This window comes from Dipodomys spectabilis, unplaced genomic scaffold, assembly GCF_019054845.1.
Source record: "Dipodomys spectabilis isolate Male_0828 unplaced genomic scaffold, ASM1905484v1 ptg000006l, whole genome shotgun sequence".
Taxonomy (NCBI): Eukaryota; Metazoa; Chordata; class Mammalia; order Rodentia; family Heteromyidae; genus Dipodomys; species Dipodomys spectabilis.
Window position 1 is genome coordinate 6370418 of NW_024870683.1, and position 65243 is coordinate 6435660.

The following is a 65243-nucleotide window of genomic DNA, read 5'->3' on the forward strand; positions in this document are numbered from 1 at the left end:
AGAGCTCAAGCCCTATGACTGACCCAAAAAAAAAAAAAATTGCAGGTAGCACACATAGAGGTATTTCTTGCTGAAAACCAACTCTTAACTCTGGGATGTTTTTTTTTTTTTTGTCGGTCGTGGGGCTTGAACTCTGGGCCTGGGCGCTGTCCCTCAGCTCTTCAGCTCAAGGCGAGCGCTCTACCACTTGAGCTACAGCGCCACTTCCGGTTTTCTGGTGGTTTATTGGAGATAGGAGTCTCATGGTCTCTCCTGCCCGGGCTGGCTTTGAACCGCGATCCTCAGATCTCAGCCTCCTGAGTAGCTAGGATTACAGGCGTGAGCCACCAGCACCCGGCTCTGGGATGTTTTTAACATGTGCTCTCTCTCTCTCTCCCTCCCTCTCTCTCTCTGTCTCTGTCTCTGTCTCTCTCTCTCTCTCTCCCCAACCCAAATCTAATCTTTCATATTTTTTCACTCAGGCCCATATTCATCTGGTTGAATTCTATAGGAACTGGAATTATCTATCACCTTCTTTCTTAGAACCAAACATTCTAATGGACCTAAGGGCATCTCTCCTCCTTAGTAATATTTTACATATGAGGGAACCAAAGCTGAGGAGAAACTGGAAAACTTGCAAGTAACAGCCTAGGTGGTGATCCCTAGATCTCAAGGACATAGTACAAGAACAGTCTATCAGGACCCAGCAAGAAGAAATGGATAGCTAATGTTGTGGTTTTTTGTTTTGTTTGTTAAGTGGTGAGGCTTAAACTCAGGACCTGGGCACTGTCCCTGAGTTCTTTTGCTCAAGGTTACTGCTCTACCACTTTGGGCCACAGCACCATTCCTATTTTTCTGGTAGTTAACTGGAGACAAGAGTCTCACAGACTTTCTTGCGCAGGCTGGCTTTGAACTGTGATCCTCAGATCTCAGCCTCCTGAGTAGCTAGGATTACAGGTGTGAGCCACCAGTGTTCTGCCCTGATGTGAGTTTGATCAAGGAAAAGCAATAAAACAGTGTATAGTACCTCAGGGCTAATAACAGTGAAGAAACCTGATCATTACTGGGCCAAAGTGGACAACAAAGAAGCAACAGAGAGACTAATAGAAGGGTCATCTGATAGGGTCTGCAGAGATTCTGCTGGTAGGAAGGTGGAATGTGCAATAGGGAATAAACAAGCTCACGTCCCTCTTCTTACACCTTATCTTCATCAGAGGACAAGAAAGCAGCTTGATAGAAACCCAGCAGGTACTCAAAGCTGACCTAGAGAAGCAGCAAGGAGGACTGTCTGCCTATTATCATTTTATTTATTGAATTTCAAACTGCTCTTGTTCTGCCAAGGAAACAACTAGAGAGTCTAGAGACCTGCAAGTTAGGGCAGGCACCAAGCTGTCATGAATGACAAAAACAAGACTGGAGGAATGGAAGTTTTTCAGGGACTGCTTTGCTCTGTGGCCCAACATTGACTCCACACAGACCTGGGGAGAGATTCAGATGACAATTCAGGCCTTAGTGGAGGAACCTGACTCTACACAGGTGAGGGCTGAACCTTGTACTACTACTGATTCCTGCTCCTGGAGGCCTTCATGATGGCAACTTCCTGGAGAACCAGAAGTGACACCAGGTGACACCAGGCCTGGGGAGGTAACTCAGCGGTAGAGACTCTGGGTTCAACCCCCAATACTGCCCCCACCCCCTACAAAAAAAGTGACTTTCCAAGTGTGGGGCACATGCCTGTAGTATCAGGTACTTGAAAAATGCCAGTGGCTCACAGCTGTAATCCTAGCTACTTAGGAAGCTGAGATCTGAGGATCGCAGTCCAAAGCTAGCCTGTGCAAGAAAGTCCATGAGTCAAATCCCCAATTAACCACCCAAAACACCTGGAAGTGGGGCTGTGGCTCAAGTAATAGAGCACTAGCCTTGAGCAAAAAAGAATTTCAGGCCCTGCTTTCAAGCCCTAGGATGGAGAGCACAAAAAACGGTGGGGGGGTGGGGAGAAGGGCTAAGGCAGAGATGCACTTGAGCCACGACTTTGATTAGCCTGAGCAACATAATAAAACTTCATCTGAAAAAAGAAGAATAAAAGAGTAACATTAAGAACACCAGGAAGAACTAGAGACAGAGGCCTGTCCTGGGACCTATGAAGAAACTCTAGAGGGAATTCAGGAAGTCCTACTAGACCCTCTCCTTCCCCAAAGTAAGTCACCTCTCCAGGGATCTCCTAGACTTGACTGTATCAGTCCTTCTCCCTACAATCCTCCTTTCTCCTGAAGGCAGAGGAGTTTAGGGTGGAGTCAAGATTTTCAGAAGCAAGTTAAACCAGTTCTTGCAGGCCTAGACAGGTCCTACTAAGAAATAGCCCCTGCCCAAAACTCTTATCTTTAGCTGCCACAGTCAGCTACAGAGGTACAGATGTGGATAGGGGAGAGATCTCAGGGAACTTAGAAATTAGCACCCACTTCCAAACACAGATGGGCCCACATAGGGCTGCTCTTTGCCTACAATGCAAAGCTAATGCCCAAGTCATTCTCTTTCCCTGCTCAGCACAGAGCTGCTTCTGCCTTAGGAGGGCATCTCCTATGAATCTCAACACTGTTTCTGGGGGCCTTACTCCAATTACACCAGCTAAGAATCTCAGCATTTGGCTGGGACTGTGGCTTAGTAGTAGAGTGCTTGCCTAGCATGTATGAAGCCCTGGGTTCAATTCCTCAGTGCCACATAAACAGAGAAAGCCAGAAGTGGTGCTGTGGCTCAAGTGATAGAGTGTTGCCTTGAGCAAAAGAAGCTCAGAGACAGTGCCCAAAACCCTGAGTTCAAGCCCCAGGCCTGGGAAAAAAGAAACCTCAGCGTTTCCAATGTTTTCTGAGCAACTACTCAGGTAAGTCAGCTTTCAGCTTCTCTCTCCAGGTTGCTCAGTTATCAGAGACCATATGTGTCTTTTCTTCTAGTATGAGCCACATGGCTGGCTGGCTGGTCATCAGCCCACTTTGGTTCAGACAGGGTAGGTTTCAACCAGAAGGAATACCTTGCCGGGCACTGGTGGTTCACGCCTGTAATCCTAGCTACTCAGGAGGCTGAGATCTGAGGATCAAGGTTCAAAGCCAGCCCAGGCAGGAAAGTCCGAGAGACTCTCCAACGAACCAATAAAAAACTGGAAGCGGCATTGTGGCTCAAGCAGTAGAGTGCTGGCCTTGGGCTGAAGAACGCAAGGACAGCGCCCAGGCCCAGAGTTCAAGCCCCACGACCGGAAAAAAAAAATAAAAAGAAGGAATACCTTGGTTGGGGTAAGGTCCTGGCTGGAGGCTTGAGTGCTTAAAGCTATGCATTAATGTTATTTTCAAGTATTCCTCTGTTCCAGGCTGCTCCAAAGACAGTTATTTGGGATGAGTTAAAGTGAAGATCTGCCTTCTCCCTGAGACTGTGAAATCTCTTTCTTTTTTTCTTTTTTGTTGTCAGTCGTGGGGCTTGAACTATGGGCCTGGGCGCTGCCCCTTAGCTCTTCAGCTCAAGGCTAGTGCTCTACCACTTGAGCCATAGTGCCATTTCCGGCTTTTTCTGCTTATGTGGTGCCGGGGAATCCCCAGGGCCTCATGCATGCAAGGCAAGCACTCTACCACTGAGCCACCTTCCCAGCCCAGGACTGTGAAATCTCAAAAGATGACTCAGGAGTCCTAAGGTGACTTAGGAGCCCTAAGAATGCCTTACAGTTGTGCTTTGTGTGAAAAGCACCTCCACATACATCCCTTATCAAGTTCATAGTGAGCTCAGAGAGGTTACCTGCTACAGGTCATGCCAGTGGCTCAGAAGGCTGCAACTTGAAGGACTGATTGTGATTCAGGGCCAGCCTGGCAGAAAAGTTTGCAAGATTTGATTCCAATTAACCAGAAAAATGCTAGGCTGGAGGTATGGCTCAAGTGGTAAAGCACCAGCTGTGAGCAATCAAGCCAAGTACAGAGTTCCAGCCCCCAGCTTGGAAAAAATGAACAAATAACAAAAAACCCGAAGAGCTGGCTAGAGTCAGGAGATGATAGCTGATATAATCCCAGTACTCAGGAGGCTGAGGCAGAAGGATAGAGAATTAGAAGTCAGCATGAGATACAGAGAGCTACATAGCATTACCCTGTCTCAAAAAGACAATGAAGCACTGGTGTTGGTGGCTGATGCCTGTAATCCTAGCTACTCGAGGCTGAGATCTGAGGATCATGGTTCAAAGCCAGCCTGGGTAGGAAAGTCGTAAGATTCTTATCTCCAATTAGCCATCAGAAAACTGGAAGTGGCACTGTGGCTCAAAGTAACAGTGCCCAGGCCCAGAGTTCAAACCCCACAACTGACTGAAAAAAAAAAAGACAATGAACAAACAAAACAACAAAATCCAGTTGGCTAGTGATTAGAGACAGATTTAACTAGCTTCAGTGCTTATTCTCTAAGATACTTCCTGCCTAACTCTTTCAACAAAACATTCAATTGGGCAATCCAAAGGCAGCATCTCATTTCTTTTTTTTTTTTTTTGTTGGTCATGGGGCTTGAAAAGTATCTCATTTCTTATACAGTAAAATCCATCCGGCTATGCCATATTATAACATTATTTGTATGTGCTGTACTGGGAATTGAACCCAAGGCTTCTGGCATACTAGGCATGTGCTCTACCACGGAGTTACATCCCTAACCACAATACATATCCACTTGAGAAGTTGTATGCATTCATGTACCTTTGTAAGCCAAATTCACACATAAAAGTATAGGGTAGATTGGTTCAAGTATTACTATTTTGAGTGAGGCACTGGTGGCTCTGCATTCCTAGCTACTCAGGAGGCTCATATCTGAGAATCAAGGTTCAAAACCAGCCCAGGCAGAAAAGTCCTTGTGAGACTCTTAGCTTCAGTTTACCACTCAAAATCAGGAAATGGAGCTGTGGCTCAAAGTGATAGAGAGCTAACCTTGAGTGAAAGAGCTCAGGGACAGTGCCCAAGTCCTGAGTTCAAATGCCAGAACTGACAAACAAAAAGGATTAATACTCAGAAAACTTGATTAGCTGGGAAGGTGGCTCAGTGGTAGAGTGCTTGCCTTGCATGTATGAGGCTCTGCATTCAATTTCTCAGCACCACATAAGCAGAAAAAGCCAGAAGTGGTGCTGTGGCTCAAGTGGTAGAGTGCTAGCCCTGAGATGAAGAGCTGAGGGACAGTGCTCAGACCCAGAGTTCAGGCCCCATGACTGGGGAAAAAAAAAAAAAAAAAAGAAAGGAAGAAAGAAAAAAAGAAAACTTGATTAAAGAAAATTAAACAAAGAACTCCCAAAAAACTCCTTCAAAGATTGACACTTCAGGGCTGGGAAGGTAGCTCAGTGGTAGAGTGCTTGCCTTGCATGCATGAGGCCCTGGGTTCAATTCCTCAGCACTACATAAGCAGAAAAAGCCAGAAGTGGCACTGTGCTCAAGTGGTAGAGTGCTAGCCATGAGCTGAAGAGCTGAGGGACAGCACTCAGACCCTGAGTTTAAGCCCTAGAACTGGCAAAAAAAAAAAAAAAGACCCTACATTTTTGTCCAACTTTCCCCTTAAAAATGTGTTTTAAAGGGTTGGAAAGTAGATCAATGGTAGTATGCTTGCTTAGCAAAGAAAGCCCCTGGGTTCAATTCCTCACAAAACAAACAAAAACATGTTTTGAGTCAGGCATTAGTGACTCATTCCTGTAATTCCTGTAATCCTAGCTACACAGAAGGCTGATACATCCAGAGGATGGTGCTTCTAAACTAGCCCAGGCAGAAAAGCTCACTTGTCCATCTCCAAACAGCCAGCAAAAAACGCAGGGCTAGGCTAGTGGTAGAGTGCTTGCCTAGCATGCATGAAGCCCTGGGTTCCATTTCTCAGTACCACATAAACAGAAAAATCCAGAAGTGGTGCTGTGGCTCAAGTGGTAGAGTGCTAGCCTTGAACAAAACAAGCTCAGGGACAGTGCCCAGGCCCAGAGTTCAAGCCCCAGGACTGGCCAGGTGTGTGTGTGTGGGGGGGGGGGGGTTGGAGTGGGGTGGGGGGAGGATGTGGGGGAGTGTAGCAGGGCTGGAAGTGTGGCTCAATGGTACAGTATCAGCTGAGCAAGCCTTGAGTTCAAAATCCAGTACTATAAAAACCATCACTAAAATATAAACCATGTTTTGTGCATAGTTTGGTTTCCTCACTCCCTCTTTAGGGATTTTGTTGATGCAGAAGTACCTGGAGTTTGGAAACTAAACTCTGGCTCCCCCTACTGGGGTATGCATGGATTTATTGGTCTCATGAGGAATTAGTTCTCCACTCCTGTTCTTAGCTGGGCTTGATGAGACCATGGAAGAAAAAAGTTGGAACCTTAGTTATACCTTGAGCGATTTTTTTTTTTTTGGGAGGGGGGTTGGTCTTGGGGCCTGAACTCTGGGTCTGGGCGCTGTCCCTCAGCTCTTCCGCTAAAGGCTAGCGCTTTACTACTTGAGCCACAGCAACACTTCCGACTTTTTCTGCTTATGTGGTGCTGAGGAATCGAACGTAGCACCTCATGCATGCCAGGCAAGCACTCTACCCTGAACTACCTTTCCAGCCTCCTTGAGCGATTTTGACAGAAGTTGTTTGACAGCAATTTATATTCTCAGTTGAGAAAATTGGGTGATATGGCTGTCTAAAAAATTTGGCTTGGGGCTGGGAAGGTGGCTCAGTGGTAGAGCGCTTGCCTTGCATGCCTGAAGCCCTGGGTTCGATTCCTCAGCACCACATAAGCAAAAAGAAAAAAGCCGGAAGTGGCGCTATGGCTCAAGTGGTAGAGTGCTAGCCTTGAGCTGAAGAGCTGAGGGACAGCGCCCAGGCCCAGAGTTCAGGCCCCACAACCGGACCAAAAAAATAAAAAATAAAAAGTTTGGCCCTTGGGGGCTGGGAATGTGGCTTAGTGATAAGAGTGCTTGCCTAGCATGCATGAAGCCCTGGGTTTGATTCCTCAGTACCCCATAAACAGAAAAAGCTAGAAGTGGTGCTAGTGGAAGAGCTGAGGAATAGTGCCCAGGCCCAGACTTGAGGCCCCATGATATTTAAAAAAAAAATGGTATCTAACAAGAGGAAAAAGATTTGTTCAAGCGGGGCACTGGTGACTCATGCCTGTAATCCTAGCTACTCAGGAGGCTGAGATCTGAGGATCACAGTTCAAAGCCAGCCAGGACAGGAAAGTCCATGAGACTCTTATCTCCAATAAACCACCAGAAAACCGGAAGTGGTGCTGTGGCTCAAATGGTAGAGCACTCACCTTGAGCTGAAGAGCTGAGGGACAGTGCCCAGGCCCAGAGTTCAAGCCCCACGACCAACCAAAAAAACAAAAACAAAAAACTTCTTCAAAGCCATATGGACATTGTCAGCAGCAAAACTAAAACTGCACCCTCCACTTTTACCCTGAACAGTTGGCTGTTGGTGGTGGCAGATATTTTTCAAAGAATAGCTTCAATATCTTTAACTACTATCCCATACGTTAAAAAAAAAATGTGGCTTAGTGGTGGAGTACTTGCCTAGCATGCATGAAGCCCTGGGTTTGATTCCTCAGTAACACACACACACACACACACACACACACACACACACACACACACACACACACACACACACACACACACACACACACACACACACACACAGAAAAAGCCAGAAGTGGTGCTGTGGCTCAAGTGGTAGAGTGTTAACCTTGAGCAGAAGCTCAGGGACAGTGCCCAGGTCCTGAGTTCAATCCCCAGGGACTGGCAAAAAAAAAAAAAAAAATCTAATGGTGAAACCTTATACATGGTAATTATAGTGATAATTTTACTTTTTTGTTGTTGTTGTTGTTGGTCATGGGGCCTGAACTCTGGGCTTGGGTGCTGTCCCTCAGCTCTTCAGCTCAAGGCTAGCGCTCTACCACTTGAGCCACAGCGCCACGTCCGGCTTTTTCTGCTTATGTGGTGCTGAGCAATTGAACCCAGGGCCTCATGCATGCAAGGCAAGTGCTCTACCACTGAGCCACCATCCCAGCCCTAAATTTATTTATTAGTATAACAGCTGAGAGAGGCAGAAAGGCTATAAAGGTAAGGGCTGTTTCTCAGGTAAGTAACATACCATAGAGCCAAAACTTCCATAAGTCATGCCAGGATAGTTCAGGAGCTCTTGCCTGCCAGTGAAATGCCTTTACCATGGTATATTACACAGCCTCTTATTACTGTGACAAAATGTCATAGCCACTTAATAGTTGGAGACTGGTATCTTATCCTTAATTTATTTCAAAGGGCTCAGTTCATGAACCCCAGCTCCATTGCTTTTGGATCTATGGCAAAGCAGTACGTAGTGGCAGGGAGCCAATGGCAGAGCCAGCTGGGAAGCAAGAGAGAGGAAGCTAGGGTTCCAACATCCCCTTCCAGTGCATATATCAATGACTTAATTTCCTTCCATTCGGACCCACCCCCTAAAAGATTCTAGCAACCAATGAGCTCATTAGCTGAGAACAAAGACTTCTAACATAAGACCCATTGGGACACACTTAAGATCCAACTCAATACCTGGAGAACCAAGAAAGCTCATCATTATTTTCAGTCACCAGTCCAGGCTGCCATTTAGCTAAGAAAAAATAGCTACACTTGAGAGCAGTTTAAGATAGTGGTTGATCATTTGCTTGCTTCCAGTCCATAGCACTAGAAATGTTAATTACAGATAAGTAGATAACAAGGAGGGTAAACCTGTGACTCTACACTCATTTTAATGAGTATTATTATCCTTTAAAAATTCTTACTTTGGCAATTACACACTAATCAAAGGGGGTGTTCTTATGTAGAACTTGCAAGGAAGGCTCAAACCTCTGTCTTTGAAAACTGAATCAAAAAAAGAGCTCAAAGCCGGGTGCTGGTGACTCACACTTGTAATCCTAGTTACTCAGGAGGTTGAGATCTGAGGATGGTGGTTCAAAGCCAGCCCAGGCAGGAAAGTCCGTGAGACTCTTATCTCCAATAAACCACTAGAAAACCAGAAGTGGCACTGTGGTTCAAGTGGTAGAGGGCTTGCCTTGAGCTGAAGAGTGCAGGGACAGCGCCTCAGCCCAGAGTTCAGGCCCCACAACCAACAACAACAAAAAAGAGTTCAAAGCCCAATTTCTCCCCCTTAGCACGTTACCCCTTACACTTGAGCCACACACCTCAAGACTTCAGAGCCTAATCTTGAGTTCAGATCATGTCTTTATTTCTGGTAGCAGTGTTCCTTTTGCTCATATTTCCCTGAATGATCCCTTGGAACAGTTAAGAGGCAAGCTAAGAAACCCAAGCTGATTCTTTGTTTTTGAGACAGTCTTGCAATGTAGCCCAGGCTGGCCTCTCAGGTAGAGCTGGGATCATAGATGTACACTATCAGATTTCTGGCATCTTTATCAGTGATTGCTCAATCAGAAGCCCATGTGTTTGCTCCCTCAAAACCTCCCAGGAAGCCAGGCGCAGGTGGCTCACACTTGTAATCCTAGCTTCTCAGGAGGTTGAGATGTGAGGATCATGGTTCAAAGCCAGCCGAGGCAGGAAAGGTCCATGAGACTCTGTTCAATAAACCACTGGACAACTGGAAGTGGTGCTGCGGCTCAAGTGGCAGAGTGCTAGCCTTGAGCTGGAGAGCTGAGGGACAGCACCCAGGCCCAGAGTTCAAGCCCCAAAACTGACCATAAAAACAACAACAAACAAACCTCCTCCCAGGATCCCATTAGTATGCAGTGAAGTATAATTTTGAAGCAAGTAACAGTGAGGGACCCCTAATATCAACTTCTATCTCAACAGCTACTTGAAGAGGATAAAACCCTAAGGTCACAGGCTGATGCCTGAGGGCCTTGACATCTGATATCCTTGTTTTTTTATTGTCTGGATGGTACGTGGATGAGAGAGCTAGTCTACTCCATCCTTACCCCTAATATAAGCATTTAGGACCAGATCTGTAACAAGACTGGTGGAGACCTGTGTTTACTACCCAGTATCAGAAGAGAAAAAAAAAGTGATAGGGAGCTGGGCACAGTGACCCGTGTTTATAGTTCCAGGTACTCTGGAGAATGAGGGACAATTGCTTAATGAGCCTAGGAGTTTGAAGCCAGTCTGGACAATATAGCAAAGACCCACTTAAAAAAAAAAAAAAAAAAGGCCAGGGTAGGAGGGAGTGTTGGGGAACTAGGGATATAAATGAGGCTTGAAGGACTTGGAATTCACTTCACTTCCAAAGTGAATTGATCTTTTCTGCAAAAAGATCCAAAGGAGGATGGGAGGAGCTGGCAGGTCATTTGGAATGTGGCCTGACCATGAACAAGGAAGTTCTTTCATAGCTCAGGAGAAGGGACTGCTGCATGCTGGCAAGAAGGGAATATCATAAAATCCACAAAGGCCTTCTGTGATATATACATTGCTGGAAAGTCTGGCTGGAAAACAGGAACAAGGCCAAGATTCCACAGAGGCCACAGCCCAGGCCAAGTCTGCCTCGCATCTCCTGTCACCATTCTTGGAGCATGTTCCAGAGAACAGGAGCCCTGTGGTAACACACCAACAACCTAAGAGTAAGGTGATGTGTTGGGCTGGGAAGGTGGTTCAGTGGTAGAGCACTTGCCTTGTATGCATGAGGTTCTGGGTTCAATTCCTCAGCACCACATAAGCAGAAAAAAAAAAGCCAGAAGTGGCACTGTGGCTCAAGTGGTAGAGCGCTAGCCTTGAGCTGAAGAGCTAAGGGACAGCGCCCAGGCCCAGAGTTCAGACCCACGAATGGACTCCCTCCTCCCCTCCCCCCCCAAATAAGATGATGTGGTTTTTTTTGTCAGCCGTGGGGCTTGAACTCAGGGCCTGGGTGCTTGTCCCTGAGCTGTTTTGTTCAAGGCTAGCATTCTACCACTTTAAGCCACAGTGCCACTTCTGGCTTTCTGGTGGTTAATTGGAGATAGTCTTACAGGGGCTGAGAAGGTGGCTCAGTGGTAGAGTGCTTGCCTTGCATGCATGAAGCCCTGGGTTCAATTCCTCAGCACCACATAATCAGAAAAAGCCAGAAGGGGTGCTGTGGCTCAATTGGTAGAGCCTTAAGCTGAAGAGCTGAGGGACAGCACCCAGGCCCAGAGTTCAAGCCCCACAACTGACCAAAAATAAAAAAAAATGTCTTACAGACTTTCCTGCCTAGGCTGGCTTTGAACCATGATCCTCAGATCTCAGACTCCTGAGGATTACAGGTGTGAACCACCAGCACCTGGGTCTATCCTATTTTGTTGTTGTTGTTGGTCATGAGGCTCGAACTCTGGGCTTGGGTGTTGTCCCTCAGTTCTTCAACTGAAGGCGAGTGCTCTAATACTTGAGCCACAGCATCACTTCCAGTTTTCTGGTGGTTTATTGGAGATAGTCTCATGGACTTTCCTGCCTGGGCTGGCTCTGAACCAGATCTCAGCCTCCTGAGTAGTTAGGATTACAGGCATGAGCCACCGGCACTGGCTATCCTATTCTTTAAATCCCTCAAACATTAGAACACTGTGCAAATACAAATGCTGTTTAGGACTTGGTATTCTAAACTCATTTAAAAGGTTAGCTGCAGTCTCTGTTCAAATCTAACTGTTCTTCTAGAAAACCCTCTCAAATTTTGTTTTCACTCCCCCTTTCTGTCTCATAACCTTTGACCAAACAGATCATCATGAGTTACGTTTTTTTCTTTTTTTGCCAGTCTTGGGGCTTCAAATCAGGGCTTTGGGCACTGTCCCTGAGCTTCTTTTGCTCTAGGCTAGCACTTTACCACTTAAGCCACAGCGCCACTTCTGGCTTTTTCTGTGTATGTGGGCAGTGAGGAATCAAACTGAGGGCTTCATGCATGCTAGGCAAGCACTCTTCCACTAAGCCACATTCCCAGCCCAATGAGTCATGTTCTGAACCAGTCTAAGGCAAGTTTGAAGAGTAGTTGTGACCTTGCTCTGGAAAGGAACAAGTGCCATGTGGCAGAGGAATAAGCACTGCCTTGCCAGGCTCAAGTGGCAGAGCATCCAGACATCGATGATGGCATGAAGGTGCTATACCCAGTAGTCTGCCTCTTTTAGCTATAGCTTCAATCAGGCATCACTCTCTGTAGCCACCATGCCCTCACCTTATAAACAGCAGTGAAGAGCTACAGTTCCAACTGCAAAAATACGGCATGTTTCCCAGGGCACAGCACAGCCACTCTTGGTCATTCTTGGGGGAATATCCACTGAAGTAGGCAAAGCCTATCATTAACCTTGATTTATGTCAGAGGAACTGGTTGGCTGGTACAAATGCAGACTCAGAGCAAAGCATCTCTCCATTTTTAGCCACTCAATTTTTTTCTTCCAGGTACTATACTACTTCCCTTGGATGTAGACATTTTCTTTTTTTTTTTTTTGTCGGTCATGGGGCTTGAACTCTGGGCTTGGGCACTGTCCCTGTGCTCTTCAGGTCAAGGCAAGTACTCTACCACTTGAGCCACAGTACCACTTCTGGTTTTCTAGTGGTTTATTGGAAATAAGAGTCTTACGAGCCAGGTACCGGTGGCTCACACCTGTAATCCTAGCTACTCAAGAGAGATCTGAGGATCACGGTTCAAAGCCAGCCTGGGCAGGAAACTCCGTGAAACTCTTATCTCCAATAAACCAGCAGAAAACCAGAAGTGGCACTGTAGCTCAAGTGGTAGAGCACTAGCATTGAGCTGAAGAGCTGAGGGACAGCGCTCAGGCCCAGAGTTCAAGGCCCATGACCGACCAAAAAAAAAAAAGTCTCACAGACTTTGCTGCCTGGGCTAGCTTTGAACCATGATCCTCAGATCTCAGCCTCCTGAGTAGCTAGGATTACAGGTATGAGCCACCGGTGCCCAGTGGATATAGCCATTTTCAACTGGATCCACAGAGCAACTGATCTTGAGCCAATGCTAGGAAGTAAGGGAGCAAGCAGCCTTATATGTATCCCTGCTTCTAACCTTGAACAATCCCAGTGTACCTTCAACCAACCATGTAAGGTCTTTTCCCTGAAGCCTCGTGACTACACACACTCATTTAAGCCATTCTGCACTGAAATAATATTTATTTATTTTTTTTCCTTGGCAAAAAAATGCTACATTTTTAAAAACAAAATCTCAAACAATCAAACGCATTACCCATCATTGAAGAGGGTCTGGCAACAGTACAAAACATCCTACTTAAAGATTTTTTTTTTTGTTTTAAATATACAAGTCAGTTTCAAATGATAGAAGTTCTGTGAGAACTAAGAAATCTACAGACTGTAGTTTAATAATAGAAAAAAATTAAGACAAAAAGATTTATAGCAACCAGCATTTTGCTTAATTCCCTGTTTATAGCACCTATTTTTCTAGGTTAAAAGATGAGAATTCCAGAACCTGCGGGATAATGCTGTGTGCCCCAAGGTTAGGGTAGGCTATTTTCCTTCCCCAGCAGGCACCCCCCACACACACACTCAGAAGAGGTATAACAGAGAGTGACTAAGAATCTGGGGTGCAGGAATATGATTGCATTTCCCCAGGACAGGAAGCTGACAGAAGCATTGTATGTACCTAGAGGAAGACTGTGGAAATAGCTGTTATCTTCAACATGATGCATAAAAAGCAGGAACAACTGGACATTACAGTCAGTGTCCTGCAATTTTAAAAACCTCAGACTAAACAGACAGTTCAAGGGAGGAACAGGCAAATCACTAATCTGTTACATGCACAACAATGCAGGCTACTGGCCACTCCATCACCATCCCAGGCTGGGCTAATACAGTAGGAGAGGTGGCTTCAACCCTAAGCCCCACTGCATTGAGGAAACAAAAACTCCATACATGAAGCACTCACTAAACACAGATAACCCCCCTGCTCACCACCATGCTCCTGGCCTGAAGCCAATTTAGCAAACAACAGCAAAACCCACAGGAGATTAGGAGAATGGTAAGGGAAAAGCTTTTCCTTCAAGCCAAGGGAACTGTGTTTGGTAACCTTAGCAGACTTGAAGCCCTCCCAGCCCTAGGGTATGACAATGCTAGACCAGGTCTTGCTTGAGGGGAAAGGAATATTAGGAAGAGGATTCTCCTCACCAAATCCCATGAAGCTTCCGCAGCCTGCAGAGCTGCACCTGTTTTAGAGGAATGGCCATTGGCTAGTCAGATGGGAGCTTGGGAAGTGGAAGGAACACACCCACAAAGTTCTCACATGGGGAACACCCTCATGGGATGACAGTAGGGCTGGATTGGAGTCCTGACATGGAAGGCCCCAGGCAGCCTGTGAGCTACCTCAAAGGTGTTACCAGTGATTTGTTTCTCTTTCTGATTTTTGCTTCCTATAATCATGTTGATTAGAACTTATAAAAACAAGATACAGGCCAAACCCAAAGCTGGACTCTGTGAATAAGTTGTTTCTTTTATAAATATTTTAATTACAAGTAATCCTCACTCCAGGTAATTTCAGTGACACACAGTACCCACAGGTACACAGGTTCACACGCATACACGCGCATACTCACATGGCTCCCAAACTTTCACAGAAAGTCTGACAGATACCACATAATTATAAAGAAGCCCTACCTCTCAAGAATGAAGTAAGGATGAGAATAACTATGTTATTTCAGCCTCAAGAAGCCAGGGGAGTATGTGTCACTTAAAGAAAAAATACAAATAGGAATTTGCAACAATGTTTGGTTGAGAAGTCAGAAACAAAACCAAAAAAAAAAAAAAGAAAAAGAAAAAGAAAATTCTGATTACTTAAAGGAGAAAAAAGCAATACAACAACAACAAAAACACCCTTTGGATTTCTTTACAGAGCTTCTTCCTATGAAGTGCCTAGACCACAGATAAACTGGTGTTCCCACTAAAATAGGAGAGCTTTCACAATCGGAAAAAAAAAAATCGAAAGAACCAAAGAAACAGAGGGTGGAAGTTAGTGTAACTCTGCATTTTGGGAGAAAGTTAGCTGTCATTAACTCCAGAGTCCAGCATAGTTTCCATGGAGCCCTGAAGGGAGGGGACCTCCTGCCACAAAGAGTTTCGTTCCAGACGAGTCGTAGCAGTGGGTGTAAACAGCATTGGGGAAGAAATCAATATCTGAGAAGTAATTCCTCCAGGTTTCATCATGATTCTATGGAAGAAGAAGAGACCATTAATAGCTCTAGGCCGTGGGGTAGAAGAGAAGGAAGAAGGGATAAGAAAGATTTCTGGTCTTAGTAAGAACTCTATAAAAAGCTGAATTAGGGGCTGGGAAGGTGGCTCAGTGGTAGAATTCTTGCATGCATGAGACCCTGGGTTTGATTCTTCAGCACCACATAAGCAGAAAAAGCTGGAAGTAGTGCTGTGGCTCAAATGGTAGAGAGCTAGCCTTGAGCTGAAGAGCTGAGGGACAGCACCCAGGCCCAGAGCTCAGGCCCCATGACCAACAACAACAACAACAAAAAAGTTGAATTAAAGAAGAGAGGAGGCCAGGCACTGGTAGCTCATGCTTGTAATCCTAGCTACTCAGGAGGCTGAGATCTGTGGATCATAGTTCAAAGCCAGCCTTGGCAGGAAAGTCCATGAGATTCTTATCTCCAATTAACCACCAGAAAAAGGGAAGTGGGGCTGTGGCTCAAGAGGCAGAGCGCTCACCTTGAGCTGAAATGCTGAGGGACAGTGCCCAGGCCCAGTGTTCAAGCCCCACAACCGACAAAAAAAAAAAGGAAGAGAGGATACTGACCAAGAAGCACTGTACATATTACCTGACTTATGGAATTGTAACCTCTTTGTATAAATTTAAAAAACAAAACAAAACAAAAACAAAAAACAGTTTGGTTCTCATGGGAATTGGGCTCTCCTCTCCCTTTCTCTCTCTCTCTATGCTGGTCCTGAGGCTTGAACTCAAGGCCTGGGCACTGTCCCTGAGCTTCATTTTGCTCAAGGCTAGTGCTTTTACCACTGGAGCCACACAGCATCACTTCCAGTTTTGGTGGATAACTTTTTTGCCCCGGTTGGCTTCAAACCACGATCCTTGTTTCCCGAGTAGCTAAGATTACAGGTGTGAGCCACCTGGCCAGGCCTCTTCCTAACTAAACATTAAGAGAAACTGAGCAGGCTTAAGTATTGTTACACAAAGCACAGGTCTTCACGAGACAGTTGGAAACGAACTCCGTAATTACTCACTGGAAGCCATGGTGTAAGGTTCCTCATCCTTCCTGCTCTATCACCACTTGGGGGATTTCGAAGTCAACCAGTATGCTTTACTAGAGCCTTGTATTCTCAGACGTAATATGGAACATTCAGGGCAACAAGCTGCCTTCTCTGTTCCAGACAGTGCCTCTTACTACTGAAAAAGTGTGGGCAGGTAAGTGGTGTGTCAGCAGAAGTAAGGGTAAATGAGTAGAGGGAAAATAATTTTTGTCACTTCCACCAACCATCTCAGGTGGAGGCTTACTCACCAGCCAACCTTTGCCAGTGGTTAGTTTCAGATTTTCCCCTGCTAGTCTGGGCTTGGATCCATAACACGCTGAGAACCTCTCTTCCAGAAATCTCTGAGCTCGGATATCATAGAAGAGCAGGGAGCCCTGCCCTGTGCCCACAGTGATGATATGCTCATAGAAGCTCACGGACCGGATCCCTGAGAGACAAAAGTAAGGGCAATGAAGACAAAGAACATGTGCTTAGTAAGTAGTCTGTTAGCCTGAGTTTCTCTAACACTGAATTTGTGCAGCACCTACAAAAATCACATCATTAGCCAGGCACCATTGTCTCACTCCTGTAATCCTGGCTACTCAGGAGGCTAAGATCTGAGGATCATCATGCAAAGCCAGCCCCAGCAGCAAAGTCTATGTGACTCTTATTTCCAATTAATTATAGAGAAAGCTGGAAGTGGTACTGTGGCTCAAACAGGCAGCGTGTAGACTTGAGCAAAAGGAGCCCAGGAACAGTGCCTTGGCCCAGAGTTGAAGCCCCAGAACTGACAAAAAACAAAAACAACAATAACAACAACAAAAAAAATATCACGCTATCACACTATTCTATGGTCAAGTACCCAGAAACCCTCTGCAAGGCTAGATCCGTGATGACAGCCAATGTTTTTGGTCAAAGAATGTAAGTGTGTCTGGAACTCCCCCCAGCCACTCTGGAATCACCTATTTTATACCTTAAGATGATCTGCAGGGGCTGGGAAGGTGGCTTAGTGGTAGAGTGCTTGCCTTGCATGCATAAGGCCCTGGGTTCCATTCCTCAGCACCACATAAGCAGAAAAAAAAAGCCGGAAATGGCGCTGTGACTCAAGTGGTAGAGTGCTAGCCTTGAGCTGAAGAGCTGAGGGACAGCGCCCAGGCCCCACGACAGGACCCCCTCCCCCCAAAAAATAAAAAAAATGATTAAGATGATTTGCAGCACTGCAAAAAGGTTTTTTGTTGTTGCTGTTTTCTTGTTTTTTTTTTTTTTTTGTGTGCCAATCTTGGGCCTTGAACTCAGGGCTTGGTTACTGTCCTTAGCTTTTTGTTCAAGGCTGGCATTCTACCACTTGAAACATAGCTCTACTTCCAGCTTTTTGGTTCCTGCCCAGACTGGCTCCTTAGATCTCAGCCTCCTAAGTAGCTAGGAACACGGGTATAAATGATCAGCAGTTGGTTACAAGTCGACATCTGAAATTAAGTGTGTTATTAGAGTGGTAAAAAGCACCTCAAATCACACTTTCTCTCACCTATAGTATGAAATTTTAAGTTAAGTCATTTACTCTCTGTGGGCCACAGAAAAAACATATTCACTGACAATGTAGTTAAAATAAATCCCTGAGATACAAAGATATCTCTTGGCACATAAGAAGAGCTGCAAAGGAAGTGGCGCTGTGGCTCAAGTGGTAGAGCACTCGCCTTGAGCTGAAGAGCTGAGGGACAGGCTAGGAATGTGGCTTAATGGTAGAGTGCTTGCCTAGCATGCATGAAGCCCTGGGTTCCATTCTTCAGTACCACATAAACAGAAAAGGCCAGGAGTGGCGCTGTGGCTCAAATGTTACAGTACTAGCCTTGAGCAAAAAGAATCTCAGGGACAGAACCCAGGCCCAGAGTCAAGCCCCAAGGCTGGCAAAAAACAAAAACATTGCCCAAAACAAAAGCCTATTTTGAAAGAAAGAAAAGACTATATTGGGACAGGCGCCGGTGGCTCACAACTGTAATCCTAGCTGATACTCAGGAGGCTGAGATCTGAGGATTGCAGTTCAAAGCCAGCCTGGGCAGGAAAGTCCCTGAGACTCTTTTTTTTTTTTTTTTTGCTGGTCACGGGGCCTGAACTCAGGGCCTGGGTGCTGTCCCTCAGCTCTTCAGCTCAAGGCTAGCACTCTACCATTTGAGCCACAGTGCCACTTCCAACTTTTTCTGCTTATGTGGTGCTGAGGAATCGAACCCAGGGCCTCATGCATACAAGGCAAGCACTCTATCACTACTTTCCTAGCCCCTCCGTGAGACTCTTATCTCTAATAAACCACTAGAAAAAAAAATGGAAGTGGTGCTGTGGCTCAAGAGGTAGAGCGCTCGCCTTGAGCTGGAGAGCGCAGGGACAGCGCCCAAGCTCCGAGTTGAAGCCTCACAACTGACCAAAAACAAAAACAAAAACAGACAAAACCCAACTTTGTTAAATTGGAAACCTGGATTTGGTCCCTATAAATTTCTCCATTAAATTGTATGATGCTGGGTCTTAAGTCTTGCCTGTATGATAGGATCAACACTATCTTTTCCTCTCTGCTCCCACAGGATTCTTGTTCGGATGCAATGAGCTATGTGAAAAGGTTATTCTGAAACCTAAATAAATACTATAAATACAAGTCTCCTTTTCTCTTCCAACATAGAATATGCTTTATTTTTTTATTTTATTTTTTTTTCTTTGTCGGTCGTGGGGCTTGAACTCTGGGCCTGGGCGCTGTCCCTCAGCTCTTCAGCTCAAGGCGAGTGCTCTACCACTTGAGCTACAGCGCCACTTCTGGTTTTCTGGTGGTTTATTGGAGATAGGAGTCTCTCGGTCTTTCCTGCCCGGGCTGGCTTTGAACCGCGATCCTCAGATCTCAGCCTCCTGAGTAGCTAGGATTACAGGCGTGAGCCACCAGCGCCCGGCTAGAATATGCTTTAAAAGAGTGGAGGCTAGGGACTAGGGTACAACTTGGTGGTCAAGCACCTGCTAAACACTTGCTAAGGCCGTGGGGGTCAATCCACAGCCCACAGCCCAGCTAAAAGCTTTAAAAAAGGAAAGAGGGGGCTGTGGTAGAGTGCTTGCCTAGCATGCATGAAGCCCTGGGTTCAATTCCTCAGTACTACATAAACAGAAAAAGTCAGAAGAGGCACTTGTGGCTCAAGTGGTAGAGTGTTAGCTTTGAGCAAAAGAAGTTCAGGAACAGTGTCTAGTCCCTGAGTTCAAGCCCCAGGACTGGCAAAATAAAAAGAGGCTGAAGAGTAACATCCATTAGTCAGAATGAACTTAAAATCAGCATTCTCCTTAGTTTTATTGAGTATAATTGTCACATAATACATGTAAGGTCTGCTCCTGGATGGCGAGCAGACTCCACCCTCCTTGCAGCAAAGTCTCTACCCAGTACCTGCATTACCTAGGCAACTAACACACCTCAAAGAGGTCACATCTGCACTTGCTGAGGTCACATCTGAATTTGATGTGGCCACACCTTTCTCCGCCCATACCCTAGATAAGGCCTAGCCCAGGCCCAGATGCTCTCTTTCCCAGCTCTTTCTTTCTCAGCACTTTCCCAGCTCTTTCCCAGCCGCATGGAGTGCCAACCGGGCCTGGTGCCAGCCAGAACGATAAATAAACCTACCCCTTACCTGAATACCACGTGTGTGGTGTGGTTCTTACTCGGCAACCTCCTTTTAAAAAAACCTAACAATACACAGTATCCTCATGTCCCTTTATAAGTTCTTCCATCATGCCAATTCCTTTTAATTCAGAAAGAGATCCAGCAAAAAAAGTTACCACAGAATAGAACATAGAGCTCTATGAAAGAACATGGCAGGCTGGGAAGGTAGCTCAGTGGTAGAGTACTTGCCTCGCATGCATGAGGCCCTGGGTTTGATTCCTCAGCACTACATAAACAGAAAAAGCCAGAAGTAGTGCTGTGGCTCAAGTGGTAGAGCACTAGCCTTGAGCTGAAGAGCTGAGTGACAGCACCCAGACCCAGAGTTCAAGATCCACAACCAACGGGAAAAAAAGAACACAGAAGTTACTAATATCTTCACTAGTGGTTTCTGTAACAAAGACTTCTATGGCCACATATTAGTACTGCCATATTTGCATATCCAACTCTCCTTTGTCACCAATGATTCTGTATTATACATACAGATCACCGTACTTGTTTGGAAAACAACATAGAAATTGAGCATCAAAACTCATTTTACAATGTAACTGTAAACTGGAAGGGCACATGGAGACTTACCACTGCCTCGCTCCCTGGAACAGACAGACTTGACACTGTATGATGGCTGCCGTGGATCCAAAAAGGAGACGTGAGCCTGAGAGCCCACTGCATACACTGACCATTCACTACCATAGGCCAGACACACATTCTCACGGCAATATGGAAGTTTGGTGGATAGGAGCTGAAAACAATGAGAAGACATATAGCTGTGACATCAAACCAGTAATCCTATACACAGGAGGCTGAGATAGGAAGATCCAAAGTTTCAGGCCAATCTTGTCTACAAAGTTAGATCCTGTCCTGAGAACTGACACAAAAAAAGGGAGGGAGAGGAATCTTTTCCTACCTTTGTAGGGTTTTTCATCACACACAAGCAATGTTCAGTCACGAGACCAAATCAGAAAAAACTGGTGGCTCTTGCCTGCAACCCTGTCCTACTCAAGAGGTTGAGAACTGGAGGTGGTGGTTTGAAGCCATCCCAGGCAGAAAAGTCCGCAAGACTCAGTCACCATCAACCAGCAAAAAGCCTAGCTGTATGGCTCAAATGGTACAGTACCACCCACAGGCAAACAGTCAAAACAAAATGTTTTAAGTTTAAGTCACAGTATTGCCACAAAAACAAAACCTCCCCAAATTAGGGAAAAAGGTCAATCTAAAATTAAATACTCAGAATGGTAGGAAAGGCTTAAAATTACAGGTTGTTTCCAGGAATAATCCCACAGCAAGAAAGCTAACATCCACATCCTGTTCTATCTCTAGGAAGGGCCACTACCTTCTTCACTACTCTTTAGATAAAGGAGCTAATTTCTGCCTACCTTTAGTCTATCTCCCCAGTTGAATGGGAATTGCATAATACAGAAAGTAAACCCACAGAACTGGCTTCATCCCAGATAACCTAAATCCACCTTAGATGCTAAATGCTTGTGATCTAGCAAATCTATACCATATAAAGTAAGTAGAGCTTAAAGCTTTTGGGATTTAAAATTAGTAATTCCTAGACCCTTGCAAGTAAATGCCTATCACAGAAGAAACAAACAAGCAAAAGCCTCTGAATATAGACAAATAACACACATGTAGGTTGCTTATAAGTACTATAAATTCAATCCATTTTTTTATGTGGGCCTGATGCTATACATCTGTAAACCCAATGCTTGGGAGACTGAGGCAGGAAGATCTCCACTAAGAGGCTAATTCAGACTACATAGCAAGACCTGCCTTAAAAAAAAAAAAAAAAAAAGCAAGCTGGGTGTCAGTGGCTCATGCTACTCAGAAGGCTGAGATACGAGGATTGTAGTTCAAAGCCAGCACAAGCAGGAAAGTCCGGGAGACTCTTATCTCCAATAAACTACTCAGAAAACCAGAAATAGCACTGTAGCTCAAATGGTAGCGCTCTCGCCTTGTGCTGAAGAGATCAGGGACACTGCCCAGGCCCAGAGTTCAAGCCCCACGACCAACAACAACAACAAAAAAAGCATTCAGGGAATGGAAACTTTTTTTTTTTTTTGGGTCCGGTCGTGGGGCCTGAACTCTAGGCCTGGGTACTGTTCCTCAGCTCTTCAGCTCAAGGCTAGCACTCTACCACTTAGCCACAGCGCCACTTCTGGCTTTTTTCTTTTTGCTTATGTGGTGCTGAGGAATCGAACCCAGGGCCTCAGGCATGCAAGGCAAGCGCTCTACCACTGAGCCACCTTCCCAGCCCCTTGTTGTTGTTTTTGTCTTGTTTGTTCATTTATGTTTGGGGGGGGCACAGAAAGGGAGGGACAAAAGGGTAAACAAATTCAGCAGTGATACTCACTAGAACTTGTTGGTAGGGATGGGAGGGAAAAATGGGAGAGAGTGAAGGGGTGACATTGTCCAAAAGAGAAATTCCCTACCTGAGTTACATAACTGTAACCATCTATTCCTTTATAATAATAATAAATTTACAACAACAAAAACAACAAACCAGCCAAGCACTAGTAGCTCTTACTTGTAATCTAGCTACTCTGAAGACTGAGATCTTGAGATTTGAGGATTACAGTTTGAAACTAGCCTGTGCAGAAAAGTCTGAGTGATTCTTTATTTTCCAATTAACAACTGTGGGTCAAGAAGTAGAGAGCTAACCTTGAGCAAAAAAGCTCAAGGACAGTACCCAGGTCTGGAGCCCCAAGGCTGGCACAAAACAACAAAACCTCCTGCAAATTGCAGTTTAGAGTTAGCACAGTCAAATTTTTGAGACCCTTACCTCCAATTACTAGTAAAATGCTAGAAATGGAGGTGTGGCTGAAGTGGTAATTGTGCCAACCTTGAGTGAAAAAGTGGAATGAGAGTGTAAGGCAGTTACCTGACTATTTCACAGGTGTTTTGCTCCTTTTACATTTCTCTGCTCATACAACATACTAAGCAATCAATAATCTATGCACAATGCCCAAATATACTATGGACTGGAGGAAATGTAAGGAAGGCCCTCAGTAAGCCTGTGCGATCTGGAGAGGCTCATCCTCAAATCTTTTTCCTTCTTGCTTTTTGTCTCTCTCCCTCTCCTTTTCTTTTTGTCCTTCCTGGGCCCTGAGTTCAGGTCTAAGCTCCTTTTGCTCAAGGATAGCACTCCATCACTTATGCTACAATGCCACTTTTGGCTTTTTCTGTGATTAGAGATAAGATTATCATTGGGGGAAAAAAAAAGTGTCTCATGGACTTTCCTGCCCAGGCTGGCTTTGAACTGCAACCCTCACATCTCAGCCTCCTGAGTAGCTAGGATTACAGGTGTGAGCCATCAGTGCTTGGTTCCGATCTTCTTAAAAGACTTTTCCCTTTGCCAGGTGCTGGTGGCTCACGCCTATAATCCTAGCATCCTAGCTACACAGGAGGCTGAGATTTGAGGATCACAGTTCTAAGCCAGCTTGGGCAAGAAAGTCCGCAAAACTCTCAACTCAATAAACCACCAGCAAACCAGAAGTGGCACTGTGGCTCAAGTGTTAGAGCACTCACCTTGAGCTGAAGAGCGCAGGAACAGCACCCAGGTTCTGAGTTCAAGTCCCATGACAGACAAAAAACCTTTCCCTTCAAAAAAAGCAGGCCAGGACTGGGAAGGTGGCTCAGTGGTAGAGGACTTGCCTTGAATGAGTGAGGCCCTGGGTTCGATTCCTCAGCACCACATAAGCAAAAAGAAAAAAGCCGGAAGTGGTGCTGTGGCTCAAGTGGTAGAGCGCTAGCCTTGAGCTGAAGAGCTGAGGGACAGCGCCAGGCCCAGAGTTCAGGCCCCACGACCGGACCCCCCCCCCAAGAAAAAAAAAAGCAGGCCAATAAATAACATGCAAATCAAAACAACCCTGAGATACCATCTTACCCTAGTTAAGACTAGCCAACATTTTGAATTCTAACAACAAATGCTGGTGGGAATATAGGGACAAAGGAACCCTACTGCGCTGCTGCTGACTAGTACAACCACTATGGAAGGCAGGCTGGAGGTTCCTCAAGGAACTAAACATAGACCTTCCTTACAACCCAGCCATACTACTCCTTGACATCTACCCTGAGCATCCGAAGCCAGGATATGATAAGAACATCTTCACATCCATGTTTATTGCAGCACTATAGCCAAGATACAGAAACAATCCAGACGCCCCACAATAAATCAGTGGATCCAAAAAAAGTGGTACCTATATGATGGAATTTTATACAGGCAATAGAAAAAATAATGTCATCTCCAGGGAAATAGATGGAACTAGACCAAACCATGTTAAATGAGGTAAGCCAAGATCAGAGAGACAGTGCATGTTCTCCCTGCTATATTACATCTAAAAGGCACTGAGAGAGCTGGGAATATGGCTCAGTAATAGAGTACATGTCTAGCATGCATGAAGCCCGAGGTTTGATTAATTAGTACCACATAAACAGAAAAAAGCCTGAATGTGGTGCTGTGGCTCAAGTGGTAGAGCTTTAGCCTTGAGCTCTTGAAGAGCTTAGGGACAGCATCTATATCCTGAGTTCAAGCCCCATGACAGGCAAAAAAAAAAAAAAAAAAGCCAGGCGCTGGTGGCTCACGCCTATAATCCTAGCTACTCAGGAGGCTGAGATCTGAGGATCACAGTTCAAAGCCAGCCCGGGCAAGAAAGTCCATGAGACTCTTATCTCCAATAAACCACTAGAAAACCGGAAGTGGCATTGTAGCTCAAGTGGTAGAGCACTTGCCTTGAGCTGAAGAGGGCAGGGACAGCACCCAAGCCCAGAGTTCAAGCCCCATGACTGACCAAAAAAAAAAAAAAGATACTGAGATATGAGAAAATACACAGAATTCTAGATACCCACATACAGTGGGACCAAAAGAGGATTAGTCTTAGGAGAGAATCACAGAGATAGAATACCCAAGTACCTCCTCATATGTATATAAAATAATATACAAACTCCAATGAAAACAAAGGACTTTTTTCTTAATCTGTTTGTTCTTTTTTTGTTGACTCTGTATTCTTTAACTTACATATGGTGTATTTCACATCCACATCTGAGAAAGGTTGGGGGAAGGCACAGAATCAGAGAAAAAAGTGCAGCAGTAGAGCAAACTGGCTGCACCAGACATTGATTAAAGTGAACTATGCAACTCATGGGTGGAAATGGGACAGAGGGAATAGGAGAGAATGAGGGAACAGATGCAAAAGGAAATGTACTTCCTTTCCTATGCAAAAGGAAATGTACTTATTTCCAGATGTATGTAAAGTAACTCTGCTGTCAATCACCTCTAAAACAATAATAAAGTAAGTTGGGAAAAATAAAAAGAAGTAAGCCAGACTCAGAATTTCAATGTCCTGTGCAATAACATGCCCAAACCTTTGGAAAACAGGTGTTTTAGTCAACAATAATCTACACACAACTATATGGGGAATCATTAGGTAAAATAAAAAAATTATGTTCATCAAACCTTAGATAATGTATTTTCAGCCTTCCAAAGATGAAAGTAGCCATCCAGAGATACTGCTCCTAGTTCCTACAAGAGCAATGAAAAACAGGTTACAGTTCAATTTGTACCACAGTAAGCAGGGGAAGACCTTGAAGCATGGGGTCTTCCTGTCCTCTTCTCCTATCCCATGATATTCCCATTGAGTGTACCAGGAATTATCAACCTATCAACTCACCCTATGGACTACAGCTGAACAGTGTATTATTACGCAAGCAATACTACAGGCACTCATAATTGAAAAAGTCCCTACTTCGCCACCTGGTTGTACTGTTGCAGTAGAGCACACAAGTGAAGCCCAGTTTTCTTAATCCTCAATGTGACAGCTGGTAAGTGGAAAGAAATGTGGATGGGAGGAGGAGGCTAAGGTAAAAATTTTCCAAGTTATGGCCTCATTCAGATTTTGCAAAAGCTTTTCTCCTGTTCTAGCTCTGTCTATTTAAGACTTCAGCATCTGCCGGGCGTCAGTGGCTCATGCCTGTAATCCTAGCTACTCAGGAGGCTGAGATCCGAGGATCACAGTTCAAAGCCAGCCCGGCCAGGAAAGTCCATGAGGCTCTTATCTCTAATAACTACCGCTCAAGCGGTAGAGCACTTGCCTTGAGCTGAAGAGCTTAAGGACAGCACTCAGGCCCAGAGTTCAAGCCCCACAACCGACCAAAAAAAAAAACAACTTTAGGGCTGGGAAGGTGGCTCAGTGGTAGAGCACTTGCCTTGCATGCATGGGGCCCTGGGTTCGATTCCTCAGCACCACATAAACAAAAAGAAAAAAGCCAGAAGTGGCACTGTGGCTCAAGTGGTAGAGCGCTAGCCTTGAACTGAAGAGCTGAGGGACAGCGCCCAGGCCCAGAGTTCAGGCCCAACGACTGGACCCAAAAAAACAAAACAAAACTTCATCATCAGATCTGACATAATAATTAGGTAAGTCCTGGTAGCAATGAAAGGGAAAAAAAGACTGAGAAGAAACATAATACTTAAGTGGGGGTGGGGGTGGGGGGTGAAGGGGGGGGCTCATGCCTATCATCCTGGCTATACAGGAAACTGGGACCTGAGGATCCAGTTTAAAGCCAGTTTGCGCAAAAAGTCTGTGAGACTCTCATCTCCAATTACCACAAAAAAACTTGAAGTAGAGCAATGTCTCAAATGGTAAGGTACTAACTATGATAAAAAAAAAGAAACCTCAGCAGGCCCTGAGTTCAAGCCCCACCCAGGACCAACACACACACACACACACACACACGCACACGCACACGCACACGCACACGCACACACACACACACAGTGTTTTCATAGGCAAGTATGAAAATCACCCCCCAAATACAGCACCTATAAAGACATACCATGAGAGAGTCAAGTCAGACTGGTCTGGGGAAAGTACAACATTACCCCACAAACATGGTCCACTCAAGAGAAATATAAGAGATTAATCCAAGGGGGGGTTGGCCTCAGTTATAATTCTTTGCCAGCATTCCTGAGCCTTTAAGAGGTACTCAGTTGGGAGAGAAGGGATGGTAGGGGAAAAATAAAGGAGGAGACAACAATGCTTGAAAGGAAATGTACTCATTACCCTGCTCATGTAATTGTAACCCCTCTGTACAGTATTTTTACAATTAAAAAACGCATTAAAATTAAAAAAAACAAAAGAGGTGCTCAGAAGCCAGGCACCAGTGGTTCATGCTTATAATCCTAGCTACTCAGGAAGCTGAGATCTAAGGATCTTTGTTAAAAGCTAGCCTGGGCAGGAAAGACTGTAGAATTCTTGTCTATAACTAACCACCAAGAAAGCAAGAAGTGGAGCTGTAGCTCAAGTGGTAGAATGCTAGCCTTGAACCAAGTAATACAGCAAGTACTCCATTCATGGGCAAATGAGAAGAGATTGCATTTCCCAAGCCATAATTAAAGAAAATAGACTCCAGGGATCACTTGGTGAGTTCATACCTTGTTCTTGCTGTTAAAGGCCAGAGCCCGGACCTTGCAGTTGTCAGGGTTTGTGTTCTCCTTAGGGATGTCCTTTAAGACCTTGTGAGTAATGTGGGCATACACAGGGACCCGTGACACATTGTGCCTTGCATCACTTTTGGTCAATACATCATCCGTCACTTCCCAGAGTCCCATAGAACCATCACGTGAACCTGTGTAGTAGGCAACACAGATGTCAAGCTCCATAGGACAATCTCACAGAACCAAAGTATGTTTTTCTTAGTTTTTTTTTTGGGTCTGGTCATGGGGCCTGAACTCTGGGCCTGGGTGCTGTTCCTCAGCTCTTCGGCTCAAGGCTAGCGCTCTTCCACTTGAGCCACATCGCCACTTCCAGCTTTTTTTTCTTTTTGCTTATGTGGTGCTGGGGAATCAAACCCAGGGCCTCATGCATGCAAGGCAAGTGCTCTACCATTGAGCCACCTTCCCAGCCCCTTTTCTTAGTTCTTAGCATCATCTTCATATATACTGAAACTTATCCAGGTGGTCTACCCCTAAATACAGAGCTATGCTGACAATAGTCATGCTAAGATGACAATTTGACTAAGGTCTAAGAGTTAAAACACAGTCTACATGGTTAAAGAGAATTTTATACAGCTTAATAAAACCAGGTAACTTCCCAAGCAAAATGCTCAGGTCACTTGGCATATATTAATACCTGACTTCCAATGGACAGTAGGGTGTTGGAGATCAAAGGAATTTAAGTTGTGTGTGTGTGTGTGTGTGTGTGTGCGCACACGCACGCATGCGTGTGTGCGCATGTGCATGCACTGGCACACCAATCCTGGGGCCTGAACTCAGGACCTGAGCACTGCCCTGAGCTTTTGTCCTCAAGGCAGTGCTCTTCCACAGCACTATTTTGAGCTTTGTGGTGGTTAATTGGAGATAAGAGTCTCCTGGAGTTCCTGCCTAGGCTGGCTTTGCACGCAGTCTTCAGGTCTTAGCCTCCTGAATAGCTAGGATTACAGGTGTGAGTCACTAGGGCCCGGCCTTACTTACTTCTAAGCCTTGACCTAGGAGATATTATAGACTCCCTCCTATCTTCTCTCCCTCTACTTCCTTCTCTCTCCCTTTCTTGCTATTTAGCCAAGACTGGAATGGAACTTACAAATCTCTTGCCTCAACCTCCCTCAAATGGGGACTACAGGTGTTTACCACCAAACCCTGCTTAGACTTCTTCCTCTAAAAATTTAATATTCAACTTCAGGGAAGCCCATCGATCTACAGTGGCTACAATCCCTTTAAGAGAGACTTAAGTCAGGAACTGGTGACTCATGCCTGAAATCCTAGCTGCTCAGGAGGCTAATATCTGAGGACCAGAGTTGGAAGCTAGCCCAGGCAGGAAAGTCTGAGACTCAACTCTAATTAATCACCAAAAAGTCAGAAGCAGAAGTGTGGCATAAGTGGTAGAGTGCCAGTCTCCAACAAAAAAAATTAAAGGAAAGTACACTGGTCCAGAATTCAAGCCCCAGTATTATGTGTGTGTGCATATAAACACAAAAGGTAAATTGCTGGTGGCAAGCTCTGACTGTGCTTTTGGTAAACAATCACAACAAAACCTTCAACGTTTAAATTCTGATCTAAGAATGGCCCCATAAACAAAAGTGTTTATTATTGCTAAACAACATGGCAAGCTCATAGCCATAAAAAAGAGTACAGCTGGACATGATGATTCTCATCTATAATCCTAGAACTCAAGAGGCTGAAGCAGAACTGTGATTTTGAGGCCAATGAAATTTTGTCTTAAAAACACAACAAAATATAAACCTAAGCACAACTCAAAAGTTTCTTTCCCAGCCAGATGGTGGTGGCTCACGCCTGTAATCCTGGCTACTCAGGAGGCTGAGATCTGAGGATCATGGTTCAAAGCCAGCCTGGGCAAGGAAAGTCCAGTGAGACTCCTATCTCCAATAAACCACTTAGAAAGTTGGAAGTGGCGCTGTGGCTCAAGTGGTAGCGCACTAGCTTGAGCTGAAGAGCTGAGGGACAGTGCGCAGGCCCAGAGTTCAGGCCCCATGACTGACAAAAAAGAAAAAGAAAAGAATAGTTCATTCTAACAGTGAAATGAGTCACGGGGTTTACAGATGGACTTGTATTTGAGGAGCTGACTGCAGGCAGGCAGGGATCAGTAATACTTGGAAAATACTACGTAGTAGTGGGTACTACGTCCCATACTACGTAGTAGTCATGAGTGTGAGTCCTGGATGTGAGCCCATTGCATCCCTATTTAAGTAATGACTACTGTTCCTACTGCAGGATTTCTTAAATTGATCTCTGCAGGCAAGGTCAAAATCTTATGTATAAAAATTGAGGAGTAGCACTACATAGAAGCTATTGTTTTACTGTATGCAACAAAAGCGTACAGTATATGAACTAAACAAAGATTGTTAGAAAAAGCCTTGTTGCTATGGAAGAAAAGAACCTATTAAAACTTTTCCTCCTGCTTTTTTGGTTAGCTTTTCCATTTTCCTTTGAGTAGCATTTTGGAGAATAAAATGAATTAAGGTTGGAAAACAGAGTTTCATTATGAAAAAATGTTGAGGGGCTGGGAAGGTAGCTCAGTGGTAGAATGCTTGCCTTGCATGCGTGAGGCCCTGGGTTCGATTCCTCAGCACAACATAAGCAAAAAAAGCTGGAAGTGACACTATGGCTCAAGTGGTAGAGTGCTAGCCTTGAACTGAAGAGCTGAGGGACAGCACCCAGGCCCCAGAGTTCAGGCCCCATGACCCACAAAAAGAAGAAAAAGAAAAAGAAAAAATAGAAAAAGAAAGAGAAAAAGAAAAAGAAAAAAGAAAAAGAAAAAAATGTTGAGTCAGGTGTAGTGGCACAGGCCTGTAATCTCAGCTACTCAGGAGGATGAGGCAAAAGACCAGCCTAGCAACTTGCTAAGATCCATCTCAAAATAAAATAAAGTACTGGGGGTCTGGGCACAAGTGGCAGAAAAGCTCACTAGACAACATCTCCAAAATTATCAGCAAAAAGCAGAGCTGGAGGCATTATTCAACTAGTAGAGTGCCAGCCTACCAAGCATTAGGCCCTGAAAGTTCAAATCCTTCTACTACCGAAATAAAAGAGTGTAAAAAATTTCTATTATCCAACATGTATTACTTATACAGTATGGGGAAATTATTTCAAGTACTAATCTGGCAGCCACATGAAGACTGCATTGGAAAAGGTAAGACTAGACTAAGCAGAAAGTATTTAAGAAAGCAGAAAAGAAGGTGATACATTTAAGTGTTATTATATAAAACAGTTATCAATAGGGCTTGGTAATGAAGGAGACTGAAAAGCCTAAGACAAATTTTGGTTCCCTGGCTATGGCACCTGAGTGAATAGGAGTATTAAGCCAGATATTAGTAGCTCAAGTGGTAGAGCCCTGTAATTCTAACCACTCAAGAAGTCAGCCCAAGCAGGAAAGTCCATGAGTCTCTTATCTCCAATTAATCACCAAAAAGCCAGAAGTGAGCTGTGGCTCAAGTGGTAAAACACTAGCCTTGAGTGAAGATAGTTGAGAGCACGTATTTACTAATAAAACTCCATGACAAAGAGGGATGAATTTTTTTTTTTTTTTTTTGCCAGTCCTGGGGCTGGAACTCAGAGCCTGGGTAGTGTCCCTGAGCTTCTTTTGCTCAAGGCTAGTGCTCTACCACTTGAGCCACAGTGCCACTTCCAGCTTTTTCTGTGTATGTGGTAATGAGAGATCGATCCCAAGGCTTTATGCATGCTAGGCAAGCAGTCTACCACTAAGCCACCTTCCCAGCCCCAGAGGGATGAATTTTGAAAGGGAGATGATGAATTTGAGTCTTCTGATTCTGAGGTAGAATACTCAAGGGTTGATGCCAGTATCAATACTGCCTAACAAGTACAACCAGGCATCACTTTAACAATACGGATACATTCTGAGAAATGGGTTGAACTGGGGATATAGCTCAATGGTACAGCATTTGCCCAGCCCAGGAAAGGTGCTGGATCAGATCCCCAGCACCATAAGACAAGCACATGAAAGACTGTTAGTCATCTTTATTGTTGTGAAAATTTCATAGAATATATTCGCACAAACTAAAATGGCTAAAATATCACTGGGCAATATTACCTATGGGCTGATCATCATATATGTGATTGACAGATAAGTGGTAAGATGATCATACTAAGTACCAAAGACAATACTGCCGGGCATTGGTGGCTCACGCCTGTTATCCTAGCTACTCAGGAGACTGAGATCTGAGGATAGTGGTTCAAAGCCAGCCTAGGCAGGAAAGTCCATGAGACTCTTATATTTAATAAACCATTGAGAAAACTGGAGTGGTACTGTGGCTCAAGTGGCAGAATGCTTGCCTTGAGCTGAAGAGCTCAGGGACAGCACCCAGGCCCAGAGTTCAAGCCCTACTACCAACAAAAATAAATAAATGAATAAATAAATAAGAGTATGCCCAAATACGATTTATTGAAAGTTACAGTTAAGTCAGAAAAAGAACCAATACTAGAAGCAAGCTCTCTTGGCCTCTAGCCAATCTTTCTTGTTTACTGAACTAATTGCTATTACAACTACTATGGCTTTTCAAACTCTAGCCCTCCCTTTCTACCATGCCAAAAACCCCTAAAAAAAAGTTAAATTTACCAGATACTGCCATAGTATCGTTGATCCATGCAATGGAAAAGATCCAATCTTTGTGTCCATCCTGAGAGCAGAGCAAAGAAAGTAAGAGGTAGAGGGGAGAAAACAAAAAGAGGATCAGCAAAACAAGGACTATACTCAACTCTCCTAAAAAAGCATACACGCTTCATCAAAAATGCCTCTGGCCAGCCACAGTGGCTCACGCCTGTAATCCTAGCTACTCAGAGGAGGCTGAGATCTGAGGATCGCGGTTTAAAGCCAGCCCAGGCAGGAAAGTCCGTGAAACTCTTATCTCCAATAAACCACCAGAAAACCAGACGTGGTGCTGTAGCTCAAGTGGTAGAGCGCTCACCTTGAGCTGAAGAGCTGAGGGATAGCACCCAGGCCGAGTTCAAGCCCCAAGACCGACCCTCCCCCCCCCCAAAAAAATGTTCACACCGTAGTATTGCCAAAAACAAAAACAAGTTAGGCACTGGTGGCTCATGCCTATAATCCTAGCCACTCAGGAGGCTGAAATCTGCCAGCCTGGACAGGCAGGAAAGTCCATGAAACTCCTTTTTTTTTATTTGGTCCGGTCATGGGGCCTGAACTCTGGGTCTGGGCGCTGTCCCTGAGCTCTTCAGCTCAAGGCTAGCGCTCTACCACTTGAGCCACAGCGCCACTTCCGGCTTTTTTCTTCTTGCTTATGTGGTGCTGAGGAATCGAACCCAGGGCCTCATGCATGCAAGGCAAGCGCTCTACCACTGAGCCACCTTCCCAGCCCCTCCATGAAACTCTTATCTCCAATAAACCACCAGAAAATCAGAAGTGGTAGAGTACTCACCTTGAGCTGAAAAGTGCAGGGACAGTGCCCAGGCCCAGAGTTCAAGTCCCACGACCAACAAAATAAATAAATTAATTAATTAAATAAAAACATGTCTATGGAGTTCAGTCCCTACTCTGCTATTTATACTCCTTCACCTTCATATTTACAGGTGAGAGAAATCTACAGAACATCATTCCTTTCTAGAAGGAAAAGGAGTTCATACTAGGCAATGTTTAAAAACTACAACCAATGGGAAAACTTACATCGCCTACACACACAGGATCTAGTGTAGGCAGTCGATAGATGGCAAGACTGTTAGGGTTGTCTCCTCCAGTGGCCAGCAATGTCCTTGAGGGATTCAGCTCGATTGCATGGATACCACAGCCCTGCTGGGTCACACCTCCAGGTTCCCGGTCTTTCAGAATGGGGATCTTGGTGATCTGGCTTGTCTGAACATCTACTACAAATAGCTACAAGAGAAGAAGGATGCACAAAAATAAATACAATTTCTATTTCACCTGGCTAACTAGATGCAAACATTCATTTGTCAGTTACCAAATGCACATGTCAAATGAAACATGAAAATAAATATAACATCATGTTAAACAGAAATATAAATGCTACCATGACGACATGAACAGATAGATAATAAATAGTAAATTCTGCCCAGATTGGGTATGATGGTATATGTTTATAAATTCCAGCACTCAGGAAACTAAGGCAGGAGGAAAAGTAATGTGATGCCACCTTGGGCTTATAAAGTCAGACTCTAGTCTCAAAAATCTAAAGAAAGAGCTGGGCGCCAGTGGTTCACGCCTGTAATCCTAGCTACTCAGGAGGCTGAGATCTGAGGATCAAGGTTCAAAGCCAGCCCAGGCAGGAAAGTCCATGAGACTTTTTTTTTAACCACTACAAAACTGAAGTGGCTCTGTGGCTCAAGCGATAGAGTGCTCACCTTGAGCTGAAGAACACAGGAACAGCACCCAAGCCCAGAGTTCAAGCCCCACGACCAACCAAAAGAAAACAAAAAAAACTAAAGAAAGCCAGCCGCCAGTTGGCTCATGCCTGTAATCCTACTCAGGAGGCTGAGATCTGAGGATCGCAGTTCAAAGCCAGCCCAGGCAGGCAAGAAAGTCTATGAGACTCCAATCTCCAATTAACAACCAGAAAACCACAAGTGGCACTGTGGCTTAAGTGGCAGAGTACTAGCCTTGAGCTGACGAGTTGAGAGACAGTGCCCAGGCCCAGAGTTGAAGACCCATGACCAACCAAAAAACTAAATAAATAAAAAATCAATCAATCAAAGAAAAACAAAACAAACCTACTCAGGACCATAGATAGCTTCAAAGAGGCCTTATATTAGTCTGTGGACAAAAGAGCCAGACCAAAACAAAGCTTTTTGTCACCCTGGGCATCTAATCCTCCTTATATAAAAGGAAACTTGTAAATATAAGTCTCAGAACATCTTAGTCCCTATTAAACATACATATTAATTCTACTAGGACTTCTAGAATGACTCCAGATTTATCTATCACACACACTATTCTGCCTTTGCTTGACATGCTTTCTTCAAATCTCTATCAATCTCACCTTTGTTCACTCTCCAAGATATAAACTCATGTTTTATGAGTTTTTTTTTGGTGGGTCATGAGTTGTTTTTTTTTTGGGTGGGGGAGTTGTGGGGTTTTTTTTGGTGGGTCATGGGGCTTGAACTCTAGGCCTGGGCGCTGTAGCCCTGTACTTGAGGCACAGTACCACTTCCAGCTTTTTCTGTTTATGTGGTGCTGAGGAATCAAACCCAGGGCCTCATAAATGCAAGACAAGCACTCTACTGCTGAGCCACCTTCCCAGCCCCATTATGAGATATTTTATGGAAAAGATCAGTCTTAGAGAAGGAACTTCATCCCCAATGGACTATTACTAAACTCTGTGTGATTTAATGGTTCAATTTTTCATTTACTCATCCATTTGCCAGTATTGTTCTAGAGGCTAAATGTAACTATGAACAAGAGATAAAACAACAATCCCCTTATTGCCTGATACAATGGCTAGTGTTCATAGTCTTGCTACTCAAGAGGCTGAGGCAGCAGAAGTGTTTATGCCCAGTTCGAAAGCCCAGTCTGATCAACATATCAAGATCCTCACTTCCAAGAAAAGAAAAATCTTAGCAACGGTCACAGCGAAGCAATGTATAAGTACTTCTGCTGCTTGCATAGGATGTCCACAAGGAGAAACTCAAGTTTCTCCTTGATAACTCAACTTTAAAATATAAAAAGGCACGCTGGTGGCTCATGCTTATAATCCTACCCAGAAGGCTGAAATCAGAGGATCAAGGTTTGAGGCCAGCCTGGGCAGAAAGTTCACTAGAGTCTATCTCTAAAATAACCAGCAAAAAGTGGGACTGGAAGGGTGGAAGCATGGTTCATGTGATAAAGTGCCACTGAACAAGCAAGCCAAGCAAGCTAGAGTCATAACCATCACCAAAATTATTCTATTGTAAGCATAGGTGAAACTCCATTTCAGTTTCCAGTTAGAAAATACTGTGGCTCAAGTGGCAGACTTCTAGCCTTGAGCACAAAGAGGCTCTGGGGCAGCACCCAAGCCCTGAGTTCAAGCCCCACAACAGGCAGGGGAAAAAAAGAAAAGAAACAAAAACTAAGAACAATTAAAAGTAGTAGATGGAAACACAGAACTGAGTCTGTATAAAGTTCTGAAAACCAAGATCACATCCTAAACCTCACATCTTTGCAGAGAAATGACAAAGATGTGTTTCTTTAAAGGAAGCGACAAGGATAAGGATGACCTGCCAAAGAATTACTCTTCATGCTCTCTGACAAGGGGCCAACAAGGCTTCATGCAAGCTCCCTGTAACACATCTCAGAAGCGGCTGTTCCATATTAACCTACTGGGATCCCTGCCAGGAACTGGCAATAGGGCAAGGTGAGCCTGAGACTCTAGCTTCCTGCCTCTCATACTGCACAGCAGAGGAGGAAAAGCAGGCAAAGGCTGGAGCTCAGAAAGATACAAGACTAGCAGGCACCTCTCTACAAGAATATGGGTACATAGACATATGTAAATAGTGTGCTCAAAGACTGTTGGGTGTAGTGGCACACACTTCCAGTCCTCGCACTCAGGAAGCAGAGGGAAGATTTTGAGTTTGAAGCCTGCTTGGGCTATATAAGACTTGCCTTAAACTTCCTGTCCAAAAAAGGGACAGGAAGTGGAGCACCTAGACTGCAATCTGAGGATCATGGTTCCAAGCCAGCCGAGGCAGGAAACTCCATGAGACTCTTATCTCTAACGAACTATTCAAACAAAGCAGGAAGTGGCACTGTGGCTCAAATGGTAGAGCCCTGGTGAGCAAAAGAAACTCAGGGACAGTGCCCAGGCCCAGAATTCAAGCTCCAAGACAAAAAAAAAAAAAAAGACAAGAATCTGGGCACTGGTAGCTCACACCTATAATCCTTGCCATTCAGGAGGCTTGAGATCTGAGAATCTTGGTTTGAAGACAGCTAGCTAGTGCAGCAAAGCCCATTACATACTTAATTTCACAATCATCAGAAAACTGAAGTGGAACTGTGGCTCAAAGTGAGAGTACTAGCCTTAAACAACTCAGGGACAGCACTCAGACCCTGAATTCAAGCCTCATAACCACCAAATATATTTTAAAAAATTAAAAAGGACAGGAAGCCTCATGAAGTTTTTAAATTTCAAGTTGGGGGTAGTGTGGAAACCCATAATCACAGCTATTCCAAAGGCTGAAGCAGATAAATCATATTTCAGGCCAGTCCAGCAAAACTCTGTACACAAACACAGTTAAAAAAGGGGGGGGGGGGGCCTGGGAAGGTGGCTCAGTGGTAGAGTGCTTGTCTTGCATGCCAGAGGCCCTGGGTTCGATTCCTCAGCACCATATAAGAAAAAAGAAAAAAGCCGGAAGTGGCACTGTGGCTCAAGTGGTAGTGCACTAGCCTTGAGCTGAAGAGTTGAGGTACAGGGCCCAGGCCTAGAGTTCAGGCCCCATGACTGGACCCAAAAAAAAAAAAAAAAAAAAAAAGGGTGGGGGAGCAAAGCCTCCCTCCCAAAAATAAAAGAACAAGTTTAGATAGGGTAGAAAGATAACAGAAATCAGGAGTCCTTCCTTCCTTCCTCCAGTCCTAGAGCTTGAACTCTGAGCCAGGGCACTGTCCCTCAGCTTCTTTTTACACAAAACTAGCACTTTAACACTTGAGCCACAGGGCCACTTCTCGTTTTCTGATGGTTAATTTGAGATAAGAGTCTCATGGACTTTCCTGCCCGGGTTGGGTTGGCTTTGAACCGTGATCCTCAGAGCTCAGCCTCCAGAGTAGCTAGGATTACAGGCGTGAGCCATGGTGCCCGGCTTAAAAAAACAATTTTGATGTAACTGCTTATTCCAGTTAAGGAAACACCTATACCATAGGAAGGGAGGAGGTTTAGAGGTAAGAAGATGTTAAAAAGAACTTACAGCAAGGCAGTGTTGGCTCACACCAACTCCTAGATACTCAGGAAATCTGAAAAGTAAGGTTCAAAGCCAGCCTGGGCAGAAAGGTCTGTACAATTATTATTTTTATTTTTATTGCCAGTTCTGAGGCTTGAACTCAGGGCTGGGTGTCGGTGAGCTGCTTTTGCTCAAGGTTAGCACTCTGCCAATTAAGCCACAGTGTCACTTCAGGCTTTTCCTGTTTATGTGGTACTGAGGAATTGAACCCAGGACTTCATGCATGCTAAGCAGGCACTCTACCATTAAGCCACATTCCCAGTGCTATGAGATTCTTATCTCCACTAAACTACAAAAAAAAAGAAAGCTGGAAGTGGAGCTGTAAATGAAGCTCAAGCACAGTGCCCAAGCCCTGAATACAAACACCAAGACCTTCCCCCCACCCTCCTCCCCCCCCAAAAAATAATTGTGGTGCTAGGCACCAGTGGCTCACACCTGTAATCCTAACTCTTCTGGAGGCTGAGATCTAAGGACTACAGTTTGAAGCTAGCCCAGGCAGGAAAGTCTGTGAGACTCTTATCTTCAGTTTAGATTATTGGCTCAAGTGGTAGTACACCAGCCTTAAGTCTAAAAGACTCAAGGACAGCATCCAGGCTGAGTTCAAGCTCTAGGACTGGCACAAAGCACACCTCATGGCAATGCCATGATATGCCATGATATGCCATGGATATAGATCCAAATGTAGTAATCTGTAATCCCACCTACTTGAGAGGCTGAGGCAAGATGGTCTTCCAAGTAGGGGTTTGACACCAACCTCAAAAGTAAAAAAAGAAAGAAAAGAAAAAATCTGTTTACTCATTATTATTTCCTTGGCATAAATTGCAAGATATCTGATTTTTGTTGTTGTTGTTGTTTGGTAGTTAGGAAGGTTGAAATTCGGGGCCTTGCACTTTCCAGGCTTGCTTGCTTGGTTCCCAAAGCTAGCACTCTACCTCTTGAGCCATATCCCTAACCCATGTTTTTCATTTTCAGTCTTGTTTTTGGTCTTGACTCTCTTTGCTCTTATTGTATTGATTTGAAATATAGAATGGGGGCTGGGAATGTGACTTAATGGTAGAGTGCTTGCCTAGAATGCATGAAGCCCTGGGTTTGATTCCTCAGTACCACAGAAACAGAAAAAGCTGGAAATGGTGATGTGGCAAGTGGTAGAGTGCTAGATTTGAGTAAAAAGAAGCTGAGGGACAGAGTCCAGGCTCAGAGTTCAAGCCCCAGGACTGGCGAAAGGAAGGAAAGAAGACAGGAAGGCAGGAAGGCAGTTAGGAAGAAAGGAAGGAAGGAAGGAAAGAAGGAAAGGAAGGAAGGAAGGAAGGAAGGAAGGAAGGAAGGAAGGAAGGAAGGAAGGAAGGAAGGACTCCTGATTGCTGTTATCTTTCTACCCTATTTGAACTTGTTCTTTTGGTTTTTTTTTTTTTGGGGGGGGGGGACTTTCAGCCATTCCCCCACCCTTTTTTAAATTGTTTGTGATACAGAGTTTTGCTGATAGATTATAACTGACTTGGCCTGGACTGGCCTGAAATATGATTTATCTGCTTCAGCCTTTGAAATAGCTGGGATTATGGGTTTACACACTACCCCCAACTTCATTCTCTTTCAACAGACTTAGACTGCCCACCTGCCCTTTTACTGTCTGACTATAATTAATCTTGGTATGAGGTAGGGGAGCTATATGAATTTACATTGTTTTTCCCACTAGGCTTCATTTATGAAACACCTTGAAATTTAAAAACTTCATGAGGCTTCCTGTCCTTTTTAATTTTTTAAAATATATTTGTTGGTCATGGGGCTTGAACTCAGGGTCTGAGTGCTGTCCCTGAGTTGTTTAAGGCTAGTGCTCTTTCACTTTGAGCCACAGTTCCACTTCCAGTTTTCTGATGATTAAGTCAAGCTCTTCAGCTTAAGGACAGCCCCCAGGACAATAATTCAAGCCCATGACTAACAAAAAAAAGTAGGTCCCTGTAGTCTTTGGCTGGTGGGTATTGATAATGGGAAATCCACATATAAATATCACAAACTTGGTCTGTGTGTGTCTATGTATATAGACTCAATGATAGAATGCTTAAAAATACAGCGCTCCCTTTGAAAATCTAATGAAAATTAAGGACCACCTCCATAATCCTTCCCAGAAAATGTATGTACAGTACAAATTGTACAATTTTAGGAAAGGTTCAAAGGACTCAAGCCAAGAATGCCTCCTCTCCTGAATAGTAGTATAACAACCTCAATAATCCCTAGTATATGAATGATTCCTAAAACCACATAATTCAATCTTTACTTTCCCCCAAATGTCAACTAATTGATAGAAAACATAAAATGGAATTCACCTTCTCTTTCAATCTGCTCCTTAATATTCACCTTAGCACCTTTCCAACCACCCAGGCTCAAGGTATCATTATCAATTTTTAACAAAAGATTAAATCTGAGCATATCATCACCTACAGATTCTACCTTAAGATGTCTTTTCTTTTTGTCGGTCGTGGGGCCTGAACTCTGAGCCTGGGCGCTGTTCCTCAGCTCTTCAGCTCAAGACTAGCGCTCTACCACTTGAGCCACAGCACCACTTCCAGCTTTTTCTGCTGATGTGGTGCTGAGGAATCGAACCCAGGGCCTCATGCATGCAAGGCAAGCACTCTACCACTGAGCCACCTTCCTAGCCCCCTCTAAGATGTCTTGTACCTCTCTCCTCCTCACCCTCTCCCTGACACTGTCCTGGTTTGGTCTCTCATTACCTCTTATGATATACTATGGCACTAGCCTCCTCTAATAGCTTGCCATGGATCATTACTCCAACCATGTATCTCTCTACTGATCCTTATTGTTTTTGTTATTGTTTTCCAATCATCCAGAATACAACAGTTAGATACTCAAAGGTTTTTATAACCTGATCCATTCCAAGTCTCCTCTAGACACCCATAACTTGTTGTAATCTCATTATCTTTAGAAATGGTCAGAACTTTAGATATACTAGATCGTGTTACTAGTATTTTATAGAAACCAAAACAAAGGCACAAATAGAGAATTATTTGTCAAATGTCACAAAGCTTGGAGGAAAGCACTGTTCTTGGTTCCTTGCTTTGGTGGGAAGCTAGACAAAGAGAAACAAATATTATTATACTATTAAAAAGAGGCAGAAAGTAAAAGTAAATTATTACTTAACATGTTCACCTACAAAATAGTGCACTAAGTTAAAAAAAAAAACAGGATCCTGATGAATAAATTCAGGTTGCAATCCAGGAATATTTTCTGGACAAAAACAACTGTGCAGGGGCTAGGAAGATGGCTCAGTGGTAGAACGCTTGCCTTGCATGCATGAGGCCCTGGGTTCGATTCTTCAACACCACATAAGCAAAAAGAAAAAAGTCGAAAGTGGTGCTGTGGCTCAAGTGGTAGAGCTCTAGCCTTGAGCTGAAGAGCTGAGGGGCAGCACCCAGGCCCAGAGTTCAGGCCCCACGACCAGACCCCAAAAAAATTAAAACAAAAAACAAACAAACTACTGTGCATGTATGGAGAGTGAAATGAAAACTTTCAGATGTTTTTCTACTCCAAGTGACAATGACAGTTCTCTTAAATCATGAATATTCAGGATGAGACTAAGAAAAAGGAAGTTTTATGAAGTCTTGCTCTTCCTACTTAGTTTTGAAAGGCTTTTTGTATTAAGACAAGCCACCTCAGCAGAAGAGGAAGTGAAAATTTGGGCAAAACCACCATTTTATTTCTTACCCCAAAACTGTTTAAGTCCTTTATAAATATACTCAAATTTGTTTTTTGTTTTGAGACAGGTCTAGGTAGCCAGGCTGGCCTCAGTTTCATGATCCTCTTGCCTCAGTCTCCAGTTCTAGGATAACAGGTAGGTATCACCACTCCTGGCTATGATTTTCCTGATATAATCTCTCTTTCAATTGGCTCCAGATGTCTTCTGGTCAAGGGTCAAATTGTTCAGCCATTATGACATTATCTTTTCACAGAGTGAAGTCCTGCCTTTTTTCACTTGCCACTCCTGTGACATCAGACTATTTGTATCTGTCTGTTCCAATCACATCCACTATTTAAATAGTGCATATAACTGTGATAGTGCATGGACAAATTTTTCCCTTCATTACATATGTAAATTATTCTCTTTAAAATTAGTTCTAACTTGCATGTCATAAATACAAGTCTTCTCTCTTCTGAATCCTTTTTACAAGGCTACTTTACAAAAAGCAAATGATCACACCCTCAAATATGTCACCAAATATTTCCTGTCTTCCTTCTTTTTTTTTGGTCGGTCATGGGGCTTGAACTCTGGGCCTGGGCGCTGTCCTTCAGCTCTTCAGCTCAAGGCAAGCGCTCTACCACTTGAGCTACAGCGCCACTTCCGGTTTTCTGGTGGTTTATTGGAGATAGGAGTCTCACGGTCTCTCCTGCCCGGGCTGGCTTTGAAGCACGATCCTCAGATCTCAGCCTCCTGAGTAGCTAGGATTACAGGCGTGAGCCACCAGCGCCCGGCTCCCTTTCTTTTTTTTGTCAGTTGTGGGGCCTGAACTCTGGGCCTGAGTGCTGTCCCCGAGCTCTTTAGCTCAAGGCTAGCACTCTACCACTTGAGCCACAGCATCACTTCCTGCTTTTTTCTGCTTATGTGGTGCTGAGGAATCGTATCCAGAGCCTCATGCATGCAAGGCAAGCACTCTACCACTGAGCCACCTTTCCAGTCCTTTCCTGCCTTCCTTATGGGAAACAAACAGTTCATGACCTATACATCTTTAGATTCCATTACAGAGAAAAAGAATATTTTTAGCCAAGTGTTGAATAATTTTTCTTTGAGGTTTCTTACTTTAAAAGCAGCATTAAAAAAAAGGCCAGGTGCTGGTGACTCACACCTATAATCCAAGCTAGTCAGGAGGCTGAGATCTGAGGATCACAGTTCAAAGCCAGCCCAGGCAGGAAAAGTCCATCAGACTCACCTCCAATAAACCACAAGAAAACTGGAAGTGGTGCTGTGGCTCTAGTGGTAGAGCGCTAGCCTTGAGCTGAAGAGCTGAGGGACAGCACCCAAGCCCAGAGTTCAAGCCCCACAACCAACCCCCCCCCCAAAAAAAGGAGGCCACAGCTGAGGGTGTGGCTCAAGTAATAGAACACTTCCCTAGCAAGTGCAAAGCCCCGAGTTCAAATCTCTAGTAACACTAAAACACACACACACACACACACACACACACACACACACACACACACACACACACAACCAAAAAAAAAAAAAATCCCACAAGTAGCAGTAGCATTTACAAAGAATTAGGGGCCTAAAGAAATATACTCTTTAGCAGAAGAGAATGGAAAGGAGAGTAAGCCAACTCCTTCACAAAATAAACTGAAGAGGCTGGGAAGGTGGCTCAGTGGTAGAGTGCTTGCCTTGCATGCATGAGGCCCTGGGTTCGATTCCTCAGCACCACATAAGCAAAAAGAAAAAAGCCAGAAGTGGCGCCGTGGCTCAAGTGGTAGAGTGCTAGCCTTGAGCTAAAGAGCTGAGGGAGAGTTGCCAGGCCCAGAGTTCAGGCCCCACGACCGGACCCCCAAAAAAAAATTTTTTTTAATAAAATAAAAAAATAAACTGAAGAGGAAAACAAGCAGTGAAAGATTTTAGAGCACGTAGAGCCATTACATCCAAGACCTGGGAGTAAGTTCTCTAAATCCCAAACACTTACCGTATTGCATTTTGTGCCACACACCACTTGCCTATGATTCAACCATTGAGAAGCAAACACTTTATTAAGGGTCCCAAGATGAAATTCTTTCTCCTTCAGTAGACTGGGAAGCTGTTGTGCTGCATAACCATGCAAGACTCGAGAATAGTTGGTTTCATTCTGTAGCCTGACTTCCCGGTTCTTCAAGTAGTATACTAAGGATCTCTTCACTGGGGGGAGTCTTTTCCTTTTGTGAAGGGAGTGATCCCAGCCAAACTGTGGAAACAAACATTAGAAATCAGGGCTTTGGCTATCTTTCTTCAGAACAAGAACTTCTACTGTACTACACACAAGTAACCAAGAACTCATCTGGTAGGATTTGCATTTAACAGAAATAGAATCTAATCCAGAAAGTCCAGTTTAACTCTTCCTGCATTGAAATAATTTTGCTCATAGTTAAACCTACATACTTAAAGGTTTATTAGCGTGAAGGGCACAGACACCCTGTACGTATCAAGGGAGTAAGAGGCCTAGTGATTCCCAGCTGCACCTGGGCTGCATCTCTACCCAGCCCTCTTCTCCTGTTCAGCCTGTCCTCCCAGAAGAGCGCAGTATAACTCAAAAAGCCAGACTGTGGTCCTGGGTCTTACAGGGATACCATCGATAGCTGCCCCTCAGTTATGCAGTTGTAGAATTAGAAAAACACCCATAAGGATAGAGGAGCATGGGAAATCAGTGCTATTCCAAGAAGGCCTTTCTCTCCAAAGGGTAAAGGAAAAACATCCTGTAATCGTTTTAATGGTCCAAGTCCACCCTTGTCTTGTCCAAGGCCAACCTCAAGGCTTGGGTACCCAGAGGTAGGTAGAGTTGCTTCGGGCCGAGTGCTGCTCCTTTCCTCACTCCCAAAAGTCAGTTCTGTGAGGTTGGTTTCACTCCAGATTCTCCTCGACTTCGACTCCCCTTCCTCCCCAGTAAAAACTCTTGGGTTTGTTCTCTGCTCCACAGGCCTCTCGAGGAAGGACCCCATTTCTGAGTTCCTCTTTGGCTCCTCCGGCCTATCTGCACTCCAAGGAACTCAAGAAGGACCAGCCACGACTCTACAAGGGCAAGCAGCCCTGGTTCTGTCCCACCACTCACTTACAGCCCTAGTACCCACATCCGAGGAGCCTTAACCCCAGGCAGGCTCCCCGCCTTACCACCCCGGACCTCGGCCTCCAACCCCTCACCTGCGGACCCTGAGCGTCGCTCCCAGCTCCTGGCGAGGCAGGCGCTTTCCGTTTCCTGCTAACTGCTTTCCGGGCCATAGTGGGCAGCGCCGCGGCGACCCCGCAGCCACATGGGGCGGGAGGTGTAAGGGGTAGCCGGACGGTGGGTCATGCACCGCGCCCCGGGGCCGCGCGCTTCAAGGCGCCCCGGCCCGGAAAAATGATCCGGACCCCGGAGGTGTCGGTGAAAGAACGAAAGGTAGACGGAAGGGAAGGAAGGAGGGAGGGAGGGTCGGGGAAGGGAAGGGGAAAAGGGAAAGGGGAAGGTAGGAAGCAGAAGGTTTCCGACAGAGATGTCGGTCTGGGGAAGACGGCGAGCGGCAAGAACCAAAACACCCCCTCCACCCCCCTGGCCCGCGCTCCGTCACCCCTGCGCAGCCGCATTTCGCAGCGCGTCGCTACGGGAGACCCCGCCTAGGCGAGAGGGGCGGGATTTAGGGCGGGGAGGTGAAATGGAGGCTGTTTGCCTCGCGGTCGACAGTCCGCTTCTAACCGCCCGTTGACGGCCGGCCGCTGAGGGGTGCCGGGGGGTCCGCCGAGCTTCCATCTAAAGAATCTGGATGCTGACCGCTGACCTTCGACCCCTGACCCCAGCTCGTCCATCCGCCGGCACCCGGAAATGAAAACTAGCTGCGCCGCTGGGCGAGGGCATGCCCGCTGGCGCTCTTTGTCCCCTCGCCACGGCTTCCTGTCTAGTTCTGCCCTGTTGCCTTCGTAGTTGATGGGCCTGGCTCCGAGAACTGGACGCTGGAGAGGCAGGACCTCCGTCCCCACATCGAGGTGAAATCTAGCTCCGAAGCACGCCCAGACCTTCCCATGCCGGTCGCCACCAGCTCGGGCCTCGGCGGGGGCCCGGGGCCGCCCCCTCCCCAGCCCTCCGCCCCCTCCCCACTCGACCTCCGGACTCGGGCTTACTACCGGTCGCCCGGCTCCCAGTGACATTCCCACGACGTGCTATCAGGGCCATCCTTACTGGTTTTTTGTTTTTGTTTGGGTTTTTTTTTTTTTTTAAAGTTAAGCCTTAGGCTGTGAGTTGTCTGTCACTGCCCGCCTAAGTCCGGGTTCTCAAGGTCTGTCATTGAAGAAGGATGATATTCCAAACCACAGGAAAGAGAGTGGCCATCTTTTGGCTTGTCAGTCCAACTTGGACTGGCATTGGTCACCAATGGAGGTTTTCAGGATCACCTCTGCCCCCATTTTCGGAAGATCCTGAAAGAAATATATGAGTACCAGCCTCCAACTTTCCTCTGGCAGAGAATTCTTGGAAGAAACAGGATGCACTTGTTTGAGACCAAGACCTCAGGCTGAGGTATACCCAGTTACCTGCTGGTCCCTTCAGGCTTCAGGCCTCATACCTCCATGGAGCTGTGTTGGCCCATCTGAAGTCCTGCCCACAAGAAGATTTGGTTTTGTTTTCCAAGCTGAACCAAATACCAGATTGAAACAGGGTCCTCCACCACCATCCCAAGTCATCACTGCCACTAACCCCTAATACCATCTTGGGAAAGTCATCTCTGTCTTTCTTGGTCAGGCCTATCCCTTCAGAGACGTACATACAGTGAATGGATCAGGAGTGGGTCAGTTTCCTTTTTCAGTTCTGTTCTGGTTCTGTCTTGCCTCACAATGCTCAAGAGCGCATTGGACAAGAGCCTGGAATTCTTTGAGAATCTCTAGGTTCCCCTCAGCCCCTACCAGAGGGGCACACTGGACATGGATGCAAGCCCGTTCTTAAAGTTTGTTTTGTTTTGTTTTTACACTTCATCTTTACATCCTAGGAACCATCCCCAAATCAACCTTGCAGTAGAGGATTACTATATCTGTGGAAGTAAAATTGAGTGAAGTCTGGAAGTTTAAAAATTCATAATCACAGCCAGGTGCCGGTGGTTCAAGCCTATAATTCTAGCTACTCAGTAGGCTAAGATCTGAGGTTCACAGTTTGTTTGTTTTTTTTGTTTGTTTGTTTGTTTTTGGGTCCGGTCGTGGGGCCTGAACTCTGGGCCTGGGCACTGTCCCTCAGCTCTTCAGCTAAAGGCTAGCGCTCTACCACTTGAGCCACAGCGCCACTTCCGGCTTCTTTCTTTTTGCTTATGTGGTGCTGAGGAATCGAACCCCAGGGCCTCAGGCATGCACGGCAAACACTCTACCACTGAGCTACCTTCCCAGCCCCTGAGGTTCACAGTTTGAAGCCAGCCCAGGCAGAAAAGCCCAAGAGTTTCTTATCTCCAACAATTCAGAAAAAGCCGGAAGTAGTGCTGGGACACAAATGGTCGAGTACTAGCCTTGAGTACAAGGAGGCTTGGGGATAGCACCCAATTCCTGAGTTCAACCCCCATGACTGGAAAAAAAAATGGGGTTGGGACTGTAGCTTAGTGGTTGAGTGCTTACCTAGGATGCATGAAGCCCTAGGTTCAAGTCCTCAGTACAGAAATAAAAAAAGAAGTACCGCTATGGCTGAATTGGTAGAGTGCTAGCCTTGAGCAAAAGAAGCTCAGGGACAATGCCCACGTCCTGAGTTCTGAGTTCAAGCTCCAGAACTACCAAAATAAAAATTAAGCTTATTATTTTTTTTTGAAGTGAGGTATCAAACGCAGGGTCTAATATAACACCCCTTGAATTATGCCCCCACCCCTGTAATTATTGGGTCTTGTTTTGTTGTTGTTGTTTGTTTTTTCTCAGTTGTGGGGCTTGGACTCTGGGTCTAGGCGCTGTCCCTCAGTTCTTCAGCTCAAGTGAGTGCTCTACCACTTGTGCCACAGCACCACAGCACCACTTCTGGTTTTCTGGTGGTTATTTGGAGATAAGAGTCTCATGGACTTTCCTGCCTGGGCTGGCTTTGAACCATGATCCTCAGATCTCAGCCTCCTGAGTAGCTAGGATTTCAGGTGTGACCACTGATGCCTGGCTCCATAATTGTTTTAATTTTATTTTTTATTTTTTTGGGTCCGGTCGTGGGGCCTGAACTCTGGGCCTGGGCGCTGTCCCTCAGCTCTTCAGCTCAAGGCTAGAGCTCTACCACTTGAGCCTCAGCGCCACTTCTGGTTTTCTGGTGGTTTATTGGAGATAAGAGTCTCAGATTTTTCTGACCATGCTGGCTTTGAACTGCAAACCTCAGATTTCAGCCTCCGCATAGTTAAGATTACAGGAATAAGCCATCAGCGCCAGGCTTTTCTGGTCTTTTTAAAAAACAAATATACTTGTATATACAAACAAGTATTTCATACTTAGTATCAATCTTTTAAAAACAGTTATGGAGCTGGCTCATGCCTGTAATCTTAGCTACTCAGTAGGCTGGGATCTGAGGATTGAAGTTCAAAGCCATCCCAGCCACGAGAGTCCTTCAGACTCTTATCTCCAGTAAAGCACCAGGAAACCGGAAGTGGCGCTGTGGCTCAAGTGATAAAGCCCAGGGTTCAAGCCCCACAATCGACAAGAAAAAAAAAGACAAGTAAGAAGTTCTAGTTGAGGTCTGGGAAGGTGGTTCAGTGGTAGAATACTTGCCTTGCATGCATGAAGCCCTGGGTTCAACTTCTCAGCACCACATAAGCAGAAAAAGCTGGAAGTGTCACAGTAGTTCAAGCGGTAGAGCACTAGCCTTAAGCAGAAGTGCTCAGGGATAGAGTTCAGGCCTATGACCGCACACACACAAAAATGTTCTAGTTGAGACTAGAACTCTCAACTTTGTGAATGGGTATACAACTGGTATAACTAATTGAAAAGAATCTGTGGTAGTTACTTACTAAAACAATATATAGGGCTGGGAAGTTGGCTCAGTGGTAAAGTCCTTGCCTTGCATGCATGAAGCGCTGGGCTCGATTCCTCAGTACCACATAAGCAGAAAAAGTCGGAAGTGGCTTTGTGGCTCAAGTGGTAAGGTGCTAGCCTTGAGCTGAAGAGCTGATGGACAGTGCCCAGGCCCAGGGTTCAGCTCCCATGACTGGAAAAAAAAATGTGTATATATATATATAAATGTCCCCTCTTTTTTTTTCAGTATTTGGGATTGAATCTAGGGCCTCATACATACATCCTAAGCAAGTGTTCTATCACTGAACTATACCCTTACCCTAAATGTTTACCCTTCAATCTATCAATTCTTTTATTTATTTATTTATTCATTTATTTTTTTGGTCAGTCGTGGGGCCTGAACTCTGGGCCTGGGCACTGTCCCTCAGGTCTTCAGCTCAAGGCTAGCACTTTACCACTTGAGCCACAGCGTCACTTCTGGCTTGTTCTTATGTGGTGCTGAGGAATCAAACTCAGGGCCTCATGCATGTGAGGCAAACACACTACCACTAAGCCACCTTCCCAGCCCTGGATCTATCAGTTCTACTTCTGGGTTACAAACCCAACAGAAATTCATGAGTCCACCAAAAACTATGAGAAGAAGAATAGCAGCTCTATACATAATGAAATAGGGATATTGGATCTAAGTAACTCCATTTTGGCATCTTAATAGAAGATGAGGAACTTTCTGAGAACTCTAGAGGTAACAGAGGACATCTTTGGATTGCAGATACGTCCTGAATTGTTAAGCTCTAGGAAAGTCTTGCTGGGGTCCTGAGGAAATAAGGAGACTGGGTCTAACCAGCACTATCTTGACCATGTGGTGGATGATAGGGAATTGGTTTTAACTAGCACTATCTCGTCTTCATGGTAGAGGCAGGGAAATTCACCCCCAGGAGATAGGTGTGCCTGAATTCCTAGAGATTGGGGTGGGGACTAGGATGATAGGTTATTGGACCTGTCACTCCTGTGCCTCCAACTCAAGAAACTCTCAAGTTTCCTATGACCCTGACCCCTGACCCTGACACACTATTTAGACTTGGACCAGCTCAGGTGCCATTATGTCATACCTCATGTCCTGTGTCTCCTGTTTCCTGGCTTTCCTCTGGTCACCATGGTGTCCCACTTCCGCTTTCTTCTGGAGTTAATCTGGTTTGTTGGTATTGTTTTTCTGCTCTTTGCTCTTACTCCTGTCAAGGCTCAGTTTTCTTTTTTTCTTTTGTCGGTCATGGGGCTTGAACTCTGGGCCTGGGTGCTATCCCTCAGCTCTTCAGCTCAAGGCTAGCACTCTACCACTTGAACCACAGTGCCACTTCTGGTTTTCTGAGTGGTTTATTGTAGATAAGAGTCTCACAGACTTTTCCTGCTCAGGCTGGCTTTGAACCGTGATCCTCAGATCTCAGCCTCCTGATCCTGAGTGGCTAGGATTACAGGTGTGAGCTACCGGCACTCAACCATGGCTCAGTTTTCTAATAGTGTTGAGTGTATTCAAGGAGCTACTGGTCTTTGAAGCCTGCAGCCATTGGCTCTCCAATAAAGACTCCCAATTTGACCTCTCAAAATGTGGCTTCTCTGTTTTCTTATGACTAAGTTCCAGTACAACAATGATTACTGTACCTGACTGTTTCCCTGGGTAGTTTGTTTTGCCTATGTGCAACATTTTTGTTAGATTTAAGAATTCTCATCTAGGGGCTGGGAAGGTGGCTCAGTGGTAGAGCGCTTGCCTTGCAAGCCTGAGGCCCTGGGTTCGATTCCTCAGCACCACATAAGCAAAAAGAAAAAAGCCGGAAGTGGCGCTGTGGCTCAAGTGGTAGAGCGCTAGCCTTGAGCTGAAGAGCTGAGGGACAGCGCCCAGGCCCAGAGTTCAGGCCCCACAACCGGACCCAAAAAAAAAAAAAAAGAATTCTCATCTAGTTTGCCCTGCCTATCTATAACACTTTGGTTAGGTTTAATTTCTCATAACACTTATATGGTTTTGCCTTTAAAAGGTTTGTACAGAGGGCTGGGAAGGTGGCTCAGTGGTAAAGCACTTGCCTTGCATGCATGAGGCCCTGGGTTCAATTCTGCAGCACCACATAAGCATAAAAGTAAAAAGCTGGAAGTGGCGCTGTGGCTCAAGTGGTAGAGCGCTAGCCTTGAGCTGAAGAGCTGAGGGACAGCGCCCAGGCCCAGAGTTCAAGGCCCCATGACCGGACCCAAAACAAAACAAAACAAAAAAAAGGTTTGTACAGAGACATTCTGAGCTGTAGGTCTTTGAGACAGGAGTCCATCTGCAGTCACCAGCTTTATAATAAAGACTCCCAATTCAACTCTCAAGTGTGGCTTCTCTGTTTTCTCTTGACTGAATTGCCATACAACAATAGTAGCCCAAAATTAGAAGTCAGATGTTATTCACTTGACTATTATGGAGCAGTGCTATTTATGGATACTATATGGATTCATTTTACAGTGTTGAAAGAAATACAGCAATAATTCCTGTATAACTAATAAATATAGGTGGTTAAAGTAATATAACTGGGCCATAGAGTGCTTAGGTAGCATTTGCAAAGTACCCAGTACTGAAGACAACTTTATCTGACCTATATATTCTCTGGCTCCCATTTTGACTCTAGTCATATCTCATAACATCCTCCCTTCTCAGTTTCAGCTGACTATCTCTCAATCCTTCCTAACCAAAATGTCCTCTCCTGCTACAGGCCCTGGGCACATATTTACCTCTGTTTACTACATTGCTATACTTTATACTCACACTCATTTTGCAGGCATCTGAACTCAAAAGTCTCAGCTTGCTTGGAAGCCACTTGAGCCCGGCCCTTTTTATAGTGGATATTTTAGAGATAGGGGTCTCACTTTATGCCTAGAGTAGACTAGCTTGGACTAGTTTGTGTTTCTCTACATAGCTAAAATGACAAGCATGTATCACTTTGACTGGACATTGGTTGAGGTAGAATCTCCAAAATTTTTCTTGCTTGGCCTCAAATTGTGGTCCTCCAGATCTCCATCTCCCAAGCTGATAAGATTACAGGACTGAGCCACTGCACCTGGCCTATTTGCTACATTCTGACCCTCTTTGCTGCTGTGATAAGTAATTATCCTCAGATCTCAGCTAAAATATTACTTAGTCACAAAAGTGTACCTGGCCTCGCTGAATTTAATTCCTCTTTATTATTAGATTTCATAGTACCATATGTTTCTCTTTCATGGAGCTTATCACAATTTGAATTTTGCATTTATTTGTGTGGTTATCTGAACTTTTCCTTTTCCAGCCTATAACTAGTATAATCCTCCCCTCCTGACCAAGCTTCCCAAGTGCTAGGGTTACAAGTATGTTACCAACATGTCTGGTGTTGATTATCTGATTTTGTTTATGTGTAATTTAGGAGACACTCGTAGAATTCGTAAGTATAGACAACTCTTTTTTTTTTTTTTGGGTCCGGTCCTGGGGCCTGAACTCTGGGCCTGGGCACTGTCCCTCAGCTCTTCAGCTCAAGGCTAGTGCTCTACCACTTGAGCCACAGCGCCACTTCAGGCTTTTTTCTTTTTGCTTATGTGGTGCTGAGGAATCGAACCCAGGGCTTCATGCATGCAAGGCAAGCTCTCTACCACTGAGCTACCTTCCCAGCCCGTATAGACAACTCTTAATCTTTCAGGGATTGATTAAAGAGTTTGTAGAGTTTTTTCCTGGGGATCTTTTACAATGAATAAGTGCTAGGGTTTTTTGTTTGTTTTGTTTGTTTGTCAGTCCTGGAGCTTGAACTCAGGGCCTGGGCACTGTCCTTGAGCCTCTCTGTGCTCAAGGATAGCTCTCTACCACTTGAGCCACAGCACCACTTCTGACTTTTTCTGTTTATGTAGAAGTGAGGAATCGAACCCAGGGCTTCATGCATGCTAAACAAGCACTGTACTTCTAAGCCACATTCCCAGGTCAGTACTAAGGTTTGAACCCAGGGTCTTTGAGATATTAGGTACACACTCTACCTCTGGTCTACATCTTCTGCCTAAAATATAGATAGACAGATGAAAATAGATGGAAAGATAGATAGATAGATAGATTGATAGATAGATAGATAGATGGTTTTGTTGTGTACAGGCTGGCCTCACAATCACAATCCTCCTGTTTCAGCTTTCTAAGTAGCTAGGATTATAGGTATAAGCCACTGACACCCAACCAGGTGTCAGTCTTCCAGTTTAATATAATCTTTATTGTCTTTAATAAGAGCACTAAGATATCTAGACAGAAAGCAACATTTTTGCTACTGGATCACTCACTAATGGGTCATTCTTGTTTCTACATTTTAATTCCTGTATCCTTCTATTGAAGAAACAGGATCATATACTTGATACTGATTTAGAGTATAAAAGCTTCCTGGAGATATTTTTGTTCATATTTCTGACTTCATGAGATGAACTTCCAGAAGAATCCTATAATGGGAACTTAGAAACTGCTTTAGCAAAAGCACTGACTCTTCACTTGAGTCTATAGATGTTTGAATGGTACTAAAAAGCTGGATGAAAACTTGGCATCACTGCTTTCATTTTGCATATTTTAACTTTTCTGACTTAAATTTTGGGTCAGGCTCAATGCAGTTTTTTTTTTTTTAATCAGTCATGGGTTTTGAACTCTGGGCCTGGGTGCTGTCCCTCAGCTCTTCAGTCAAGACTAGAGCTCTACCACTTGAGCTACAGTGCCACTTCTGGTTTTCAGGTAGTTTATTGGAGGTAAGAGTCTCACAGCCTTTCCTGCTCGCTTGGCTTTGAGCTGTGACCCTCAGATCTCAGCCTCCTGAATAGCTAGGATTACAGGTGTGAGCCACTGGCACTGGACCTCAGTGCAGTTCTGTATCTAAGATATGGTCATCATTAAACTGGTATTCATCTAAAAATCATAATCCCTCACGGTTAAAGACTCCAAGATAAGAATAAGATAAATTCAAGATTTGAAGGGCCATCCAACTCAGTAGATTATCAAACATCAACTTTTACAACATATTCCAGACACCAGAACAGCACAGCACTACAGTTATTGTCCAAAACCAAGGAGGACATAGTCATTGCACCAGTTTTATTCCTCTGGCCTGTTCTTTCTTCAAGTTATTGTCTCCTCAGTTTATCTCAAATTCTAGAAATGGTGAACCTTGCAGCATTCATCTCTCCTGGTGCTAGCAGAACCAGATCTGAGATAATAATCAACTAGAGCACAGTCTAACCAACACTCCTTGACTATGAATGCTTCTTATTGACTTTTATTCCTTCTTTCTATAACCCTAAGATTATGGTTAATAGAGACACAGATTTTTAGTCACTAGACTTACCATTTTTCTCCCCAGTATGGACATGCAGAGTAAATTCCTTTCTTGTATTCACTATCACTTGTTGCTTGTTTGGTCAGTTAGGGAAAGTGGCTGGGCTAGTTAGTGAGTAAGGCTCCTTTTACGGCCAACTCTTATAACAATGGACCTTCAAAGAGTCCTTTGTCTTTATTTTTGCTAAAACTGTTACAAAGCCAGGTGCTGATGACTTACATCTATAATCTTAGCTACTTTGGAGGCTAAGATATGAGAATCATGGTTCAAAGTCAGTACAGGCAGCAAAGTCCATGAGATAGCCATCCAAAAGCCAGACAGGGAAGTGCGGCACAAATAGTCAAGCACCAGCCTTGAGTGAAAACTCTAAGGGACAGCACCCAGGCCCTGAATTTAAGTCCCAGTACCAGCATCAAAAAATAAAGCTGGGCAATGGTGGCTCGTTCCTGTAATCTTACCTACTCAGGAGGCTGAGATCTGAGGAGTGCAGTTTGAAGCCAGCCTGGGCAGGAAAGTCCATGAGACTCTATCTCTAATTAATTACCAGAAAACTGTAAATGGTGCTGTGGCTCAACGTGGTAGAACATTAGCCTTGAACAAAAGAGTTCAGGGACAGTGCCCAGGCCCTGAGTACAAGCCTCATGACAGGAAAAAACAAAAAAGAAAGAAATCAAAACAAAAATTATGACAAATCTGAGAATACTCAGAGACATTACTATCTTCCATTTCAAACATGACTTGGATTTAAGCATGCTAAAAAAAAAATACCTGCCATATTTTTCCTTGAATTATGGCTTTAAACTGAGCATGCTCAAGAATACTACCATCCCTTTACATTCCTATATGAAAATGTACAGATTTCCCTAATAAAATCCCCGTGCTTCCTTGGTTCAAGAGGATATTCACTGCTTTGGAAATAACTTCCATGTTCTTACCTGCTGCAGGTAATAAATCTCTAATCTTGGGGCTGGGAAGGTGGCTCGGTGGTAGAGCGCTTGCCTTGCATGCCTGAGGCCCTGGGTTCGATTCCTCAGCACCACATAAGCAAAAAGAAAAAAGCTGGAAGTGGCGCTGTGGTTCAAGTGGTAGGGTGCTAGCCTTGAGCTGAAGAGCTGAGGGACAGCGCCCAGGCCCAGAGTTCAGACCCCACGACCGGACCCAAAAAATAAATAAATAAATAAATCTCTAATCTTTTATTTTTAATTTTTGTTAACCTCTGGTAGTTGTACAAGGCAGTTTCATTTTGACAGTTCACATATGCACAGTACACTTTGATCAGACTTAACCCTTCCATCACTCTCCCTCATCTCTTCTTCCTTCCTTCCATCCAATCTCAACTGTCCTTTGTTTTATATTTTAGTCATGAAGACATGAATCACTGTTTAGTTACAATAAAACGTGGTCCATTTGACTCTTGGAGTTGTGCCTCTGGCTTAGGACTCCAGTAATATTACTAAGTCAATGGGCATAAGCATTTTTTTTTTCCAGTCATGGGGCCTGAACTCTAGGCCTGGGTGCTGTCCCTCAGCTCTTCAGCTCAAGGCTAGAGCTCTACCATTTGAGCCACAACGCCACTTCCGGTTTTTTCTACTTATTTGGTGTTGAGGAATCAAACCCAAGGCCTCATGCATGCAAGGCAAGCACTCTACCACTGGCCCACCTTCCCAGCCCCGGCATAAGCATTTTTTACAGTTCTTGATAGATTGCCCCATTGCTCACCAGAAAGGTCATGTTTATGGTCACACTTTTTAGCGGCATATTGCTGAATATTTGAGCAGATTGTTATCAGTATATCCTTGTGTATTATCATTGTCAGCTACCTTGAATAAACTTTCCTCAGAGAGGTTTTTTTTTTTTTTGGTCAATTGTGAGGCTTGAACTCAGGATCTGGGCACTGTCCCTGAGATTTTTGCTCAAGGCTAGTGCTCTACCACATTGAGCCATAGTGTCTCTTCCTGTTCTCTAGTGGTTAATTGGAAATGAGTCTCACAGACTTTGCTGCCCAGTCTGGCTTTGAACCATGATCCTTAAATCTCAGTCTCCTGAGTAGCTTGGATTACAGGTGAGAGCCACCAGACCACAGACTGAGGATGAATTTTTAAATCTTCCAAACCAGCCATCAGAAAACTTGTACAAAGAGACAAAAAAAGAAAAAAAAATAGAAGGGAGAGCAACAACTGTTTTTCTTCTTCCTTGTCACTAGCTGATTTATTACTCAGCAACATAGATAACACAGTTGGCCAGAGGCCTTTACAAGCTATTACAGCAATAGGAAAGGACACCTCCCTTTTGTCTAATTTGCTATGTGAATGAACACATGCCCTCAATGAACCTGTGCTTCAGTAATCTGTATCTCTCTAAATTCATTTCTGTCCAGGCTTCATTCTATGCCTTCTTAAATCATTGTGTGGTCTTGTTCAAATGACTTCTGAGAGTAAGAATCTAGGCTAAAGGAACTATTCATGCATTTAAAATGGAAAAGAGGGGCTGGGAAGGTGGCTCAGTGGTTGAGTGCTTGCCTTGCATGCCTGAGGCCCTGGGTTCGATTCCTCAGCACCACATAAGCAAAAAGAAAAAAGCCGGAAGTGGCGCTGTGGCTCAAGTGGTAGAGCGCTAGCCTTGAGCTGAAGAGCTGAGGGACAGCGCCCAGGCCCAGAGTTCAGGCCCCATGATGAATTCTTGACATCATTCATTGTCCTCTAGGATATTTTTTCCCCACTACTAAAGACAATTCAGCTGAAGTAATGGGAGAAAGACAATTCAGTTGAAGTAATGGGAGAACAGCACCTTTTCTATCAAAGTAATTTGTGTCCTTCCTGTTAATCTTGTGAGAATTGTTTTTCTGAAAAGTTCCTACTTTGGCTAGATGGTTTGACTCTTGTTAATTACATTTTAGTTAATTCTGTTTCTACTGCACTTTAATTAAGACATCCTGTTAGAAGTTCCTTGAGTTTTTTTACATCCTGTTAATTAAACTATATCCTTTTGCAGATGGTGAACCTGCTGCCCAACCAATGTGAACAGAAAGGCCCCGCCTTCTGGGTTAGGAATAAAAAAGGAGCAGCCTGCCCTACTGTATGAGCTTGTTGCCAGCTTTTTGGCTGATGTTGCATCCTTTTGCAGAAGTAAACTTTGCCTTGTTGGCAAACAGAAAATTTTTTAGCCTAGCCAAGACATTAGTCAAGTCTCCTTAATATATCAGCCAACAGAAAGAAAATGAGGGGAGTCATAGGATGATGTTACCGGCAAAAAATAATTCTGGAAATTAAAAGAGGGAAATGGGAGATTCTAATACTTCTGGGGAAGGAATGTCAAGCTATGACATTTTGCCCAAAAAAGACAGGCCTAGAGAGAGAGAGTCAAAGGATCTTCTATATCATTGTATATTTTTCCTTTCCTCCCTTCTTTCCTTCCTTCCCTCCTTTCTTCCCTCCCTCCCTTCCTTTCTGAGTTTGGCTGTATAAGGATCAAAATACACTGGGGATTTAATTTCTCTAATCACTTGGAAGACCATCTGTGCCCTGTTTTGATGCATTCTGCCCCGCTTTGTGTAGGAAACCCAGTGCTGATCTACTTGGCCTTTCTTTCTTGAGCTTTGCCTGTTCCCCGTCCCCTGTCCTCTGGTTATAGCATCATTTTGATCAGAGAATAGGAATGGAAAGTGGAATTCTATAAACAGAAGTTCTCTCTACCATTGTATTCCTGATACCTTGGAGATCAACAATCATGAGGGGATCATTTGTCATTGGCCACTAAGCAATATCTATTTGTGGGTGGAAACTTACTAAGGTTGAAGGAGTGAAAGTGTTTTTCTCCCCCATGAAGATGTTTGAAGTTTTATCTCCCCTTAGCAGACCTCACTTAAGTTCAAGGCTGAGTCATTATGGTGAGCATGGGAATATTTTGCTATGCTTAAATATAAGTTAAGATATTATAGCATAGTTCTAGTAAAGATGGCATGTTGATTTAGTTAAATGTACTTTCTATAATGAAAAATCTGGAGCAAAAATGGATTTTTGAGATTCCTATTTACTATCTAGGATGAGACAGACTTATAGGCTGTTTAGGAAGAGGAGCAAGTTGACTTAAATTATTCCTCTTTTTTTTTTGTCGGACATGGGCATGAACTCTGGGTCTGGGCGCTGTCCCTCAGCTCTTCAGCTCAAGGTGAGTGCTCTACCACTGGAGCCACAGTGCCACTTCTGGCTTTTTCTGTTTATGTGGTGCTGAGGAATCGAACCCAGGGCCTCATTCATGCAAGGCAAGCACTCTACCGCTGAGCCACCTTCCCAGCCCCTCACCCCTTTTTTTTTTCTTTTTTCTTTTTGCAGTCGTGGGGCTTGAGTTCAAACCCCAGGACAGGAACCAAAAGAGGGGGGAGTGGAGAAAAGCTAAAGACCAGCAAGAAGAGTGTAATGAAGATTACCTGAAAGGATGGTTTGTTTTTCTTGTCAGTTTTTCTTTCTTTCTTTTTTATTGTGAAAATACTGTTGTCAGTTTTTCTTTCTTGTAGTTTACTGTTCACTCCAACCAGCCAGTTCTTTACTAATCTGCCATCTACTTCCCCACCTCCAGATACTCAGAGAGATCCCTTTGATTAAGTCACACACAGTTTGGAAACCTGACTGATTGGGGAAGCAGAAATTCTAAAAGGAGAGGTATTGTTCCTCTCTTCACTAAGAGACTGCAGAAGGAAGAAGGGTTTGAGAAATAGGCTCTTTTGATTCATTATATAGGTGAGGAGATTGATGAGGCTACCTTTCATCCCAAAAGTGGAAAGCAAGGTGACCACCCTGTAGCCTCAGAAGCAAACCAAGGAAAACTCCAGATAAACATAGTGGAGGCATAGTTGATAAGATACTTGCTTTTAGACTTAGATCAGCTCTGATTTGAAAGACAGTGATGCCTAGTAAAATAAAACTTAACTGTTGAAACCTGAAAATTGGGGGAAATAATTTGCTTACTTAAAAAACCAAATGCAGGGCTGGGAAGGTGGCTCAGTGGTAGAGCGCTTGCCTTGCATGCCTGAGACCCTGGGTTCGATTCCTCAGCAGCACATAAGCAAAAAGAAAAAAGCTGGAAGTGGTGCTGTGGTTCAAGTGGTAGAGTGCTAGCCTTGAGCTGAAGAGCTGAGGGACAGCGCCCAGGCCCAGAGTTCAGACCCCACAACCAGTCCCCCCCAAAAAACCAAAAACTCAAATGCAAAGATGAGTAAAAGACAATGCTTTCCAGGTATGGTGGGGTGTGCTGTAGTCCCATCTACTCAGGAGGCTGAGGCAGGAGGATTCCCTTGGGCATAGTATTTCCATATCAGTCTGGATCACATAACGAGGCTCTTTCAAAAGAAAAGAAAAGGCTTGGAGCACAGTTAATTTTTAAAATTATTATCATTTTGGTGCTTGCTCTACATGCTTGTTTGGCTAGCACTCTACCATTTGAGCAGCACCCTTAGCCCAGCTTTTTTTTTTTTTTTTTGGTCATGGGGATTGAACTCTGGCACTGGGTGCTGTCCCTCTGCTCTTTAGCTCAAGGCTAGCGCTCTACCACTTGAGCTACAGCTCCACTTACGGTTTTCTGATCGTTTATTGGAGATAAGAGTTTCATGGAGTTTCCTGCTCAGGCTGGCTTTGAACCATGATCCTCAGATCTCAGCCTTCTGAGTAGCTAGGATTACAGGCGTGAGCCACTGGAGCCCGTCATCTAGCCCAGCTTTTTGATGGTTATTTTTAGAGACAGAATCTCGAGGACTTTTCTGCCCAGTCTGGCTTTGAACCTTGATCCTCTATAGCTCAGCTTCCTGAGTAGTAAGGATTATAGGCATGAGCCACCAGCCACAGTTCATATTTTGTTGTTGTTGTTTTGTTTTCCAGTCCTGGGGCTTGAACTCAGGGCCTGGGCACTGTTCCTGAGTTCCTTTTGTTCAGGGCTAGCACTCTACCACTTGAGCCACAGCACTTCTTCTGGTCTTTTCCATTTATGTGGTACTGAAGAATGGAACCCAGGGCTTTATGCATGCTAGGCAAGCACTCTACCACTAAGCCATATTCCCAGCCTTGTTTTTTTTTTTTTTTTTCCTGTTGTTGGTCGTGGGCTTGAACTCTGGGCCTAGATGCTGTCCCTCAGCTCTTCAGCTCAAGGAGAGCACTTTACCACTCGAGCTACAGTGCCACTTCCGGTTTTCTGTTTTTGGTTTATTGGAGATAGGAGTCTCATGGTCTTTCCTGCCTGGGCTGGCTTTGAACTGTGATCCTCATATCTCAGCCTCCTGAGTTAGCTAGGATTACAGGCCTGAGCCACCAGCGCCCGGCTTTGTTTTTGTTTTTGAAACAGGATATTGATATGTAGCCCATGCTGACATTGATTCTTCTGCCTCTCCATCTCAAGTGCTGGGATCATAGGCATATTAATATATGCTATAACCAGCTCTCTCTCTCCCTCTCGTGCTCCCTCCCTCCCATCCTTCTCTTCCTCCCTCTCTTTTTGTCTATGTTGTCTAGGCTAGCCTCCTACTCTTAGGCTTAAACCATCTCCCCACCTTAGCCTTCAAATAATTGGGATTACAGATACATTTCACTGGGCAAAAACTATTAAAATTATGTGTTTCATTATACCATTTGTTCTTCATCTAATCAGTGACAGAAATAAAGGAAATATGAAGTTCCTCACTCCTAGCTGCTCTGCAAACTTGAAGCATTTAGGTAAAATATCTGCACTACTTAGGAGACTCAGAGCAAGTCATTACTTTTCCTGTTTCTGGGAAAACTGAGGAATAGTAGTAACTTAATATTCTTCCCTATGTAAGAGCATGTTATAAATTAAGAAATGTATCTACAAAGCCAAGCACTGGGGCTGGGAAGGTGGCTCAATGGTAGAGTGCTTGCCTTACATGCTTGAGGTCCTGGGTTCAATTCCTCAGCACCACATAAGCAGAAAAAGCTGGAAGTGGCTCAAGTGGTGGAGCGCTAGCTTTGAGCTGAAGAGCTTAGGGACAGTGCCCAGGCCCAGAGTTCAGGGCCCACGACTAGCAAAATTAAAAAATTAAAAAAAAAGCCAAGCACTGATGGCTTATGCCTATAATCGTGGCTATTCAGAAGGCTGAGATCTGAGATTCTTGTTTTGAAACCAGCCGGGAGGAAAGTCCACGAGACTTTTATCTGCAGTTAATCACCAAAAAAACAAAAAGAAAACAAACAAAACAAACAAAAATCTAAACAGACAAGTGATAGAACACTAATTCTGTGCAAAACATATATAAATGCTCCTTAATTTATAATAGAGTTGTACCCAGTTAATCTATTGTAAATGTAAAGTATAGTTGAATCAAAGATTCATTTAAGCCAAGCAAGTGTAAGACTGAGTTCAAACCCCTGTACCACCAACAAAACAAAAATGTATTTAATAATCTTAGCACCCTGGAGAATGAGATGGAGAATTATAAGTTATAGGCCAGTTTGGGCTATATATTGAAATCCTGCCTTAAAAACAAAACAAACATGAATTTAATACACATAACAGCCAAAATATCATTGTTTAGCAACACAGCAAGCTATAGTATCAGTTGTTTACCCTCATGACTTTGTGGTTGATTGAGAGCTGTAGCTTGCCACTACTACTCAGAATCACAACAGAGTGTTGCACACAATGTCATTAGCCTAACTAACCTGCCGAAAATGTTTAAATGTTTTCTTTCTTCTTTCATTATTTTTTTGTACCAGTACTGGGGCTTAACTCAGAGCCTAGGCACTGTCCCTTAGCTTTTTTTGTTTTTGGTTAGTCATGGGCCTTGACCTCTGGGCCTGGGCGCTGTCTCTGAACTCTTCAGCTCAAGGCTAGTGCTCTACTACTTTGAGCCACAGCATTTCTTCCAGTTTTCTGGTGGTTAATTGGAGATAAGAGTCTCAGGGACTGGGCTGGCTTTGAACTGCAATCTTCATCTGAGGAATAGACTCTTGAGTAGCTAGGATTATAGGCATAAGCCACCAGTGCCTGGCTGTACCTTAGCTTTTATGCTCAAGGCTGGAGCTGTACCACTTAAGCCACAGCTCCACTTCTGGCTTTTTGGTGGTTAATTGGAGATAAGTATCTCAAGGACTTTCCTGCCCAAGCTGGCTTTGAACCATGAGGCTCAGACTCCGGAGTAGCTAGGATTATAGTTGTAATCCATCAGCCCCGCTCCTTTTTTTTTTCTTTTTAATTTCACAGTTTATTATAATAAAACTTACCATTTGTGAACTGCTAGTGATTGTGGTCTGCTTTATTTTTGATTTGCTTTTAAAACATTTTATATTATTTAAAAAATAAATTGCAGAGGCTGGGAAGGTGGCTCAGTGGTAGAGCGCTTGCCTTGCAAACATGAGGTCCTGGGTTCGATTCCTCAGCACCACATAAGCAAAAAGAAAAAAGCCTGAAGTGGCACTGTGGCTCAAGTGGCAGAGCACTAGCCTTGAGCTGAAGAGCTGAGGGACAGCACCCAGGGCCAGAGTTCAGGTCCCACAACCAGACCCCCCCCAAAAAAAAATTGCAATTGCTATGATTGCACATAATTTTTTTCCTGATCCTTAGAATATTAGTTTCAAATGACTTGACAAATAAAAGAACATTGCAGACTAAATGTACCTGTGGAACATATTTAATTACACAATCATTAAAAAGTCTTGATTTTGACTTCTTCATTCATGCAGGAGTCTCTTGGATTACTGTCGTACACCATAATGGTATGGACAATGCCCTCTCTGCTTCTGGCTGCTCACCACTTTTATGTAACAGTCGTGCTTCTCAAGGCTGAAATATATTTCCATCCCATCACCCACAAACTCCCCTGCTATTTCCATTTGCTTTCTATTGCATCAAATGTCCATAGTGTCTTTTTCCAGAACAAGTCTGAAGTCCTGACCATCCAAATGCACCATCTACATATTGGTGATCTTTGACCTGCTCTCCTTGAATTCTTGAGGCTCACCCCATTAATTTCTAGGGTATATTAATAAGCAAAGCCAATGACAACATCATGTTTATATGGTGGCTTTGGTCTCTGCAGCTCCCACCCACTAATTTAAACATCCATTCTTTTTCTTTTTTTCTTTTTTATGTCAGTCATGGGGCTTGAACTTTGGGCCTGGGGCCTATCCCTCAGCTCTTCAGCTCAAGGTGAGACCTCTACTGCTTGAGCCACAGCACCACTTCAGGTTTTCTGGTGGTTTATTGGAGATAAGAGTCTCATGGACTTTTCCTGCCTCGGCTGGCTTTGAACCATGATCCTCAGATCTCAGCCTCCTGAGTAGTTAGGATTAAGGTGTAAGCCACTAGCGCCCAGCACATCCTTTCTTTTTTTTTTTTTTTTTTTTTTGGGGTCCGGTCGTGGGCCTGAACTCTGGGCCTGCGCACTGTCCCTCAGCTCTTCAGCTCAAGGCTAGTGCTCTACCACTTGAGCCACAGTGCCACTTCCGGCTTTCTTTTCCCCCTGCTTATATGGTGCTGAGGAATCCAACCCAGGGCCTCATGCCTGCAAGGCAAGCACTCTACCACTGAGCCACCTTCCCAGCCCAGCACATCCATTCTTTTCTTACCCTTTCCTTCCCAACTATGTACACTACTCATTTTCCTGAGTTGGTTTTGTGTTTGAATTCAATCGTGTGGATTCCATCACTTAAAGTCACATCCTAGACAGCTACAAGATCACGTCATTTTTTCCCATGCTATATAGAGAGACTTTTTTTTTTATCAGGCATCTTGAGTGTCATGTACAAAACTACCTGTCAGGGCTGGGAAGGTGACTCAGTGGTAGAGGGCTTGCCTTGTATGCAGGAGGCCTTGGGTTTGATTCCTCAGCACCCCATAAGCAGAAAAAGCCGGAAGTGGTGCTATGGCTCAAGTGGTAGAGTGCTAGCCTTGAGCTGAAGAGCCAAGGGACAAGGCTCAGGCCTCGAGTTCAGGCCCCATGACTGACAAAAAACAAAAACAAAAAAACAAAACTACCTGTCATCTTCAGCATTCCTGCCCAGGCTGGCTTTGAACTGTGTTCCTCAGATCTCAGCCTCCTGAGTAGCTAGGATTATAAGCATAAGCCACCCATGCCCGGCTTTTTGTTTTTTGTTTGTTTTTTAAAGACAGGGTATTACTTTGTAGGTTATATTTATTTTGAATTTATAGCCATCCTATCTCTGCCTCCCAAAGGCTGGGATTTTAGGCCTGTACTACCACACCCAGCTCAACATACAGTTTCTATTGAATGCATTGCTTCTACACGATCACAAAGTTGAAAAATTTTAAACCAAACCTTCAAAAGACAGAGAACATCTGTATTGGTCCTTGACCTTGATTTTTTTTTTTTTTTTTTTTTTTTTTGTGGTCTGTTCATGGGGCCTGAACTCTGGGCCTGGGCGCTGTCCCTCAGCTCTTCAGCTCAAGGCTAGTGCTCTACCACTTGAGCCACAGCACCACTTCCAGCTTTTTTCTTTTTGCTTATGTGGTGCTGAGGAATTGAACCCAGGGCCTCATGCATGCAAGGCGAGTGCTCTACCACTGAGCACTACCCCTGATTCTTTCTCTTCTTTTCTTTTCTTTCTTTTTTTTTTTTTTTTGTCGGTCATGGGGCTTGAACTCTGGGAATGGGCGCTGTCCCTCAGGTCTTCGGCTCAAGTATGCGCTTTACCACTTGAGCCACAGTGACACTTCTTAAACTTTTTAAAGCTTGGCTGGGTGCTGGTGGCTCATGCCTATAATCCTAGCTATTCAAGAGGCTGAGATCTGAGGATCATGGTTTGAATCCAGCCCAGGAAGAAAAATCCCTATGAGACTCTTACCTCCAACTAACCACTCAAAAACAAAGTGGTGCTGTGGCTCAAAGTGGTAGAGTGCTAGCCTTGAGCAAAAGAGCTCAAGGACAGCACCTAGGCCCTGAATTCAAGAACTACAACCAACAAAAAAAAATATCTAAAGCCTGAAATTTAACTTTCAAATCACAAGAAAATATTACTTACATTCTGAGGGTTGTGGTTCCAAGCCAGGCAGAGAAGCAAAGCCTGTGACACTCTTACACTCTTTTTTTTTTCTTTTCTTTTTTTTCTTTGTTGGTTGTGGGGCCTGAACTCTGGGCCTGGAGCTGTCCCTCAGCTCTTCAGCTGGAGGCTAGTACTCTACCATTTGAGCTCCAGCACCACTTCCAGCCTTTTCTGTTTATGTAGTGCTGAAGAATCAAACCCAGGGCCTCATGCATGTAAGGCAAGCACGGAACCACCTTCACAGCCCACACTTTTTTTTTTTCTTTTTCTTTTTTTGGTCATGGGGCTTAAACTCTGGGCCTGATGCGATGTCCCTCAGCTCTTCAGCTCAAGGCTAGTGCTCTACCACTAGAGCTACAGCGCCACTTCCGGTTTTCTGGTGGTTTATTGGAGATAAGAGTTCCATGGACTTTCCTGCCCCGGCTGGCTTTGAACTGTGATCCTCAGATCTCAGCATCCTGAGTACCTAGGATTATAGGCGTGAGCCACAGGCATCTGGCCACTCTTATACACTTATGTCCTGTTAACCAACCCCTAAAAAGCCAACAGTGGCTAAGGTGGTAAAGTGTTAGCCTTGAGAAAAAATGCTCAGGACAGTGCTCAGGCTTTGAGTTCTAACTTCAGAACTGGTGTGTATGTGTGCGCGTGCACACACACACACACACAGACACACACACACACCTTTTTTTCTCTCTCCCTTTTTTTTTTTTTTTTTTGTCGGTTGTGGGACTTGAACTCTGGGCCTGGGCGCTGTCCCTCAGCTCTTCAGCTCAAGGCGAGCGCTCTACCACTTGAGCTACAGCGCCACTTCCGGTTTTCTGGTGGTTTATTGGAGATAGGAGTCTCACGGTCTCTCCTGCCCGGGCTGGCTTTGAACCGCGATCCTCAGATCTCAGCCTCCTGAGTAGCTAGGATTACAGGCGTGAGCCACCAGCGCCCGGCTTCTCTCTCCCTTTTTTGTCTGTTATGGGGCTTGAACTCAAGGTGTGGACACTGACCCTGAATTTTTTTTGCTCAAGGTAGCACTCTGCCACTTAGAGTCACAGGGCCACTTT

At 44.5% G+C, this 65243-nt stretch overlaps 1 protein-coding gene across 1 annotated transcript; it reads right to left on the bottom strand.

Moving 5' to 3' along the window:
* Positions 1-13013: 13013 nt before the first annotated feature.
* On the bottom strand, positions 13014-44460 carry Dcaf12 (DDB1 and CUL4 associated factor 12). The gene is made up of 9 exons (XM_042696101.1): positions 44067-44460; positions 42862-43116; positions 32937-33143; positions 31872-31932; positions 27215-27408; positions 25241-25306; positions 20362-20524; positions 16376-16554; positions 13014-15066 (listed from the first exon to the last, which is right to left on the bottom strand). The coding sequence occupies exons 1-9, from the start codon at positions 44142-44144 to the stop codon at positions 14908-14910; spliced, it is 1362 nt and encodes a 453-aa protein (XP_042552035.1). The 5' UTR covers positions 44145-44460; the 3' UTR covers positions 13014-14907.
* Positions 44461-65243: the final 20783 nt, after the last annotated feature.

What these genes read in the sequence shown, in the direction of transcription:
- Dcaf12 (XM_042696101.1), bottom strand. Translation starts at nt 44,144, where the DNA reads ATGGCCCGGAAAGCAGTTAGCAGGAAACGGAAAGCGCCTGCCTCGCCA. An exon ending in GTGGCACAAAATGCAATACG is followed by an intron (nt 33,144 to 42,861) that starts GTAAGTGTTTGG and finishes CTTCTCTTGTAG; the next exon opens with CTATTTGTAGTAGATGTTCA. An exon ending in CGATACTATGGCAGTATCTG is followed by an intron (nt 27,409 to 31,871) that starts GTAAATTTAACT and finishes CCTACTACACAG; the next exon opens with GTTCACGTGATGGTTCTATG.